This window comes from Humulus lupulus, chromosome 4 (genome assembly GCF_963169125.1).
Source record: "Humulus lupulus chromosome 4, drHumLupu1.1, whole genome shotgun sequence".
NCBI lineage: Eukaryota > Viridiplantae > Streptophyta > Magnoliopsida > Rosales > Cannabaceae > Humulus > Humulus lupulus.
In genome coordinates, this window is record NC_084796.1 from 63,704,352 (window position 1) to 63,776,440 (window position 72,089).

The 72,089-nt window shown below is 36.0% G+C and overlaps 3 protein-coding genes across 3 annotated transcripts; 2 read left to right on the top strand and 1 right to left on the bottom strand.

The window, feature by feature from the left end:
• The first annotated feature begins 8,905 nt into the window (after window positions 1-8,905).
• LOC133832238 (L10-interacting MYB domain-containing protein-like) lies at window positions 8,906-9,878 on the top strand. The gene is made up of 3 exons (XM_062262607.1): window positions 8,906-8,998; window positions 9,136-9,240; window positions 9,336-9,878. Exons 1-3 carry the CDS (start codon window positions 8,906-8,908, stop codon window positions 9,876-9,878), a joined length of 741 nt encoding a protein of 246 aa, XP_062118591.1.
• Window positions 9,879-10,168: 290 nt separating this feature from the next.
• On the top strand, window positions 10,169-11,542 carry LOC133832239 (uncharacterized). Its single transcript, XM_062262608.1, has 3 exons — window positions 10,169-10,696; window positions 10,800-11,031; window positions 11,109-11,542. Exons 1-3 carry the CDS (start codon window positions 10,169-10,171, stop codon window positions 11,540-11,542), a joined length of 1,194 nt encoding a protein of 397 aa, XP_062118592.1.
• Window positions 11,543-30,943: 19,401 nt separating this feature from the next.
• Window positions 30,944-48,152, bottom strand: LOC133830502 (probable serine/threonine-protein kinase PBL3). The gene is made up of 6 exons (XM_062260489.1): window positions 47,669-48,152; window positions 38,217-38,557; window positions 33,418-33,553; window positions 32,921-33,057; window positions 32,264-32,387; window positions 30,944-31,686 (listed from the first exon to the last, which is right to left on the bottom strand). The coding sequence occupies exons 1-6, from the start codon at window positions 47,733-47,735 to the stop codon at window positions 31,193-31,195; spliced, it is 1,299 nt and encodes a 432-aa protein (XP_062116473.1). The 5' UTR covers window positions 47,736-48,152; the 3' UTR covers window positions 30,944-31,192.
• Between the last annotated feature and the right edge of the window lie 23,937 nt (window positions 48,153-72,089).

The following is a 72,089-nucleotide window of genomic DNA, read 5'->3' on the forward strand; positions in this document are numbered from 1 at the left end:
AAAAACCTAATTTGGCTCAGGCTTCCTAGGCGAGCCGCGACTTGGCCCTAAGGGTCGAGGTGCGCCCCCTGGTCAGAGATGCCAACCCCCAATCCTTACAGGCATGTCGATCGCAACCTGGCCCTGAGGGTCGTGGCGTGCCTATGAGACAGAAAGCCCCCCAGCTCCTAGGGCCACGCGGACCGCAGCGCACCCCTACGAACCCAGAAATCCTAGTTTCTTCCTGCATTTTCTCCGAGCTAAAATCACCATAATTCAGTTTAAACACACACCACAGCTAGAATTGAGGCTAGGACTCTCAACAACACACCCTAAACAGTACAAACAACCTGAAATCCATATAAAATCCTTAATCTAATTAAAATCCAAACTAGAACCCTACTCAGCCACAACCTAGCTTAATCACATAAATTCTCCAAGAAAAAAATTCAGATTATGAAGCTTACCTCAACTGTGAATTTGACTCCCCTTGACTTGCTCTACCTATTCCCAGCTTCAATCCCTAGCCCTCAAGCTTCAATTTCCCAGTTGCTGCAACAATTCTCCAAGATTGCCCAAGTCTTCATGAGGAGGAGAGGGAACTGTGAGAGAGAAGGAGAGAGAGAGAGAGAGAGAGAGAGAGTTCCTTCCTTTTGACTTCCCCTAGTTTCTTGTAGTTTCTCAAGCCACCCAACTGCCTATGTCCATCCTTCTTGCTTCCACATATTTCCCAGCCTGAATCTATCCTTAACCTCAAAAGACCAAAACACCCTTAGTGATAACTCAACCCTTTTATTGCCCATAAGGGAAAAATGATCATTTGCCTCGTTTCCCGCTAATTCCTCAAGTCAACTTGCAAATTCTCAATTAATCCGAACACGTATAACTAATCACCAATTACTTACTCGTTACTCGATAAATCCCAAATATATATTAAGTTTCCCAAAATACCCCTAAGCTCACCCCGAGCTGGGTATTAAACCATGTTATGACTATTCTGTTAATTCACTCACTAGGATTGCCTCGACCCGTATACTGCAAATATATCCACATAATAATGTGGTCTCAATCATTTACACACATAAAATCACATTTATACCCGCGACGGGCCAATATTACAAATATTCCCTTACTATCAAGAATGGGCCCACACGCATATTTAATAAACATAAACATGCATTTAAATCCATATCATCATAGAAATCATGTATGCCACGTAGTCACACATTAATTCAATTAATTCAACATGTATATCCTATTATGCCCTCCAGGCACTACAATCTAGGCACTTAGCCTTAACACTAAATTCAGGTCGTTACATGTGAAGGATATGAAGATTGCATCTGAAGACAATCTTGCGGATCCATTTACAAAGACACTACCAGAAGCTACATTTGATAAGCATATCAAGGAAATGAGATTAGTAGAATTAAGGCATTATTTTATATTAGTGCAAGTGGGAGTTTGTTGGGGTCTTATGCCCTAATTAAAGCCCAATTTATTTGTAATCTCATTTTATTATCAATAAAAGAATATAAATTATTTTTGACTTTGTCAATCATTTTGCTCACATGTTTTATTTTTATGATTATTTATTTAATATAAACTTTTATTAAATCTCGAGCATACAGCTAATCATATTTATAGTGACGTGATCACAGTGGAATATAAATATGATTATATGTTCAAACATAAGTTAGTCCTAAGATTAGTCAGTGCACAGGATTTACACAGACTCGTCAATCTATGATATGATCTACTTACACACTTTAGTGTTATGTTATTTTCAGAACATTAGCAAAGTAATTAAGATCAGATGTATTTGTTACATCGGACTGGACCGATATTGACAGTAGATAGGATAAGTAAACATACTGTTATTATCTATTCTAGTCATATCATATAGTTGACCATAGGTCAATTCAATCTCAATTCTGAGTGGTTAGTATTCTAACTGGTTGTATTATTTGAGTTCTTTGACTTGTTCGTTACCAGCTTACCCTACGGACTAGCCCATACTTACTTCTTGAGAACTTGGTAGTATAATTGAGTGGGAGTGTTAGTCATAGATATGAACATCTATAGCTTCTAATGAAGAAATTAAACGATGGTTTCCTTTTAGTTTGATTCGAGGTGCTAAATGATAGAGATCTCATTTCAGTAATCATATTAGTTTACTGAAATATCATTTACAAGGAACTTAGTGTTTTAAGGATAAATACAATGAGGGGTAAAATGATATTTTAGTCTCATCTCATTGTAGACCGTCTATAGAGGATTGAGTGATAATTATGGTTGTAATAATGAATAACTAATAACGTATATATATTGCTTATGGAGCATTCTATGAATTTAAAGGTGCAATTCTAAGTCTTTAGTGGAGTCACGAGGAATTAATAAGTTAGTAAATTTATTTGTTAAATTTATGATAACTTATTAGAGCATGATTTCATAGGCCCATGGTCCCCACGGTACCTTGGATAAAATCATCTAGATAGTCTCAATTAATTGATTTAATTATCAATTATAATTATCAAAGTTGATATGGTCAATTTTGGATTGTTTCACACAGTAATGCAATTTAGAGAAGAAAAGAGATTTTAGGGCATATTTATTAATTAAGACAATTTCGTGTCTAAATTAATAAATAAGTTTAAATCAAGATTTAAATATAAATAATTAATTTGATAAAGGATTTAAATAATTATTTAATTAATTAATCAATAGAATATAATACGGGCCTTGATTTTAAGTCCAATAGACTTATAATTAAATGGAAAATTTCACGAGCCTAAAGCCCATGAGAATTTCGACCTAATGGCTGATATTATCTATTATTTTTTTATTTTTTTTAATTAAATATGTGGCCTAATTGAGCCTATAAAGGAATGCTAAGTGAGAGTTGAAAACAGATAAATAGATGATCAGAAGATCTAGTTTTGATGATTTATGTTTTTAGACTCTCTCTCTACAACAAAAGTCTTTTTTAAGCCTCTATATATTCTCTCCTCTTCTTCTTCTCTTTGTATCTATCTCATGTGTTGAGAATTTTTTGCTCTAGTCTAGGTGATTCTAAGGATACTATGGAAGACTGTGATGAAAATTGAAGATTGGTTCAGTTTCTTGGTGATACCCTGCGACAGAAAGGGTACAAGGGTTAGAAAAAATGAAGGAATGACTTATTTTTTCCGCTACATATACTGTAAGTGTTCTTACCATTATCTCTATTTAATTCAATTATAGAAACATGTTCTAGGTTTTCTTATGTTAATTTGTTAAATATATGATAATACATGAAAATAAATAAGGTCATTTATGAGTTTTCCTCACACTTACTACTAGGCAATGCCCAAACCTATAGTTATGAATCGTATGATAGAGGGTTAGTCACTGAGGAGTAGGGATGGTAATTTGTGTCACAATACGATAACATGACACGAATTATTGGGGGTTAGTGTCATGAAATATAGGTGTGTGTCGAAATTTGGTTGAACCTGCATGACATGACAATTTTTTGGGTTGGGTTAGGGTCAACCTGTGTGACACGAAATTGACACGAACTGACCCGCTTAAATTCAGTATATCTTTAAAATTATTAATTTATATTTAAATATTATATATTTTTCATACAAAATAAATCTTAGGTAGAAAGAAAACTCCTTAAAATAATAAAGCATAACCTATTAACACTTAAATAATTAATTAATATTAAGAATTTTATTCATTGTATTTATGTTTTGTGATAAATTATTTAATTCATCATTTTTGTTATTTGAAACTTTATACATTTTTTATGTAGTATATTATTCAAATGAGTAAAATATATTGATATAATTAAAAAGTGTAAAATAAAATAAATATGTAATATTAATCATGTCAATTAACATGTAGTGTAGGATAAATCTAGTTGACACGTGAACACGATGAGCCGACACGCAAACACGATGGGTCGGGTTAGCGTTGAGATTTCTTGACACGAAACATAAACTAGTACGCTAACGCGCTATGACATGAAAACGAACATGGCACGTATTGCTACCCACACTGAGCAGTATGCCATTTTGGAAGATTACTGCAAGAATATTTTGGCTACAAATTCATATAACACTATCAAAATTAAGTACAAAAGGGTACAAGACACGAGGATATTCAATAGGGTTTGCATCTATTTAAGAGCTTGTAAGGAAATTTTCAAAAGGGGATGTACATCTATTATTGGTCTCGATGGCTGCTTTTCAAAAGGATGCTCGTTGTTGTAAGAATAGATGGAACAAACTTAATGTTCCCTATTTCTTCTCGAATTCTGTTTGGTCCACGACGTCCTAATGAGGACTAGTGGACTACTTTTGGCAATCGTCAGTTGCAACTCCATTATTTTATGGTTCTTTAAAGTTCTTCATGCTCCTCGTTCTTGAGAGTTCCAATCTTTCTTTTTGTTTAAGGCAGTTATTCAAGTGTTAATTAGGTTTCTTTGGTTTTATTTTATTTCAATTGGATTTTTTGTGTTGTTGTTTTAAGCTATTTAACACTTTACTAAATGTATATGAATGGTTTTTGTCAATATATATATGAATGATTTTTTATAAAAACGTATTAAAATGTTTTACTTGGTGATATGGCTTATTTTATAAGTAATTTAGGGTCTGATTGTTTCACGATTAGAAAATTATATTTTTGAAAAGTGAGATTCTGAAATGAAAATATGAATTTAGTGACTAAAAACATGTTTCTGAAAATGTGATTGATTCAATATCTGTAAACTGTTTTTGAGTTTTAAAAAACTAAATCTGTGAAAATGGAGAAAACATGGTTTTATTGTTTTCTACTTTCCTTCATAAAATTTGAATTCTCATTTGGATTTAATTTTCAAATACAGTCTAACAATCATATATTTTGACGGGTCCCACAGATTTTAAAAATCTAAAATCATAAAGTTGTATCCAAATTGGATACCAATCACACCCTTACCACCTAGCTATCTATATGAAACTAAACGTCCAAGTACTTTCGACTGCAACAAAATAGTATGGAAAGTATTTTAGCAAAAAAAAAATGCAACCATTTGATGAAATTAATGATTTTTGTCGCCAATTACTCATACAAAATGTATATATATATATATTAAGTATAATTAAGATTTTTGCCTCCCGAACTATGAACTATACATTATTGTGCTCCCAATTTTTTTCAGGTCGTTAAAAATTATTCCCGACTATTCACAATCTTATAAAGTGAGACTTCTGTTAAGTTTCATCTCATGTGGCTAAGAGAATGCTAAATGCGGCTCTTTAGTCATTTATGTGTCATTACCATGTCAGTGTCACGCGTGTAATTTAAAATAAACAATAATTTAAAATTAAAAAAACATTTTTTTGTTAACTTAAAATCAAAAAAAAATTAAAAACTTAAAAAAAATCATATAAATCATAAATATATGTGATTTAATTAAACATTATCATTCAGACTATTAAAATAAACTTAAATAATTAAAATCCCTAAAAATAAACTATAATTAATATTAAATCAAAATTTTATATACAAAAATTAATATAAACCAAATTTTAAAATTATAAATCAAAATTAAAACAAAAAAATTTTAAAAAAAAAACTATTCAAGTATTCTATATTACTATTATTAAAACATAAATCATATTTTAAATAATTAAAATACTAAATTTGAAAAAAAAAATGAAGAACACGTAAAGACATTCAACCAATTCGAAAAAACATATTCATCATTTTCTTCCAATGAATTATGAATGAACATAAATCCAAATCCATTCCAAATGTTTAACACAATAAACTCAAATATATTGATTTTCATTCAAAATCTCTCAAATGTAGATATATAATGGTAAAAAAAAAAAAATCTACAAATCTCACCAAAATCAAAAAATCCATAAACAAAACCTAAATTTGAAGAACAAAAATCCATATTTGAAAAACAAACACCCCAAATCTTTTAACAACACAGATCACCATCTTCGTCAAAGCCATCTTCTCGTCCCTCTTCTTGCTACCTTCCTGAAAATTGCATTTTCCAAGCTAGATTCACCCAGCAGGACCCAAGTGCTTTCGTACCCAAATCCCCCAACCTCGTCACCCTGAAGCCGATTCCTCATCTCTGCCCAGAACTTAAGCCCTCCACCTGCCTCTCCTGCAACCCCCAAGCCCACATTTGACCCTCTATATGACAACAAAAGCGCCAGATCCAACCACCACCTCCATTCGCAAGCATAGCCCAAGATCTGACCATTTCGTCGATGTCACCTGCGAAGAAGAAGAGAGGAGATCGGGAAAAGAAAAAGAATAAGAAGATATCGGGCGAAGAAGAGAGAAGATCGGGAAGAGAAAATGAAGAAGAAGAAGAAGAAGAAAAATAAGAAAATCAAGAGAAGAGGAAGAAGAAGATCGGGAGAAGATGAAGAAAATAATTAGGGTTTTTTTAGTTTGTTTTTAATGTTTTTTTAAAAAAATTTATATTCAAAAAGAAAATAGATATTTTTAAAATTTTTAATTATGTGGAAAGGGATTTCAAATTGAAATATATTATAAATGTTTTTTTTGTTTTGTCGTTTTTAATTTATCAATTTATAATAAGAAAATATATTTTTTTTAAATTGAATTACACATGTGGCGCTGATGTGGCAATGACACATCAGCGAGTAAATAGCCATGTCAACCTTCTGTTAGCCACATCGGATAAAACTTAATAGAAATTTAATTTTACATCACTGTGAATAATTCAAGGAAATTTTTAACGGACCAAAAAAAATCAAGGAGCACAATAATGTATAGGTCATAGTTCGGGGGCAAAAATCTTAATTATTATATTTTTAATTATGCACCATACATTTCTTATATTACAAAATACATATTGAATTATGGAACTCTTTTACAAAAAATAAAAATGTAAAATTCATTTATTAAGAACATGTAATTAAAATTTATTAAAATAACTAATTTGAATATTTCTAAATAAAAACAAAACAGTTTTATGGGGTTTAATATAATCTTAGAGATAAATTTATATTTACATAAAATAATTTTTTCAATGATAAATTTTTTTTTGTCTTGTTTTGTTTGTTTTTTTTTTTTTTTTTTTGTTATTTTGTGTTTTCTAATTAAATACGGGAAGTTATTTTATTGTTTTAATGAAACTTTCATAATTCCTATTTTACCCATTTTTTTTATAAAAGAAAAAATTTAAATTACATCATTATCCTTAATTATATATTACGATATATTACACACATCTTTCATTCATCTCACAATGAAAACCTAGCAGCCATTTTTATAAAAAAAAAAAAAACCAGTAGTCATTTCTTCATCAAGAAAAAATTGAAGGTTAGTAATTTTTTTGATCTATTTTGTCTAGTTTCTTCATGAAGAATATAATATAGTTTTCTCTACTTTTCATTTTTGTAACAACCATTTTCAAAATAATCTCACTCATTTTTTTATCGACAAAAATTCAAGGTTAGTAATTTTTTTATTTATTTATTCTGCTAATCGTATTCAAAGTTCTTATTAAACTACGATTGTTTTTTCTACAGATCGTTCTTAAGTTTAAATTTTAAACAAATCGTATCTTTTATTATTTGTTTAATTTTTTATTTTATAAATAGAAATTAATTTCCTAACCATATTTAGATTTTTTTTGTATTATAATATTTTATTTGAAATTTTGGTTGTTATTTTTGTTTAGATCTTGTTGTATTATAATGAGATATTTATTTTTTGTTATAGAAGTATGATGTGCTTTTTCACTACTGTATATTTTACACTTTCATATACATGAGACTAATTTTTTTCACATTCATTATTATTGTTTGTTATTTTATTTAAAATTGAAGTTTCGTTATTTTTTCACATTCTTTCACATAACACTATATATATAAATATATATATATATTTATACCAATTGCGTTTACTTAAGAAAATAAAATCCCTATAATACATAAAAAGTAAAAGACTACGTAAGAGTGTATATAAAAAAGTTCCTAAACAATATAATTATTAATTGTCATATGTAATTTTTTATTTACAAAAATATATATGAGTGTGTATGCATTTTAGCCTAAATGGATATATGTAAATTGTAAAATTATAATTATGTAAAAAATATTTGTTTGAATGGCACTTCTCAAGTTCCATCAATTGATCATCATAAAATACATGAACAAGAGGTTTCCAACACTTTTTTATATTAGATTTCAGTGCTTTTAAATCACTATTGTATTATTATTCTTTGTGACATATACCTATCTATAACAAAACTTTTATGTTTGGTCAAATATATCATTTATGTTGTTATTAATTATTATTATTATTATTATTTTATATCTATTATTAAAAAAACTATCCTAGACTGTTGACTTTTATTTATTACTGAATTTGAAAAAGAGAAAACATGCATGCTTAGGGATGAAGTTGTTTAAATAATACAGCATACTGATATAATTAAATTTGATTCACATATTGAAAGTATTTCCTTTGCTTGCTTCTCTACAATGTGATCCTTAATATGATCCATGAGTGATCCAATTTCTCTTCCATTGTGATTAATATGTTGTCTTAATGACTCTTGATAAGTAGTGTTTCTATTAATCTTTTTGTCTTCCTCCTCTATCATGGAGGAGAGACCTTTTTCACACACACACACATATATAAATTAATCAATTGTATGAGAATCGATTTCTATATATGTGATTTAAATCTGCATATGTCATTTGGATTTATTTTCTATCCATTATTATACTTCTTTAATTTTTAGATTTCAATTTATTGTACTCAATTTTATTTAGTTAAATTTCACATTATTAATAATTATTGCTCCCATTTTGAGAAAACAAAATATTATGTGTGTATATTATTATGTTTTGTTAGTTTGCATTTCTTATATGAAACTTTTTTTTTAAATAGAATGGCGAGTGAGGGTGAGGTAACACAAGGAAAATCAAAAACAATTTGGGATCCACCAACACGTGAGAAATGGATTGATTTAGTTGTAGAACAAGTGAGAGCAGGTAATAGAAATGGATCACATTTGAGCAAATTAGGTTAGAAAATTTTTATTGAAAAATTTAATCTTGCAACAAAAAGAAATTATGATCGCAAGCAATTGAAAATCATTGGGATAATGTTAAAAAATAGTGGCAACTGTGGGATTCATTACTTAGAGGAGAGACTGGACTTGGTTGGGACATACAGAGGCAAACAGGTAATGCTTCAGATGAATGGTGGGATGCAAAGTTACAAGTAGGTTTCTGTAAAAAGCTTTTATAATTATGATTTTTTTTATAATTAATAATCTTACTATATATTTTGTTTCCTAATTAATAAATCATCAACAGAAATATCTGGATGTTGCTAAATTTCGAGTGAGAGGTTTAGAACATTCTTTCAAATTGGATGAGTTGTTTAGAGATGTTACTGCTACAGGAGCTAGAGCTTGGGCACCAACCTCTGGTTCACTACCTCCTTTATACACCGAGGATCATAATGATATAGAGATTGATGAGAATTTGGAGGAAAGTGATCATGAGGGAGTGGGTGATCCAATGAAAAAAGAGACTAAATTACTTGGTCCAAATAGAAAGCAATTTAAGATGGGAAAAAAGAATAATTCTACAACATCAAAGTTGTCCAAACAACTTGATGAGATTTGTGAGGCGATCAAAAATAGGAGTTCATACATACGTACCGATCCACCGGGATGTAGTGTTCAAGAAGTTATCGATAAGTTAGTTACACTTCTAGGTTGTGAACCAATGAGCCCTCTTTTCAAAGTTGGTACTTCCTTGTTCACAAAGAAAGCAAATAGGAAAATTTTTGTAGCTTTGAAGGAGCCTAAATATCAAATTGAATGGCTGAAAGAACAAGAGTTCGATTTCTAAGTTATATTTTATTTTTATTTTTTTCTTGTCGAACATTGTGGTTTGTTTATTTCTTAAACAATGTAGTTTGTTTATTTCTTGAACAACATGGTTTGTTTTGTTTCTTGAATTTAATATTTATGAAAGACACAATATGTTTTTTTAATTTTTTAATTATCTTTTTTATTTTATATAATCCAAAATAAAATAATTTTATATTATATGTTTACATGTTTATCTTTTATAAAGTGTATTATATCACACTCATTAATCTTATAAATAAAAATTATGTACATTTTTTCAAATACAGAATGGATAGTGACACAAATTCAGAAAACATGAATGAAGAATATATACAACAAGTCATAGCAGAAGAAATGGAAATTGATGAACTTGTCCTTGTTGTTGCAAGAACATCAGTATATTATCATAATAATTTTTTGGTTAAGGAACCATGTAGAAATTCACCTCACACTGGCTGGAAATTTATGATGGAAATTATGGATGGAAATGGTCGACGATGTCATGAGATATTTCGAATGGAAAAACATGTTTTTTGTAAACTATGTGATAGATTGAGAAGTTATGGACTAAAATCTAGTAAAAGTGTGAGACTAGAAGAGTCAGTTGGTATGTTTATGTTGATTTTAGGACATGGTGCAGGAAATAGAATGATTCAAGAGCATTTTCAGCATTCAGGTGAAAGTGATAGTAGACAATTTTCAAATGTATTGGAAAAAATGAGTATGCTTGCTTTGGATGAAATTAGACCACCTGAAAATTTTGATGAAGTCCCATATTATATACGAAACAATCCTAGATATTGGCCATACTTTAAGGTATGAATATGTCATCTCCATATGCATATATATATATATATATATATTTTAACTCCCTATGTAGATTTTGATTTTATAATTTTTATCAAATTGTTATTAATAGGATTGTATTGGAGCAATAGACGAAACACATGTTCGAGTTTCACTTCCAGTAGATAAACAAATACCATACATTGGAAGAAAGGGTTGTCCTACACAAAATATTATGGTTGTATGTGGATTTGATATGTTATTCACATTTGTATGGGCAAGTTGGGAAGGAACAGCACATGATACTCGTATATTTCTTGAAGCATTAAGAAATACACATCTTAATTTTCCTAAACCACCCAATGGTATGTTGTAATCATTTATATTATTTTTGTGAATATGATTTGAAATTTTTAAAAAATGATAATTTTTTTTATTGCAGGTAAGTATTACTTAGTTGATGCAGGGTATCCAAACATGAAAGGTTATTTAGCTCCATATAAAGGGACAAGATACAATTTTCCTCAATTTCAACAAGGTAGTCAACCTAGTGGCTCTAAAGAAGTATTTAACCATGCTCATTCATCATTGCGCAGTGTTATTGAACGTTTTTTTGGTGTATGGAAAGCACGATGGGAAACTTTGCCACGAATGCCAAATTATAAGTTTGATAAACAAGTAGCTATTGTTACAGCTTCAATGGCTTTACATAATTTTATCAGGAGAGAGACCATTAATGACATAGAGTTCTCATCTTGTGATGAAGCAAATGATGATTTTGTAAATGACGATGACCCAAATATTAACTTAGTAAGAGATGAGAGTGAAATGGGAGTTATTCGTGATAAAATCGCAACTAAACTCATGCTTAGATAAACATGAGTATTAATTTTTTTTTTATGATTATGTAATAATTAAAGATTTATTTTTGTGCACATGGTTAATTTTGCTTATATTATTATTTTTATTTTTTATGATTGCAAAAAAAAAAAATTATTATTATTGTTATTTTTATGGACAAAATTGACATATATTATTTTGTAAGAGCTTTTATATTATACTTACCAAACACTTTCAAAAGCTCTTTTAAAACATAAATCCAAACACTAATTTAAAAGCTCAAACATTTACTTCTCTTCTTCTAATGTCCAAAAGTAAAAGTAAAAGCTATCACAAACAAACCCTAAATATAAAGCTGATTTTTTTTTAAAAAAAATAATTCTACTAAAAGTGAGGTGTACATTGCTTCAAAAAAAAATGTGAGGTGTACATTTTGAAACTGTTGACTCGTTTTTTATCAACTATAAATTTAATGTGAAAAAATATATATTTGTGCATGAACTTGAGAGAATATTTAACATTAGGCTATTTAGGATTTTTGCCCCCCGAACTATGACATATACATTATTATGCCCCTGAATTTTTTGGGCCGTTAAAAATTCCCCCCGAATTATTCACAGTGATGTAAAGTGAGACTTCTATTAAGTTTTATCTTATGTGGCTAACGGAAGGCTAACATGGCTATTCACTCGCTGATGTATTTTTGCCACATCAGCACCACATGTGTAATTTAAAATAAACAATAATTTAAAATTAAAAAAATATATGCTTAAACTAAAAATTAAAAAAAAATCTTATAAATCCCAAATATATATGATTTAATTAACATTATCATTTAGATTATTAAAATAAACCTAACTAATTAAAATCCCTTAAAATAAACTAAATTAATATTAAATCAAAATTTTGATATACAAAAATTAATATTAAAAAAAAACAAAACAATTTTTTTTAAAGAAAAAACCATTCAACCGTGCTATTACTATTATTAAAACTTAAATCATATTCTAAATAATTTAAAAAATTAAATTTGAAAAAAAAATGAAGAACACATAGAAACATTCAACCAATTCAAAAAAACATATTCATCATTTTCTTCCAATGAATTATAAATGAACATAAATCCAGATCCATTCAAAATGTTGAACACAATAAACTCAAATATATTGATTTTCATTCAAAATCTCTCAAATCTAGATATACAATGGTAAAAAAATCTACAAATCTCACCAAAATACAAAAACCAAATCCAAAAATCAATAAATAAAACCCAGATCTGAAGAACAAAAATCCATATTTGAAAAACAAAAACTCAAATCTTTTAACAACACAAATCACTATCTTTGTCAAAGCCATCTTCTTGCCCCTCTTCATGCTACCTTCCAAAAAATTGCATTTTCCAAGCTATCTTCGTCACCCAGCAGGACCCAAGTGCTTTCGTACTAAAATCCTTCAACCTCGTCACCCCGAAGCCCATTCATCATCTCTGCCCAGAACTCAAGCCCTCCACCTACCTCTCCTGCAACCCCTAAGCCCAGATCCGACCCTCTGTCCGACAGTAGAAGCACCAGATCCGACCACAACCTCCATTCACAAGCATAGTCCAAGAGTCGACCATTCCATCGACGTCACTTGCGAAGAAGAAGAGAGGAGATCGGGAGAATAAGAAGAAGAAGAAGAGAGAAGATCGGGAAGAGAAAAAGAAGGAGAAAATCGGGAGAAGAGGAAGAAGAAGATTGGGAGAAGAGGAAGAAAATAATTAGGGTTTTTTTAGTTTTGTTTTTAAGGCATTTTTATAATTTTTTAAGTTTAAACAGAAATGGATTTTTTTTAATTATGTGGCCAGGTATTTAAAATTAATAAGAAAAAGTTTTTTTTGTTTTGTCATTTTTCATTTATTAATTTATAATAAGAAAATAGTTTTTTTTTTAAAATTAATTACACATGTGGCGCTGATGTGACAATAACACATCAGCGAGTGAATAGCTATGTCAGCCTTCCGTTAGGCACATGAGATAAAACTTAACAGAAGTCTCACTTTACATCACTGTGAATAGTTCGGGGGGAATTTTTAACGTCCTAAAAAATTCAGGGGCACAATAATGTATAGGTCATAGTTCGGGGGTAAAAATCCTAAAGAGCCTTAAAATTATAATAAATGAAAAGAATAGTTTAGTGTTGGGTCACTAACAACTTATGTTCACTTAGTCTATTTTATTACTATTTCCCTCTAAACTACAAAGATCAAATGAGTTTAAGTTACTTGAGCTTCTTGAGGTTATTGAGTATTAAATACACATGAGTAAATGCTCGTTTGAACACAAACTAGTCTCTAAAAAATGCTAACGATTCATCTCCTCGTATTTGTAGTGGAGGCTCATGATACAAAGAGTAGGGGGATAACTTGAAAACTACCCAGATTTAGGATTAGTTAACCAAAAATAGCTACTAATAACATTTAGTTGAATATTACTCACTTTTTTAATCATATTCTTCATATTACCCTTAAAACACTACTAGAAGTCCAATGTAAAAATCTCAATTTTTGCCTCTGTGTGCTATTTACTTCCCTCTTTAAATAATCTTCTACTAGCTCCACTAATTCAATATGAAATAAGAGGAATATAATAAGTATGTTAATGAAATATTGGGTATTAAAGTCAAAATCTAAAATAATGGGTGAAAATGAAAGAGGTAACACCTATTTCATGTAATAGCTAAATCCCAAAATGTACGGAAATGACTCTGACATTGTAACAACTAATTGCAGTAAATGTCCTTGCACAAGTTATATGCTTAGGTGACTTGGAAACATGTTAGGCAACTTGGACACTCTGCGATCGATCTCGTCCAGTTATAGCAATCTTGAAATTGGTCATTGGGCTTTATATATCGAAACCATGGCATTAGAGTTATCCTAGTCAACGTATTTTTGCCATGTTGCATGCCACGTTACATGCCACGTCACTATACTAAAAATGAGTATAACATAAAATAAATTTTATTAACAGAATTAAGAGATTTAAAATTGTATATGTTAATCATCTTAAGGATGAATATATAAAAAATATTAGGATATTTGCAACAAAACTTATCATGGGTTACCATTTGTTACACTTATATTCCTCCTTATTTTTTAATGGCAATAATATCTAATAGGAAAATTTACACAGATCACTTAATTAATCAAATAAATAACGTTTATATGGTTGTACGAGAATTTCTACATTTATACGGTTGCACAAGAAATTTTACATTTTTACGGTGTCTCCTCCAGTCGGCAAGTTCTCCGATGTTATCTCAGTGGTTGCCGGTGGTGGGCTTCTCACTTTAGCTTCATTGTATTATTTTGGTCCCAAGCCGATAATTAAAAAATATTTTAATACTGTTAAAGGAAGAAGAGGATAATATGACCAAGAAAAAAAACAAGGATTGCCATGAGAAAGGGTTTAGTGGGCAAAAGCTTGGAGAAAGCAAAAATAGTTGGTGGTGCTTCAGCTAGTACGCAAGCACCGATGAAGTGAAGAAAAAAGAAGACGGCAAGACCAAGACTTGAAAAGGGCTTACCTTAGAGGCCAATTACATGAAGCCACGTCAGGTCAAACATATCACTTCAACAATGTTTTGTAGATTCACTGTTTCACAACATGCAATGACACCAAGAGTGTTATGTCCAGCATGCGTGTGGTTATGTGTCATATTTTTTTATATATTGTGAGGTGTGAGTAAGTTACTAATTGAGGACAAAAGAGGGTGTTGGCTTGGTTTAGTCAAAAATAGACACTATTATATAAATATATATATTTATAATGATTTATATTTATATAAATACTGTTATATTTATAATGATTTATATTTATATTTGTATGTTTATATTTATTGAGTAATAAGACATATTATCAACATTTTTTTATTTTAGTTTTTAGTATATTTGTTATTAATTTAAGTTAAGTTTCTTAAGTATACTTTTAATTTTAGTTTATATTTAATATATATTGGGTTGTTTGTTAATTGTTTTTGTGTTTTTTTTAGTTGTGTTGACCATCGATTTGGCCAACGACACGGAGTCAAATATATGACAGAAAATGAGACGACAATTAAGAGTTTAATCTAATGGAAAAGAAGAAAACACCAATGATTTATAGTGGTTCGGCCCCAAAAATGGTAATGACCTACGTCCACTTAGTGCTATTATTAATATTGAATTTCAAAGGTGTGATCAAAGAACTAGGGTTCTTGAGTTTCACAAACCTTGGGAGAATTACAATGAAACGATGGATAATCGCACTATAGCTCTCTTTCTCTCAATACTCAGCAAAAAGATTCAGAGATCAAAAGTCCCTTCCTTGAGCTATTTTTATAGGCTCAAGGAGGGTCATGGGCCTTAACTCTCCTTAATAACTGCATATCAAGGTTATAAAGAGGAAATATTTAATGCAATTATTATAGGATTACAATCTTAGAAGAAAATAAATCAAATTATAAGACCAACCTGGCCGTATCTAATAGTTAAGACCAACGAAGCGATGTGCCTCTGGTCGATAGTCGAACAGCACTTCCGCCTCGTGTGAGAAATCCTTGCCACGTAATCAGCAGCCGTTTTTCGAGTAAACATTTGCCCCCCAAGTTTATTTATTGTGACCAGCAAAAAGTAAACTTCGGAAGCTGACCTTTCGCTTACCCCACCAAACTTGTCAGAGCCGCCTATGCCCTCTCGGGAAAAGCAATCAATCATGTCTAATCAAGCTTTTTTGGTTTCCCAAAAACTTATCTGACGGCTATTACACTTCCCCAAACTCAGAAAAAAGTAATTCATGATTACCTCTTATATCATGCCGCAGTCACTATATATAATACCCCAAATCCATATTTTTACTTTTACTTTTCATTTTCTTGCCAAGAACCTCTAAGAACCTCGACTTTTAGAACCCAAAAATTTTGAGGAGCTTCCATCGCTGTTCTAAGGATCCTCCCTTCGGACGCTCAAAGCTTTCATTTCAGGCCCCTCTTTTCATCCAAGTAAGTTTTACGAACCCCTCGGACATTTGAGATGCCATGCAAAATTGTTGTTTATGTATTTCATGTCTGTGTTCTTGATTGTTCTTGACCGAAATTGTTTTGGGGTAAATGAGAATGTTAACCGACGCTTGATAGGGTAATGAAACAATGTCTTAGAGGAGTTAGGAGTCAGTTTGATAGTCGAGATTGTAGATTTACTGCGTAAAATCGAAGTAAAAATTCGATTTTTAAGCTAGCTGAAAAACAGGGTTTTCCCGCCCTTCCGGAGTTGAAAAATTTTTCTCTGAAATTTTTTTTACTTCCGCTTTTCAAACTGCTCGTATAAAACTTAGTGTTTTTGCTAGAATGCAGTTGGCCGTATAAAAGCTTAACTTTTATACACGAGCAACGTTATTCTCACATCCAACACAAGTTTTTAGACTAAGTTCTCATCTCCCCTCTTCTGTTCCCAGATTTTGATGCAAGATCTATGGGGAGGTGAGAGACCAATTAACGATGACCTGCTCGCGCAATTGCTCGTGGACGAAGAAGAGTCGTCATTACTCATTCCGGACATCCCTTTTTCTCGTACTCCACCTAGCAAACCTCACTCAAACCCTTCAGCCATGGGTAGAGTAAAATCAACTGCCTAGAAAAAGAAAACACAAAATCCTTCTGCAAACTAGCCTGCCCCCCAAGCAGAAATTCCCTCAACCAGCGGTAGAGCTGAGAGTACTCCTGAGCCAGGAATCCAAGCTTATGCCCAACTCTGAAGCGCCACTTGACTAGATGTCGAATGGTACGTCGCTCCTCCTAGTCGAATAATGATTAGGATGATTGCCAACTACATAAAGAAGTACGGGCTTCCCGGGGTGACGTTGGTTCAACCCACCAAAGACCAGAGAGCAAATCTGCCTAGAGGCGCATATAGCGCCTGGTCGAGGTATCACATCGAGGCAGGAGCAATCCTGCCTCTTCATCCTTTTTTCCAAGGAGTGGCCAACTACTTCGCGGTCGCTCCTTTTCAAATCACCCCAAATGGATATAGAATGCTCTCTGCACTCTATATCCTTTATAGTCACAAGAAGTGGCCGGTCCCCATGCCACATGAGGTCAACTACCTGTTCGACCTGAAGTCTAACCCCAACTAAGAAAACACGGGGTTCTTCCACTTCTGCCACCAAGAAACGGCTCGCACTTTTCTGACTGACACCACTTTCATCTCAAACGTGGGAAAGTACCATCTGGAGTACTTTCTGACAGCCGATATGGTCGCAAACAACTTGGCCTTCACACAAGGAGGTAAAGTCTTTGTACCGCTAGTCGTATATTTTTCTTCTTTGAGTCTTCCTACATTTCCCTTAGAAATTTAGTGCGTTTCAGGCCCATGGCTGCGACCGACCCCCACTCCAGACATGGTGATCCGATCAGCCCTCCTAGCCAGCATGGCCGACATAGAGAAAAGTGTCAAACAGCTCACAAAGGCCAATCTGAGACCGGTCGGCCTTCTGGCTCCTCACTAGGATGTGAGGGAATCTACTGCAGGGAGTGCTACCGGCACTGAAGTCCCCGAACAACAGCCAGATGTGTCACAACCCCCTTCGAGGAGAGCAACTGGGGTGACCATCAACGATCCAACTGGTGCCCCCCGACTTGCTGCTGCACCAGCCTCTCCAGGGAAGGGAAAAGAGAAGGCCACAGAGCCTATTCTTGAGTCGTCGGACGAGAATGGTATTGATTTTACGCTTTTAGATAGTCTGCTTATTCCCTGTCACCTCTTCAACGGGGATGGAAACTTTAAATACCCTCCTGCTTTAAATTCAGACTTCTTCAGGGCAAAGAGTGAGTGTAGCACTAGTAAAGTCAATAGTGTAGTGACCAGTAAATATAGCTCGGGTATTATACTTTCAATTTCTCTATCCTTGCTTATTAAACTTAGAAAGTTTATTTTATTATATTGCCTGATTGTTCGCTTGTTTCTTTTTTGTAGACATGCCTGCTGAACATGCCTTCGACTTGTACACCAAGTCAATGAGCAAGAAAAAGTCTCACAGGCGCCAGTCTAGGGAGGGCTGCAGCAATCAACCCGCGAAGAAGCCTCGAACAGACGACCCCCCTGCGTCTACTCCAACAAAGGAGACAACTCCTCCACCAAATCTTACCAGGGAGGCGACTCCTCCAACTCCAACAAACCCAGATCCTTCATCTCCGGTCGGATAGACTCCTCCTCCAGCTCTAGTCGACCCTATGCCTCCAACATCCACCGTTCAGCAGTCGGTGGGTCGGCGGGAAGAAGCCTTAGGAGACGACCTCACGGGCGTGGTGCTCAGCTTAGCCAAAGATAGGCTGTCAAAAATAACAAAGCACCGACGCAGCCGGGAGGCAATCCAAGAGATCGGCTCCATGGGGGTCGACCAAGTCCTCAGCCGCGCACTGAACGAAGTGCTCGCTGTAAGTTGCTTTCTGCTTTGTACTTTATGAATTTTCTTTTTAACTTGCTCCTATTAACAACCTTATCTTTTTATGACCACATGGGGTGCTTACCCTGACCTCTGGTTGGCGATTTTCGAGGATGCAGAATGCTCAGTTTGAGAAGAAACTCAGTGACCAGCTTAATGCTGCTGAGGCTCAATACACCGAGCAACTCAAGCTGTCTGAGGCTACTTATGTCGAGCAACTGAAGACAGTCAAGGTGAAACATTCTAAGGCCCTCAAAGAGGCCAAGGCGAAGCATACCGAGGCTCATAAAAAAGCCAAGGCAAAGCACCTCGAGGTGCTGCAAGTGACCGAGGCCACAATTGCTTCTCTCGAAGAGGAGATGAAGAGGAAGGATGCAAGTATTGATAAGATCACTGCATCCAAGGAGCAGTACAAGGAGGTCTCACTCATGAATTATCGGGAAGCCCACAAGCTCCAAGATGAGCTAGCAATAAGCCGCCAAGAGGTTGCTGCTTTAGAGGAACAGAACACCCGCAACCTTGAAGACTATGAGGGGCTGCGTTCGAGTGCTTCTACTTGTTCTGGAAGAATAATCCCACTGCCAACTTTTCCTATCTCTCAGACCATATCAGGGAGGCGGAGCTGGCAAGGTGCGTTTCTCTCCTGGAGGAAGAGACAATTCCAAGGTCTCCAGAAATTTCTCTAGCAACCGGCATCGAAGGCGCCCGAGAAGAGGTTGGGGATGCAGTCGACCAGCAGCAGTAGCAGCAATCGCCACAAGACCAACTTGATAATTTTATCTTTTGACTTACATGGCCTACGGGTCATGATGTAAAGACAATCATGCTGTATTGTTTTATTGCTGCACGGACAACTTTTCTCTTTTTATTGAACAGTTACATCCGAGCAGTCATTGCTCGCGATGTAAAAGAATCCATTTTGATATTATAATATTTGCATCTTATTATAACATCTGTTCGCATGACCGAACTTAGCATAGCACTTTGTTTGATTTATCAAAATAACCAAATTTTGAAAAATACTCTAAGTACCTTAGAATGCTTTCACTTATTTTGCTCATGTGTTTACATACCTTTCGATATGCTTTGCTTACTAGATACCTTATATGCCCCCCAAGTGATCGAGGAGCTCTAGGTCCTTGATCACTTTCCTTGACCAAAACCTGTTCGAACATTACTGCTCGGAACAAAAGAATTAAAATGATAATATAACAAATCAACACATGTAATGAGCAAATACTTGTAATAAATACAATAATTGGCAAGAATGACTGGCTGCGCACAGTCCCTTATATTTTAAGCGATCAGTCATATAAAATGACCAACCCATTTTCATAACTTGTAAAAAGTAAAACTAATACAAGCCAATTCTTTGAGAAGAATTGTTTATTGATAGTACTTGCGCATGTGTTCTCCATTCCAATAGTGAGAAATGAGATTTCCGTTTAAGTGAGCAAGTTTATAGGTGCCTGGATGAAGGACTTCTTCAATCTGGTATGGCCCTTCCCAATTAGGTGTGAGTACTCCAGCAGCCTGGTCGCGAGTGTTTAGGAAAACTCTTCGAAGTACTAAATCTTCGACGCTGAACTTTCTTTCACGTACTTTAGAGTTGAAATACTGGGCGACTTTTTGCTGGTATGCAGCTACTCGGAGTTGGGCTTGTTCATGTTTCTCATCGATCAAGTCCAGGGATTCCATCAATAGCTGGCTGTTAGAGCCTTGATTGTATGTTATTCTACGATGCGAAGGCAGATCTAACTCAACAGGCAACATAGCCTCATACCCATAAGCCAAAGAGAATGGAGTATGGCATGTTGCTATTCAATGGGAAGTTCTGTACGACCAAAGGACTTTAGGAAATTTTTCTAGCCATGCCCCCTTAGCTTCTTCCAGTCTTTTCTTTAGAGTATCCTTTAGTGTTTTATTGACTACTTCGACTTGTCCATTTGCTTGGGGATGAGAGACTGAAGAAAAGCTCTTGATAATCCCATGCCGTTCGCAAAAGTCCGTGAATAAATCACTATCAAATTGTGTGCCGTTATCCGAGACGATTTTCCTTGGCAATCCATAGCGACAAACGATTTTTTTTATCACAAAATCTAGCACCTTTTTGGTTGTTATGGTTGCGAGTGGCTCAGCCTTGACCCATTTAGTGAAGTAATCGACGGAAACCACAACATATTTGATGCCACCCTTTCCTGTGGGTAAAGATCTGATTAAGTCTATCCCCCATACAGCAAACGGCCACAGACTTTGCGTCTGTGTTAGTTCATTAGGGGCTGCTCGCGGGATTTTTGAGAATCTTTGGCACTTGTCACACCTCCGTACGAATTCCATTGAGTCTTCATTCATTGTTGGCCAGAAATACCCTTGCCTCAGGATTTTCTTCGACAAACTTTGCCCCCCAGCGTGGTCCCCACAAAAGCCTTCGTGTACCTCTCTCATCAATTCTTTGGCTTTCTCTTTCGAAACACATCTAAGGAGTGGCATGGAGTATCCACTTCGGTACAAGATTCCATCGACTAGGATGTACCTAGCAGCCTGTTGCTGAAGGGTCCTAGCTTTTTTTTCTGTCCGTTAGTAACACGCCTTGCGTCAGATACTCTACGTATGGTGCCGTCCATGTATCTGCAACCTGGATCACCAGAGTGGTCTCTTCAACCTGGATGCTTGGTACAGATAGTCATTCAACTGGCACTATGTTCAGAGTATCAACATCTTTTGCACTTGCGAACTTGGCCAAAGCATCAGCGTTTGAATTCTAGTCATGAGGTACTTGCTGAAGGGTGTACTTGTCAAACTGTGCCAATAGATCCTTTGTTTTGTTCAAATAGGAAACCATCTTTAAACCTCGAGATTGGTACTCTCCCATGACCTGATTTACCACCAACTGAGAGTCGATGTAGATGTCAAGTATCTTTATATTCATGTCCCTGGCTAATCGTAACCCAGCGAGCAACGCTTCATACTCAGCCTCATTGTTGGAAGTAGTGAAGTCAAACCTAATTGCACAATGAAAACGATGCCCTTCAGGCATAATTAGGATCACCCCTGCCCCTGCATGATGCTCATTGGAAGAGTTGTCTGTAAATAACTTCCATGAGGGAGGTTGATTTTGAAACTCAGGCTCTTCAGGCTCTTTGGTCTGCTCACTACCTGTAAGTTCAGTGAACTCTGCAATGAAGTCAGCCAGGGCTTTCCCTTTTATTGCTGCTCGCAGTAAGTAAGAGATATCGAACTGCCCAAGTTTGACTACCCATTTCAACAATCTTCCTGCAGCCTCTGGCTTTTGCAGAACTTGCTGCAGAGGCTAGTCGGTCAAAACGGTGATTGAGTATGCTTGAAAGTAAGGCCGCAGTTTCCTTGAGGCCAAAATTAAGCAATAGGCTACCTTTTCGATGGGTGGGTATCGCTGCTCTGCTCCAATTAGCCTTTTTCTTACATAGTAAATGACCTTTTGTACGCCTTACTAAAACAGCACTAGCAGCGTACTATGTAATCGCCAAATAGACAAACAAAGTTTCTTCATCGACCGGCTTCGGTAGGATGGGTGGTTGCGCCATATGAGTCTTTAATGCTTGGAAAGTCTGCTCGCATTCCTCCATCCATTCAAACATTTTGTTGCCTCTAAGTAGATTAAAAATGGAATGCACTTGTCTGTTGATTTCGAAATAAATCTACTGAGAGTGGCAATTCTTCCGGTCAAAATTTGAACGTCCTTAATCTTTGCTGGCGATTTCATATCGATCAGGGCTTTGATCTTCTCCGGATTGGCTTCAATTCCTCTCGAGTTAACTATAAATCCCAAGAACTTCCCTGATCCTACTCTGAAGGAGCATTTGAGGGGATTTAGCTTCATCTGATATTTGTTCAATACGTTGAAGCACTCCTGCAAATCCTCTATATGCACTTCTGCCTTCTTCGAATTAACCAGCATGTCGTCGACATATACCTCCATGTTTGTCCCGATCAGATCCTTAAACATATGGTTGATAGTCGCTGGTAAGTTGCACCAGCGTTTTTCAAATCGAAGGGAATTACTTTGTAACAGTAAAGTCTTGTATCAGTCTGAAAGCTAGTGTGATCCTCATCAGGAGGATGCATACTAATCTGATTATACCCAGAGTATGCATCCATGAATGAGAGAATCTCGTGCCCTGCAGTGGCATCGACCAATTGGTCGATTCATGGGAGTGGGAACACAATCTTTGGGGCAGGCTTTATTAAGGTCTGTGAAATCCATGCATGTTCACCATTTTCCATTCATCTTGGGAACTAGTACGGGATTAGAGACCCACGATGGATAAAACACCACCCTGATGAACCCATTCTCCTTCAGCTTCTCGACTTCTTCTCTTAAGGCCTTTGATCTATCTTTGTCGAGCAGCCTTCTTTTCTGTTGCACCAGTGGAAAACTCTTGTCGATGTTCAGGACATGGCTAATGACTGAGGGGTCTATTCCAACCATGTCTTTTTGTGACCAGGCGAAGACTTCCTGGTTCCTCCTCAAAAACTCCACCAGTGCTTGTTTTGTTGTTGTCTCTAAGTTTTTGCCGACTTTCACAACCCTGGTCGGATTTTCTTCATCGAGTTGGACCTCCTCAAGATCCTCGATGGGTCCTACTCCTTCCTCAAAATCCCCAAAGCGAGGATCCAAGTCTCTATCCTCACTTTGGGCAACGCCCTATTTGGTGACATTATCATCTGACTGGGCCTGAGCATCGATTGCCATTTGCAACTCTTTTCTGGGAACATCTCTCGATACACTTTTCTTTGCCTTGGTTATCGAGGCGTTGCAGCACTCCCTCGCTTCCCGCTGATTTCCCAATACGCATCCTACCCCTGCGTGTGTTGGGAATTTCATGGCAAGGTGCCATATTGACGTGACGGCTCGTAGGTCGACCAGAATTGGCCTCCCAATTACAACATTGTATGCCGAAGGACAATCAACTACTATGAAAGTAGTGAGTAATGTCCTGTTAGCAGGTGCAGTACCTGCTGTAACTGGAAGCCTAATCGACCCAGTTGGGGCGAGCCCTTCGCCGGAAAAACCATAGATGGTTTGGTTGCATGGCTCTAGGTCCTTGACGGACAATTTCATTCTCTCCAGTGAAGACTTGTATAGGATGTTGACCGAGCTTCCTGTGTCAACCAACACCCACTCACCATCATGTTGGCAATTTGCATGTCCACGAACAGCGGATCGGAGTGCGAGAATCATACATGCTGGGCATCGCCTTCAGAGAAGGTTATTAATTCCTCCTCTGTTCGAGCTTTCTTTGGTGCTCGATCCTCCACACTCATCATCTCGATGTCTTGGTCATGGCGTAGGGTTTGAGTGTATCATTCCCTTGCCTTCCCACTGTCCCCTGCAAGGTGTGGGCCTCCACAGATGGTGAGTAAAGTGCCTGCAAGGGTTGGCGAGTGTTGGCATGCAGGCGCCTATTCGTTTCCACTTTGAGCCTCTCACTGGGATCCTCCTGTGGCTCGCACATATCTCCTTAGATGTCCCTGCCTAATCAGGAACTCAATCTCGTCTTTCAATTGGTTACATTCATTGGTGTCGTGCCCATAGTCGTTGTGAAATCGACAGAACTTCGTCGTATCTCTCTTAGAGATATCTTTCCTTATAGGTGCGGGTCGTTTGTAAGGCACGCTGGAGCTGGTTGCCTGGTAGACTTCCGCTCGGCTTTCGACAAGGGCCGTGTAGTTGGTGAATCTCGGCTCATATCGATTTCCTTTGGGGCGTTTATTCTCAGAAACTGAGGGTTCATTGTTCGCCCGTTTTCCACCATTCCTACCATTGCCATTCCTGTTGCCATTGGGTTTTTCTGACCCGTTGGCGACTTTGGCGGGTTCTTCCTTCGGCCCCTTGTCCTTTGTTGGCGATTTCCCTTTATTGGCAATCGCGTCTTCGAGCTTGATATATCGATCAGTCCGATCCAAAAACTCTTGGGTACTTCTTACCCCACTCTTTTTTAGGCTACTCCAGAGGGGTGAATGGTGCCTAAATCCAGCAGTTAGAGCCATCATCTTACCTTCATCGCCCACTGTCTTGGCTCCAGCTGCTGCTCGCATGAAGCATTGGACATACTCTTTTAAGGGCTCTCCCTCCTTCTGGCGTCTCTCGACCAACTGGTTGGCCTCTATCGGGTGTACGCGACCCACGTAGAATTGTCTGTAAAATTCTTTTACGAACATCTCTCAAGATACTATACTAGCAGGAGGGAACTTAAAGAACCACTCCTGGGCGGTGTCAGACAGTGTCGCTGGGAAGATCCGGTAGCAAGCATCTTCTGACACTTTCTGTATATCCATTTGTATCTCAAACTTATTAACATGAGATACTGGGTCTCTGTACCTATCAAAGCTCGGCAATGTTGGCATCTTGAACTTACTGGGGGTTTCAGCCGCAGCAATCCTCTGTACAAAGGGAGTGCCCCTCCTCCTATAGTACTCAATATGGGACATTCGTCCCCCGACCAGCTGTTGTACCGTCTGGTTCAGGGCATCAATCTGAGCCTGAACGGCTTCTGGGACTGCTGGGGCAACCGGTGCCGGGGGGAGCGTACTCGTCGTGCCTCTCACGACGGTCGTTAAGTACATCCCTTAAATCATCGTCCCTGTGTCTCTGCTCGCTAACTCCTAGCCGATCAAAGACGTTTTGCTGCCTGGGTTGCCCCCCAACGTTATGGCTAGCTGGCCTATTTTCTCTAGGTGGGGGGGCTTCTGCCTCCACCTCTTTCCTCATTTCTCCGACCAGCATTTCTTCTGCCGGAATCGACTTCATTATAGTCATGGCCATATCTAAATTGTGGCTGACTACGGCGTGACCGGCTGTTCACGCTATTTCTTCCTCGGGCTGGCATTTCCTGAGCGTTAGGGGGAGGCCTGCGCTGGTCGTTGGGTCCCCATGCATTGCTAGGCTGTGGGGGGCCCCTGACCGCAGAGCCTGACTTGATGTTCCTTCTATTGGTGGAAGGACGATGTCCCCTGCTCGGTAGATTCGGCTCCTCATCCCCTGGGTATCTAGGGCTGCGGGGCGGTTGCCCAACCCTATTATGCCTCGGGCACTGGGGATTGCCTCGACCAGCCTGAGACGGAGGTCGCTGCTCAGGATCCCTAGGAGGGACATCATCCTGAGCCATAGGATGGTTGCTCCGGCCTTTGAGGGCTTGCTGGCTGGAGCAGAGGGCTTGGATTGGGAGCCCTCTGTGGCGGCGCACTCGGTGGCTGATCTGGCTGAGAGGCTGGCACAGCCTGACTCCGAGCCAATTGGATGGCTGCTTCGAGAGCGGCCATGGCATCCCTCTGCCGATGGTCCATGTCTGCCTACCGCTCACTCAACTCCTAGCACTGGCGTTCAATTTCCCTCTGCTGCATCACCATTGTCTCCACAGCATTCTCCTGATTGGCCCTTAGATTACCCAACTCGTCCTGCAGCACTCCCAGTGTTGCCCTCAGTGTTTCGGAATCTAACTCCTCCTCTTCAAACTCCAAATGTGGTTCATTTTCAGCCACATTTGGGGGAGGAGGTTGGGATGATGCAGCGCCAGCAGTTTGTTCAGTCTTCTTGGATGTCTTCGCCATTAGATTTCTCACAGTTTTTTATTAGCTCTCAATGAAAGCACCAGAATGTTGACCCTCGATTTGGCCAACGACACGAAGTCAAATATATGACAGAAAATGAGACGACAATTAAGAGTTTAATCTAATGGAAAAGAAGAAAACACCAACGATTTATAGTGGTTCGGCCCAAAAAATGGTAATGACCTACGTCCACTTAGTGCTATTATTAATATTGAATTTCAAAGGCGTGATCAAAGAACTAGGGTTCTTGAGTTTCACAAACCTTGGGAGAATTACAATGAAACGATGGATAATTGCATTATAGCTCTCTTTCTCTCAATACTCAGCAAAAAGATTCAGAGATCAAAAGTCCCTTCCTTGAGCTATTTCATGCATATTTATAGGCTCAAGGAGGGTTACATGGGCCAATGGGCCTTAACTCTCCTTAATAACCGCGTATCAAGGTAATAAAGAGGAAATATTCAATGCAATTATTATAGGATTACAATCTTAGAAGGAAATAAATCAAATTATACGACCACCCTGGTCGTATCTAATAGTTAAGCTCGACAAAGCGATGTGCCTCTGGTCGATAGTCGAACAACACTTCCGCCACTAGTCAACCACGTGTGAGAAATCCTTGCCACGTCATCAGTAGCCGTTTTTCGGGTAAACAAGTTGTTTAGATTTATGTATAGTTGTTTTTACGTTGTTTTTTAGTTGTTTAGATTTATGTATAGTTGTTTTTACATTGATTTTTAGTTGATATATTTGCTATGTTGTTGTGTTGATGTCTAATTGTTATTTAGTTGTTTTAGATATATTTTGATTTTTTTTATATAAAAAAAATATATTAGTATGCAATGGGTTGACTTCTAGTTGTTTTTTATTTGTTGTTTTTAAATGTGTGTAGTATGCAGTGAGTTAATGTTTAGTTGTTGTCTTATTGTTGTTTTTGTGTTGTTTAGGTTTTATGTATAGTTGTTTTCATATTGGTTTTTAGTTGTTTAAGTTTATTTATAGTTGTTGTGTTGTTGTCTATTTGTTGTTTAGTTGTTTGCAGATATATTTTGATTTTAAAAAAAAAAAAAAACAGGGTTAATGTTTATGTATGCCCTGATATTCAGCTCGGGTCTTTTATGCAGCTCGAGTACAGCTGGTTAGCTAAGAACAATACTAAAGGATCTACAAATTGATCTCCTCTACGAAGGCAGTGCGACTCCCCAGGTAATAACACGAGCTGAGGAATACGAAGTATTAAGGCACAAGCTGGAGATGGATATAAAGCACAGCATCCTGGGCGCGAGCTGGCGTTATGTTCAGGTTGTGGTACTCTGACAATCTGCCATATCCAGGAGTCTTTATAAACCTGGATACGTTATTTATAAACGTGTGTGGTCAGACATTACATGTCCGTTATCCCTGAATTCTCAGACACGTAACATAAACGTGAATGATCAAACATCACATGTCTGATTATGCCAAACGACCCATGATCAATTTTACCTAATGATTAGACCATACCTTAGTATATATTGTATTATTCATTCTAAGTGCAAGACAGGTCACAAATATGATGGGTATTCACGTGATGACCCCTACACCTATCCTGGGATGGTTCTTCTATAAATACCAAGACCTTGGATAGAAAATGGGTTGATTTTTTTCGATGTAAGGCAAATACTCTGTCAAAATATAGAGAGATATACAGTAATAATATCGACTTGTGGACTAGGGGGATTTTTTCCTCCGATCCACGTAAAAAGGAACGAGTGTTCTTAATATTTACTTGTTAACATCCTTAAGTGTTATTATTCTTATTACGGTTTATCCTTAAGCACTAGTTTATTCTAGCTAATTACGTAATACACTGTTGGCGAAAAACCGCGTCAACAGTTTAATTGTTGTCTTATTGTTGTTTTTTAGTTGTTTCATTGACACCGTATTTTTTTAAATAAAAAACTTTAAAAACGTATTTTCCGAAAACTTAAGGTAGTATTTTTGAAATAAAAAAAATCAAGACTGTAAAAAAGTAAAAAAGCACCAAAAGTTGATTTTTGGCAACACTTAAAAAAATAGTTTTTTATTTAATTAATTAAAAATTTGACAATTAAAAATAAAATGTGTTTGGTAACTCAATTTTTATTTATTATTTTTTAAAATTCATTAAATTTTGAAAATATAATTTTTTCACTTTCAAAAATATTTTAAACCATTTTCGGCTTTTCGTTTTTTTTCTTCTCTTCTTCAAATCAACACCTCATATGGTTAAACAAAAAATAAAAGTTATCAAACACGTTTATTATTTTTTATTTTTAAAAACAAAAAACAAAAATAATTACCAAACATATTTTTATTTTTTTAAAAAATATATATTTCTATTTTTGTGTTTAAAAAATTCAAAAATAAAGGGTTTGTTTGGTAAATTTTTTGTTTTTGAATTTTTTAAACACAAAAATAGAAATATTATTTTATTTTTGTTTCTTTATTTTTAAAAAATAAAATATGTTTGGTAACTATTTTTGTTTTTTGTTTTTAAAAACAAAAAATAATAAATGCATTTGATAACTTTTATTTTTATTTTTTGTTTAACAATATGAGGTGTTGATTTGAAGAAGAGAAGAAAAAAAAAAAAAAAAACTCTTTAAAAAAAAAATTGAAAGTGAAAAAATTCTATTTTCAAAATTTAATAAATTTTAATTAAAATTTTAAAAAATAATAAATAAAAATAGAATTACCAAATATATTTTATGTTTAATTGTCAATTTTTTAATTAATTAAATAAAAAACTATTTTTTTTTAAGTGTTACCAAACAACACCTTAAATTTTACAAACACAACTTATATTTTTTTAAAAACCCCTATCTAATATTACTAAATAGTGCAGCCATAAGTCTGTAGCTTTAACTCGTGACTAATTTGCCACAATATTTACAATGAAAATCCCTGTTACTGAAATAGTATGGCCATAATATATATTCTTTTCTAAATTTTTAAAAATAAAGTATTTTTCTTTCCCCTTCCCTATTGAAAAAGCTCATAATTGAAATTAAATAATTAGTCCAAATGTCAATTAAATATAAATGTTAAATAAAATATATAGGAAATTTGTATGATAGGAGCTTCAAAAAGAGGTCTACTGATGTGACTCTTTTGTGTTCTCAACCCGTGAACAGTTTTCGACGCGATTTTTTTTATAACCGTGTATATTGTAGTTATTTAGAGCATCCTGAAAATTTTCAGAAAATTCAGAATAATTTACAATACTGAAAGCTAGTTTAAAAAAAGGTTGTTGCATATGTGACTAATTTTTTTTATGCGAGTGGAAAATAGCATGTTTGAATCTAATTTTCGACACTGTAAATTATTCAGAATTTTTTTAAAATTTCCAGAATATTTTAAATAACTATAATATACACCATCATAAAAAAAATCGCACAAAAAATCGTTCATAAATCGGAAATACAAGAAAGCCCCACCAGTGGAGCACTTTTTGAAGCCCTACCATATAATACACCAAATATATAAATGTGAAAGAAAAAAAAAAAGCAACTGATGTTTAAACTATTTCAGTAACATTAGGTATTAATACCTGATGTCGCAAAAGAATAAAATTATAAGTAAACAGTAAGCTTTAGAAAATTTTAAATTCACAGCTACACTATTTAATAACAATAGGTATTATTGCTACTAAAATAAAACAATATCAAACAATAACTTAAAATTTCATACCAAATATCTCTAAAAATCATTAAAATAGATTGAAAATGTCACCCAATCTTATTTATTTCCTATTATTTTTCCGTTATTTTAACTGTTACTCACGAGACACTAAGTTGTAGTTATGTCACCATTCCTGTAAATTTTCTAAAATTCTGAATAGTTTACCATCCCAAAAATAGTTTTGTATTTTTTCAAACATGCATGGTGAACCAAACTATCAAGAACTTTTTTCGGCACGGTAAACTATTTAGTATTTTTCGAAAATTTACAAAGAAGTTATCACTACGAACGCCGTCATAAAAAAATTATAAAAAAATAAACTCTGACATATATTTTTGAGGGCAGAGATTGACTAAAAAGTTGAAATAGAAGGTAATTGCTAGCACTCCTAAAACACTAATGAGTTTTAGACTGCTTATGTAGTGAGACGTCCAAAAGACTTATGTAGTGAGACGTCCAAAAGACTCTTATCTTATAATACAATCAACGAAAAGACTACAAAATCAAAACACTCAACTAAAATCAGCTAAAACCATAGTTAGAACCCGCCATACACAATTTTCTACCACGCCATACTTGAAATATACATATATATATATATATATTTATGATAGAAATATACGAGAGAGAGAGAGAGAGAGAGAGAGAGAGAGAGAGAGAGGGGGGGGGGGGGGGGGGGGGGCGGGGGGGGGGGGGGTTCTTTTCATTCAAATGAAGTTGGTGCATAGGATAGGAAACATGACAATGTTGAAACTGGCTGCAGTTGTAACTAATCTCTTCATATGAAGCTGAGCTGGAGATATGCATTATCCTGTATTGGTCAAAACATTCTACACCTAAATGCTGTCAAAAACATAATCCACAAAACTTCTTAGTACTAGTTAAAGAGGATTTAAACAGAAGGGATTTACACTGGGGTACACCCTCCACTCATAGCTCACAGTCCTCGGGGAGATTTCAATTGAGGTGGCACTGGGGATCCTCTAGGACTCTTGTTCATAGGTGAAGGAAAACTGTGTTTCAATGGGGACTTAGGTACTTGGCTGTGGTTGCCAGATGACAGGCGGGGAGGTACTGGACTATGGTTGCCGGTTGACAGGCGGGGATGAGATGGACTGTGTGCCTGTTTGGTAACTGAAAGCTGTTCCAGAGCATGCAGAACTTCAGACATTTGTGGCCGAAGTTTGGCCTCACCGATGCACTGTAAAGCAAGGATTGCAACCATGAAAGCTCCTTTTTGAGGATACTGACCCTCCAATTTGGTGTCCATGATACGGAATAATTTTCGCCTGTCACCCAAATAGGGTTTTGCCCAATCCACTAGATTCTGCTCCACACCAACTTTTGTTTTGTCAACAGCATGGCGTCCGGATAACAGCTCGAGTAGCACAACCCCAAAGCTATAGACATCGCATTTTGCAGTCAATCGACCTGTTCATCACCAGAAAATGTTAGTATAGGGATTGTAAATATGGAGTTTGTATGACACCCCCAGAATACAAGGCTGGGTTGGGTTGTCCCAATTCAAGTGAAAAGCTTTCAGGAATAGCAAACTTCACAGCTAATAATAACACAATTCTAAGTTATATGTCTAAGAATTGCCAATGCTGAATTTTTAAGTTCAAAGCTGGATGAATGACCAGAGACCCAAATTTTATAGTTATAAACAACAATCTACATATAATTGATAATAAAGTAACATAGAATAATAAGTCAGGCAGGTTTTTTGTTCAATGTAATAATTCCGTACTTTAGGAGCTTCTAAACTATTTTAACATACAGACAATCAATCAACACGCCAAATAATATAACATTGTCAGTAATCGAAGTTGAGATTATTTAAAAAATGAATAAAAAAGCTGTGCCATTTGTTAAGTGTAACTGCGTCATACAAGAATCTACTTACTGAATATGAGGCATGTTTTAGTCTGTCTTATGGGCATGATAACAACGCATATGCAACTACACTCCACATAGAAGGTAAACAAAAAGCTGAAGGAAGAAAAACCTGTAGCCATATATTCAGGTGCAGCATAGCCTTGAGTACCCATGACTTGGGTGGAAACATGAGTCCGATCACCAGTGGGGCCTGATTTTGCCAAACCAAAGTCTGAAAGTTTCGCATTGAATTCCTAATGAAATGAAACAATACTGCAGAAGTTAGTAGTAAAAAAACTACATGGGGTCTTTTTATTTTCCTACTGGGATTGAAACAGTACTTTATTATAAAAAATACAATCATATCCTTTGAAAGAAACAAAACAAAAATAACCTAAGAGTATAACTGTAGAAATAACATGTCTTTCCAGCTAACAACAATAAAAGAAAAAGTGATATCCTTAATTTCCTTAGCGAAAGAGTCCTGTAGTGAAGCTCAAGGTTCTAAAATATATTACCCACAACGAAGACAAATCTTGCTCTTCATCTTCAAAGTTTTAACAATTTCCATCCAAAAAAACCAAAACAACCAGCTGGTTAATCATGAATTACTATGCATTCTAAATGGAAAGACAAATAAAAACCCAACCAACAACAATTAATTGATTAAAGGAACTTGGAAATTATGTTTTCTCATTATATGCTCCTTTTTGTCCATCTCCCCACCCCACCCTATCCCATGGCATGGAAATGAAGCAGTTTATTCACTACTAATTAACAGACATACTGAATCCAATAAGATGTTTGAAGCCTTGAAATCACGGTAGATAACTTGTTCCTTAGAATTATGCAGGAAGGAGAGCCCTCGGGCTGCATCTACAGCAACTCTAATCCTTTTAGCCCAAGAGAGTGGCCTGGCACCTCCTGCAAAGTGCAAACAGATCATCTATAGATCACACACATACACACCAAAAAAAAAAAAAGATTTCCTTGCAGAAAGAACCAGAAAACTATTAATTAACATACTTGCTTGCATTTCTCTTCAATGGTATAAGCAAATTGATAACTCAAGTAGGAGTGCGCCCATTATTAATAAATAAGATATATAACTATTTGTTGCCATAAAGTATCTTCCTTTGCAAAAGGAACCATGAATCAATTCATTTAAATACTAGCACAATCTTCTTCGTTGGTTTTAGCAGAGTTATAGTTAAAGTAGGAGCATGCACATTAATTATTATAAACACTCTAGCTATAAAAGCAGAAAAAAAAAGTTTGACATACTCCTAAATAGATGATTCTCCAAGCTGCCTTTAGGCATATATTCATAAACCAGAAGCCGGTTACTCCCATCAACACAGTATCCAACAAGCTTAACAAGATTTGGATGATGAAGTTGACCAAGATAATTCACCTCCGACTGCAACCACAGTAGCATACAGATTAAGGCAAATATTTTAAATTTACTGACTCGCTGATAAAGTTGAAGCATTTATTATAGAATGTTGTCGATTACTATTTCAAGAGACAATGTGGAAATGGTGAGAAAAAACGCCTTTCTTGCTGTATTTCTATTATCTGATACCTTTGTACAATCTAGGATTAGAGATATATATAGGATATACAGGACTAATCAAAGAAATAGGAATCGATTCCTATTCCTCATAATCCCAAAGATCAAACATTAATACCCTATTTTTTCTAACCGTCAACACTCTCCCTTAAGCTGGACTATAGATATTGATGAGTTCAAGCTTGTTTACAAGAACATCAAATGCTTGTTCAGATAGTCCCTTTGTGAGAATATCAGCAAGCTATTGATTAGTATGCACATATCTAATGCTGATAACTCCTCTATCAATTTTTTCTTTGATGAAGTGACGGTCAACTTTCACGTGTTTGGTTCTGTCATGATGTATAGGGTTATGTACAATGCTGATAGTAGATTGGTTGTCACAGTAGAGCTGAATAGGGACTTCATATTCAATCTTCAATTCTTCTAGTAGATGTTTGATCTATATAGCTTCACGCACTCCATGAGCCATGGCTCTATACACTGCTTTTGTACTGCTTCTTGCAACCACAGTTTGCTTTTTATTTCGCCATGTGGTTACATTCCCCCATACCATTGTGCAATAGCCCAATGTAGACTTTCTATCATCAACTGAACCAGCTCAGTCTGCATCTGTGAACACTTCAACCTTTCTCTCAGTTGTCTTCCTGAAAAAGAGGCCCTTTCCTGGTGTTTGCTTGAGATATCTCAAAATTCTATACACTGCATTGAGATGTCCCTGACACGGATCATGCATTTATTGATTAACTAGACTCACTACAAAAGCAATGTCGGGTCTAGTATGTGAAAGGTAGATGAGTTTTCCTACTAGTTGTTGGTACTTCCCCTTGTCAATTGGACTTCCTTCAAACATTTTCCTTTTGTCTCCGAGCTCAATTGGAGTTTTGCTGGGCCTGCTTCCGAGCATTCCTATCTCCTTTAGAAGATCTAGAGTATATTTTCTCTGAGACACGGAAATACCTTTACTTCTAGCAAATTCCATACCCAGAAAATATTCGAGAGCACCGAGATCTTTGACTTCGAACTCCTTTGCCAACATTTCTTTGATTGAGTTTATCTCCTCACTGTGATTACCAGTGATAATTTTGTCATCAACATATATGATTAGTACCGCAATTTTTCCACTTCCTTAAGTGTTTGACAAAGAGAGTGTGATCAGTCTGGCCTTGTATGTATCCAAGCCCTTTGACAACTTTCAGGAAACGATTGAACCATGCTCGGGGAGATTGTTTCAAGCCATAGAGTGATTTGTTCAGTTTGCAGACTGTGGTTGTCTTGAGAGATTCTTCAAATCCCGGAGGCTGACTCATATACACTTCTTCTTCAAGTTCTCCATTCAAGAACGCATTCTTTACATCAAGTTGATGTAATTCCCAATCCATGTTAACAGCTAGTGAGAGTAGAACTCTGATAGTGTTGAGTTTGGCAACTGGAGCGAATGTTTCTGTGTAGTCAATTCCATAGGTTTGAATAAATCCCTAGGCAACTAACCGAGTTTTGTAACTCTCAATAGATCCATTTGCATTGAATTTGACGGTGAACACCCATTTGCACCCTATTACCTTCCTGTCTAGTGGTAACCTCACTAATTTCCACGTTCCATTATGTTTAAGTGCTCTTATTTCTTCAAGCACTGCTGCTTTCCACTGGGGAGAATCAAGTGCTTCTTCGATATTCCTGGGAATCACACCATTTGATAGATTCGAGGTGAAAGCTTTAGATGGAGATGACAATTTTGAGTAAGAAATGAACTTTGAAATGGGGTGCTGGGTACATGATCTGGTTCATTTCCTTAATGCAATAGGAATATCTAGATCTGACTATTTGTTAGATGGGAGAATACCTGGATCTTTTGAGGGAAGTGGTTCCATCACCGGATTGGGCGTTTGACTGTGCTGAGGATTCATAACTTGTTTATTTCTTTTTCTCCTGGAATACACCCGAATCTCTTTCTGTACGTTTTGGTCTTGAGGATGTCCTTCTAGTTCAGTGTTTTTAGGAGAGGTTGGTGGATTTTCTGGAGAGATAGTTGGATTTCCTTGTTCAAGAGGGAAAGTCTGGATATCTAGTTCAGAAGAAAGTGGAGTGGAAGAGGTAAAGGGAAAAAGAGTTGTTAAGGGTAATTCTAACCCCCACAACCACTGAGCTTCTTGCTGGTGATAGTTGGACTCCCCCTGAAGCGATGTGGGAGTGAAGTAAGGAGTATCCTCAAAAAAGGTGACATCACATGAGATGAATGTTTTTTTGGTGATGGGATAATAACACAGATAACTTTTTTGGGTAGGAGAGTAACCCAAAAACAGTCTTAATGTCTCTAGGATCAAATTTACTCCGATAGTGGGAGTGAACATGCACAAAAGCAGTGTAACCAAATACTTTAACTGGTAGAGTATTTGTAGAGATGTGAAGATATAGAGATTGAAGAATAGAATATGGTGTTTTGAACTGAAGGGGTCGACTAGGGAGGCCATTAATGAGATAAGCAACGGTAAGGATAGCGTCACCCCAAAGATGTTTAGGGACATGCATAGTGAACATAAGAGAACGAGCTACTTCTAAGAGATGGTGATTTTTGTGTTCAGTAACTCCATTCTGTTGCGGAGTATCAACACACAAGCTTTGATGGACAATCCCATTTTTTAGAAGATAAGGACCAAGAGTGGTATTGAAATATTCGGTACCATTGTCGGTACGAAGTATTCTTATAGATGTTTGGTACTGTGTTTGGATCATTTGATGAAAGTTTTGAAAAATTTGGCATGTTTCAGACTTACTTTTAAGAAGATAGACCCAAGTGAGATGTGTGTGATCATCAATAAAAGAGATAAACCATCGCTTACCATGAGAAGTATTGACCTTGGAAGGTCCTCATATGTCACTATGAATCAGAGATAATGGGTTGGAAGGTGTATATATTTTGTGAGGGAACGAAATACGTGTGCGCTTGGCAAATTGACAAATATCACAATGAAAATCAATAATATTCTTATTTACAAAAATAGATGGGAATAAGTGTTTTAAATATAAAAAACTTGGATGCCCAAGTCGACAATGCCATAACATAATTGTTTTTGAAACTGAGTTTGAAACAAACGATGAACTTGAACAAGAATTAGAAACAGAACTTTAACCCAAACGTAGTAGAGAAGAGAGCTCGTTAACTAGATGTTGCCTTTCAAAGAAATAAAGTCCGTTACGAACCCTAGCATTGCCAGTCATCCTCCCCGATGATAGATCCTGAAATTGACAAGAATTTGACATGAATTTAGCGAAGCAATGATTATCACTGGTTAATTTTTGGACAGAGATTAACTTGCATTGCAAGGAAGGAACATGGAGAATAAGTATCAAACAAATGTGGTAAACCTATCATGTGATCAATGGCGCTAGAATCAATGATCCATGGTGTGTTGGAGGTGGAAGAAAAATTACCGGAGTATGCAACAGAGGCACTCTGAGTCTCAGGACCGGAACTGGGGTTCATGGATGATTAACTCAAAAGAGTGTATAGGTGGGCAAGTTGTTTCTTACTGAATGAAGGGGTACCAACACTAATCTGATCATTGGTACTCTCAGTTTGAGTTTGATAGGCCTTTCTTTCATGTTGGCGGCAAGGGTCCAATTGGGTGGTTTACCATGGATTACCCAACAAGAAGATCGAGTATGACCGTGACGTTGGCAGTGATCACACCAAGGCCGATCACCCTTACGATTAGGTCAAGGGTCAGGAGTGGATCTGCCATGTGGTGGGGGGCCAGATTTTGATACGAGAGCTGAGCTTTCAATGGGCTGCAGGTCAGAAGTAGTGAGCATGACACGACGACGTGCTTCTTCATGTCTAACCTCAGAGAAGGCTTCTTCAGTGTCAAGAAATGGGGCACGGCCCACCAGACGACCTCTAACTTCATAAGATTACTATTTAACCCCGTAAGAAATTCAAAAACTCGTTCTTTCTCTAACTGCTGCCGCTGGATTGTAGTGCAGTTAGTACAGTGGTGTGGTATCTAGATACAAATCGAGCTCCTGCCACAAGTCTTGTAAGTCGAAAAAATATTGGGTAACAGTTTAGTTACCTTGCTTGATTTCTTTAAGCTTGGTACAGATTTCGAAAATCTAAGAGGCGTTACCAAGGTCAGAATACATTTTTCGAGCAGCGTCCCACATCTCCTTAGCTGTCTTAAAGAATAGATATCTGTGGTTTGCGACTGGAAGGAGGGACGACCGCCGAAAAAAATGGAGGAAAAAAAACAGAGGGTGGTCAGAATCGAGCCTTACAGCTCTGATACCATGTGGAAATGGTGAGAAAAAACACATTTCTTGCTGTATTTCTATTATCTGATACACTTTGTACAACCTAAGACTAGAAATATATATAGGATATACACGAATAACAACATTAATCACAAAAATAGGAATCAATTTCTATTCCTAGGAATCCCAAAGATCAAACATTAATACCCTAATTTTTCTAATCGTCAACAGACAATTAGAAACAATAAAGGGAACCTACCAACCATTCCTTATGGCCCTGAAAACCTTCTGGTTTAAGCTTCTTAATGGCAACTACTATTCCACTTCCAGCCCTTGAAGCACTGAGGGTGTGCTCATCAATCCATCCTTTGTAAACATAACCAAAACCACCTTCCCCAATGAGATTGTCTTGACGGAAATTTCGGGTAGCATTCTTGAGCTCATTCAATGTAAATGCTTTTAAATGTGGGGATGATAATATTTCTCCTTCAGACCTAGGAGTGGGAAGACTTCCTGATGTGGATTTTTCACTGTTTGTGGGAAGAGTCAGACTTGAAAGTGCTAAAGAATTGCTGCTTTTATATGCACTTTGTGTGGTTCCTACAAAATGGAACAATAAGTACAGTGTTTTTTTTTTAATTGGCAAAACAAAACTAAAACAACCACTAAACTTAAGCAACAAAGAGTAACATACATCAATCAAGAATAACTAGCTCTAGGAAAACTTTTGTTTGATCAACATCAATAATATGACGTATGAATATAACTCAAAACATGAGTAACAAATTCAAACGATTTTCAAGCCAACCAAAATTTTTAATACCAGCTCCTCTCGTCATGCACTGAACTGTGTTTAGCTACATGATTTTTAGGCATGTCAATGTCATTATATTCTTACATGAAAAACACACATCAATCAAGAATAACAACCTCAGGATCAACATTTATTTGATAACCATCTAAAGATAACTAAATTCAAGCGATTTTTCAAACAACTAGAACTTTTAACACCAGCCCCGGTAGCCATGCACTTATCTGTGTTAACAACATGATTCTAGGCATGTTAATAAAACTATATTTTTACTCATATCACCTTACATTTCTTAACAAATGGATAAGCACACTTCAAATATTAGAAAATTTTTAACTTCTGTTTGTGTTATCTATGCTGTACATTTGATTTACATGTGCTGTACTTAAGTAGTAGAATAGACTGAGATTCTAGGCAACAAGGATATGACAGGAAATGATGATGCAGCCAAACCTAAAGAGAAAGGACCATGCATAGGTAATAGTTGGGGGCTTAGTAATGCATACAGAGGGAAATCCCAACCACATAGACCCATTTTCTTTTCACTAAAATCAAGTAGATTTAGAAGGAAAGGAATACTTAACTATAGTATGTTTCTCAGAATGCCCAAAGAAAGAACTGGAACGAAAACTCCTTTTTGCGTTGGTCAATCAAAATTTCCATGTATGCATCAACAACACTTAGAAGTGCTTTCATTTACAACTGTGTATTGTATCTAGATCCATCATGATGACAAGGGACTCTATTTCTATAAGATGTATTTTTCTAGGGAATTTTTCACAAGAAAATTATTGACGAGAGAGATTATAAAAGAAGGATTATTTATATAATTAGATATATTTTCATTTTAAACATCCAAAAAAAACGAGGGAGACCCCTAACAATCCTTGACTTGGGCACAACATATGTCCTCTCACTCTATCGTCTTTGTTCAACCAAACAAAAAGGTGGTGTTAGCTTCTCATCAAAAGACCTCCATCTTAGTTCATCGAAAGACAAGAAATCACGATATATATGCAAAAGTATCCTAAAACATTTCTATTTTTCTATTTATAAGTGTAGACAAATTAATTAAGGAAATCAAATCAGAATAAAAATCAAATCATTATGATTTGATTACAGTTGTAGGATCTTTATATACATATATACTTTCTTTGTTTATAGGATTTAGTTAATTTTGTATTTATGTCTTTTATTCTGTACTGCCTATAAATGTACACTATTCTTGTCTCATAATATTTTTACATGGTATCATAGTCATAAGGTTTTTCTTTCTTTTTCATACGTTGTCTTGTTCTTCTTCTCCGGCAATGGCCACTAGCAACTCAGCCTCCTCTCAGTCCAGTGAGCCCCTTGGCTCTCTTCAAACCTTAGATGCAATCGCAGTCTCTCTGCCTGATGCTCAAGATATCTTCTCATCTTTGTTGTCGCCACTTCCAGAAGGACTCACAGGAGCTCGCCGTGCTAAGCAATACTCAGTTTCCATTGGCGACCCCATCATCCGCAACCAACAATCATTGAAGGACAACCTATTCACCGCCCCGACGACAAAGAATCTTCTTTGTCCTCATACAACCTTCTTAATCAATCACCTGCACCCTTTGGGAACAATCTAGGTTCATGTTCTGTTGCACATTCTGGTAATCTCTATTCTGCCCTAATCTCTTCGGTAGGCTCTCAAGTATCATGGATAATTGATTCGGGTGCTTCCGACCATATGACAAGTTTTTGTCATTTTTTTTATACCTACACTCCGTGTTATAATAAATCTAATGTTCATATTGTCGATGGTACTTTATCTTCTGTTGCAGGCATAGGCACTATTAGATTTTCTACTAGTCTTCTCCTTAAATTAGTTCTTCATGTTTCGTCATTAACGTGTAATTTGATTTCTGTTAGCAAACTGACTTTTGATAATCACTGTGTTGCTAAGTTTGTGTCCAACTCTTGTCAATTTCAGGAACTATCATCAGGGAAGAGGATTGGCAATGCTAGGATTCATGATGGACTTTATTTCTTTCAGACTCAATATTCTATAAGACACTCATATATCTAGTTCTGCTTCTGTTTCTAATTCTAGCAAAATAATGTTGTGGCATTATAGACTTGGTCACCCAAGTTTTCCTTACTTATAACATTTGTTTCCATCTTTATTCACTAATCAAAGTTCTGTTTTTTTTCGATGTGATATTTGTCAACTTGCTAAGCACACATAGACCTCTTTTCCTCCAATAACCTATACTCCAACGACTCCATTCTCCCTAATCCATAATGACATATATGGACCCTCCAAAGTTACTACTTCTCATGGGAAACGCTAGTTCATAACTTTCATTGATGATCACACACGTTTCACTTGGGTATATCTCCTTCAACACAAATCTGAGGCATTTCAAGTCTTTTAGAATTTTTTCCATATGATTCAGACACAATTTCAGACCAAACCCTGTATACTACATACGGATAATAGAACAGAATATTTTAATTCCACTTTAGGTCCATACCTTTTACAAAATGAGTCTTCATCAAAGTTCATGTGTTGATACCCCTCAACAGAATGGTGTTGCAGAACGGAAAAATTGCCATTTGTTGGAAGTAGCACGTGCTCTTATGTTTACCATGAATGCTCCAAAGTATCTTTGCAGAGATGCTATCTTAACAGCCACATATCTTATCAATCGTCTACCTAGTCAGCCCCTTCAGTTTCAAACACCATACTCAGTACTTAATCTTTCTTATCCCCATATTTCCACCAATAATCTTCCTGTAAAGACCTTTGATTGTGTAGCTTTTGTCCATATCCGTGCTCATGATCGTAGTAAACTTGACCCTAGGGCCATTAAGACAATTTTTATTGGCTATTCTTCCACTCAAAAATGTTAACAGTGTTACTGTTCTCTCACTAAAAAAAAATATATCTCTCATGCGATGTCAGTTTTTTTTTAAGATACTCCATATTTCCTCCCCTTTCGCTTCAGGGGGGGGCAGAGTCATCTAGAGCAAGAAGCTCAGTGGTTGTGGGACACCCTACAATTAGGATTACCGCTAGATCTTCCTATTCTAACTCCATCTCCTTCTCATCCGAATGTTTCAGTTGTCCCTGTTTCTACTCCAACTCCTCTTCCTAATAGTTCAGTCGTTCCTGGTTCTACTCTAGCTCCATCTACTCTCACTCCAAATAGCCAACTTGATCCAATCATGGAAACAAGGACAAGTATTCCAGAGTTCAATCAACAACAGCAAGAGCTGTGTTTACACTAGAAGAAATGTCTCAAAGAAATAACCAAGTCATGAATCCTCATCACAGTCAAGAGCTAGATCCGGTGATAGAACCTCCATCTTCAAATGTGTCAGATAATTATCATTCAAATCCTAATTCTGATCTAGATGTCCCTATTGCGTTTAGAAAAGGGACTAGGTCTTGTACCCAACATCCTATATCCAAGTTTATTTCTTATTCTAATCTATCTTCATTCAAAGCTTGCACCTCCAGTCTGTCAAGTGTTCTTATTTCCAGGAATTTTGAAGAAGCTCTTGGTGTTCCCGAATGGAAGCAGTTGTACTTGAAGAGATGAAAGCACTGAAACAAAATAACACTTGGAGCCTAGTGGAATTGCCACCCAATAAAAACATTGTAGGGTGCAAATGAGTGTTACTATCAAGTATAAAACTGATGGTTCTATCGAGCGATACAAAGCACGTTTGGTGGCCAAAGGATTTACACAGACTTATGGAATTGACTACGCTGAAACCTTTGCTCCAGTTGCCAAGCTCAACACTATCAGATTCCTACTCTCACTAGCAGTAAACTTAGACTGGGAATTACATCAACTTGATGTAAAAAATGTGTTTCTAAATGGTCTAGAAGAAGAGGTCTACATGAGTCAACCCCCAGGTTTTGAAGAAACTCTCAATAAGAAGATTGTCTGCAAACTCTCAAAAAGCAATCCCCTCGAGCTTGGTTTGATCGTTTTTCAAATGTGGTCAAGAATCTTGGGTACATTCAAAGACAAACTGATCATACTCTGTTTGTTAAGCACTCAGAGAAAAGGAAAGTAACTATCTTTATAGTTTATGTTGATGATATTATTGTTACTAGTGATGATATTAGAGAAATGAATCTTATCAAGAAAATGATGGCAAAGGAATTTGAAGTTAAGGACCTTGGTGCATTAAAGTATTTTCTAGGTATGGAATTTGCAAAGAGCCAAAAGGGTATTTCTGTGTCTTAAAGGAAATACACTCTTGACCTCTTAAAAGAAACAGGAATGCTAGGAAGCAGGCCTAGTAAAACTCCTATCGAACTTGGGAACAAAACAAAAATGTTCGAAGAAGATCTGATTGACAAAGAAAGATACTAGAAGCTGGTTGGCAAGCTTATCTATCTCTCACACACTCGACCAAACATTGCCTTCGTTATTAGTCTCGTAAGTTAGTATATGCATATGATAGGAATTTCCTGTCAATTGAATCAAATCCAGCAGCAAACTAACAGAACAAGAGCAAACAGTGGCAAAAAAATGGGAGATTGTATTAGGGGGACCTGGGTTGTTCGAGAGCCCAGCCTCTCCAGTACAGATTACACTATTTTCCTACTTAATTCTATTAACCAACTGTTTATTTATACTAGCCTATATTGGCTTACTGTGTACCCCATCCCACTGAAAATTAGCTAACATAACTAACTGTAAGTACCCCCCACAGACCGAATACACTACTGTCCTCCCCACACTAAGCCCTTGTAGGCTTCCTAGAGTAAACAAACATCAATGGAGGCCTATCAGCATAGTCCTTGTCAAGGACATTTGAATGCTGTCTACAGAATTTTGAGATGCTTAAAGCAAACACCAGGAAAAATGCTATATTTAAAAAAAAAAATGAGTGATCGAAAAGTCGAAATTTTCACTAACGTTGATTGGGCTGGAGCAATCGATGACAGAAAATGCACATCTAGTTATTGTACTCTCCTATGGGGTAACTTGGTAACATGGTGAAGTAAAAAACAGTCTGTTGTTGCAAGGAGCAGTGCAGAAGCAGAGTACAGGGCTATGACTCATGGAGTGTGTGGAGTCATTTGGATAAATCCACCATCAGTATAGCTCATAATCCCATTCAACTCTATTGTGACGTTATACACCATCAGTATAGCTTATAATCCCATTCACCATGACAGCTATACAAAGCATGTAGAAGTGGATCGTCACTTCATTAAAGAGAAGATCGATGGAGGGATTATCTGTATCAAGTATGTGCCTACTAATCAACAGTAGGTCGACATACTTACAAAGAGATTGACAGAGAAAGTGTTTGAATTCCTATTAGACAAACTTGGACTCATCAACATCTACAGTCAAGCTTGAGGGGGAGTGTAGACAGATTTACTAAAGAAATCAAATTAGAATAAAAATCAAATCATTATGATTTGATTACACCTAAATGATCTTTATAAACATATATACTTTCCTTGTTTATAGGATTTAGTTTATTTTGTATTTATGTCTTTTATTTTGTACAACCTATAAATATACACTTTTCTTCTCAAAATCAATATACAAGAATTATTCTCTCATAATATTTTTACAATAAGTAATTCTAAATACATATATATATGTATATATATAGTTAATTCAAGTGTGAATAATATGTTTCTTAACCCTTTAATTACACATTAAGATATATAATATTCTTGAAAAAACTCCATGGCAATTCATCTTCTTTTAGTGACTTATTCTTCAGCCACACATACTATGCTCTCAAGCATTTTATGTCAATGCCAGCCATATTCTTATCCAAAATATTTTAGGAACTGAATCTAATGCTGATGGTATAGTAAAGCATTACCTTTAGAACAAATCAGCTGTGAGTCCTACGGAAGGCATCTCTTATTTAAGTACCAAAGTGTTCGGCATTTCCTATTGAGCTACAAGATTGTTGTGCTCGACATGTATATTGTGGTATCATCCTACAGATGCTTAGGTGTTAGGCTTTCCTAGGAATAATTTGTATATTCAAAGAACACAAACTGAATTGGAATTATCCTTAGGATATCTTTATTGATGAACATAAAGGGTTACACAGTTCAAGCTTTCGAGAGGCTTGTACTCTCCTATTCCCAACTGTCCGAGACAAAGGGTTCCACAGTTCAAGCCTTCGAGAGGCTTGTACTCTCCTATTCCCAACTGTCCGAGAGAATTGGAGCTCTCCAAAGTAAGACTACTCTTCTATATTTTTAGATAGATCCCCAATAAAAGCTAGACAGCTTATATATATAGTCTTTGGAACAAGTTAATCCCTCCCAACTACCCTAGAATTACAATAGTACCCCTCATTTAAAATGCCCCTCCTAAGTAATGCTTAATGAAGCTTTTTTCTGTAATAAGTGTATTTAAGTGGGGGTTTATCATTAGGCCCAATCATTCAAGATACAATGCATCAATAGTATAACATAAGAATAAGATAGATGACTAATACAGATAAAGGCATAGAGCTAGTTAGTGCTCATTTATATCCCACAAACCAACGTTGTTTTTTATTTGAGGAAATAAGTCCGTGACTTGTAGTACTTCTAATTCTATGTGGCATTTCTTGCACTGATCACCAATAGGTCCGATACTAAGATGTGTTTCAAAATAACCATTCAATTTTGGCAGGTTATTATAGGCACTCTACACTGATGTTCCTTCTTAGAGGAAAATTTCCAATAATTGTTTTCTAATTTGTGTCATATTGGCTAATGCTTTTCCAAGCCCAAAGCTTTCCAAATTATCTTTAGAAATCCGTCAATGGTTAGGCCTAAATGCTATGAAACATGCAGTGTTAAAAGGTGTACATCTACTAAGCTTCCGTCTATCTTTTCTTCATGAAATGATAATGAAGTTCAAGCCTTCACATATCACTTACCATGTTTTCCAATTTAACTATATTCTCTGAGAGTTCTTTCTTATTTCCTTTTTCTCCCCATTCCTTTCAATTGACTTCATCTCGATGAATATTTCTCTTTTAAAGAAAAATATACTATAACACATAAAGAGAGAACCATGTAAGTTACTTGCAAGGCACCTTTATACTACCATCAGAAGATCATTTCATAAGTTGGAAAAAAAATTGCTCAAAGTAAAACCCACACTTTTACATAAAGACTTACAGTGGTCAATGAACACCAAACATGTTGACATTTACCACAAACCAGTAGACTAATTGATTCAAAAAACCTTACGTTTAGTTCAAGTTTTTAAAAGACAATACAAGAAAATAAAGATTTTAGAGCCTATTAGTTTTGCATTTATGGTGCGAGCTGTGAAAGTAAGGGGCATAGAATCCAAGAAAGTAATCCAATCTTCCATTTCTATTGCATTGCTAGTCCTAAACTCCCTGCCATCATTCATCAACACTACTACCTTGGCCACAAGCATTATTTTCTCCCAACCAACATCATTCCAAGATGCTATTATGATGCACCATGTCAGCCAAATGTATGTAGAAAATAGAACTGTCTTTGTATATGCTGCAAATTACATTTATAACCGGCACCAAGGACGACCATCCTAACACTAACTCTCTGTTACAACTACCACAACAATCAAAAGTTTCGCAGTTGAAGGAGAGGCTACATGCCTCTAGACCTTTATGGCCAATGTTTTATAAGAGAAAGGAAACTGCAAGCACAACTATGAACTTAATTATGAGTTATCACAATTAAGTTGTCAGTTGCACCTGTACCAACCACCAAGTGATAGCAAATTAATTTGCACCCAAGGACTTAGATAATAAAAAAAAGGACTCTCAAGATAGAGCTCTTGCTTTTCATGACTCCATAATGTCAATAACTCCAAAAAAAAATAAACATTTACCCCCAGAAGCCTGAGCCTCTCTCTTCCGTTTAAAAATTTAAACCATAACTCTTGTATCTAAATAGCACTACAAAAATGAGCACAAAAACAAAGCACATTGTTCTATTGACAGATTATATAGTTAAAACTTAAAGAATTTATCAATGTGATATCAAACATTCACACCAACAGATTCAATTGAATTATCCTCCAGATCAAAGCAGATCATGGAAAGAATTAAAAGATTTCTCAAACATGTAAAATAGAAAAACAGGCAAGAAGCCAACTTGGAGAGATATAACAAAGCACATGTTGAAATTTTGAGTTCTGTTATAACATTATTAACTATTAAGGGCCTTAAATGATAGTAATGGAAAAAAACTTCCAAACCCACTAAAATTGATATCATCTTGTACGAGCAACCAACCTAACACTAACAGGCATTCAAATTGTTTGTTGAAAAACAATAAAAAAAAAAAAAAATGCATTCAAATTATATAAACAAGCATTAAATGCAAAAATTAAATTAAAAAACGGCTACTACAATAGTGGAAAAAATAACCAAATTCCAACAAGTATAGCGTCACTTCATCATCCAAAACAATATAGACCTGTAAACTTTGATACAAAGCTTTGAAACTAACCAGCACAGTATATATTGTCCATTCTAGCAAGATAATTTTTAGCACGAAAAAAGAAAAGAAAAAGTCATTAAAGGTTCTGCTTTTATATTAGCACACACCATATGAATGAAGCCAGATAACGGAAGACATCTGACCAACTTGCTGTGACTGAAAAGCACAACACTTGAACCAAAAGAAAAAATGAAAAAAAAATGTTGAAAACAATCTCTTAAACAACCAATAACAAAACTGCATGAATACAACAAAATGTCAAAACCCCATTTCCTTACTAAACCCAATACAAGATGTATAGAGATATGAATAAGGATTCTTCACACAAAGTTGGCCATTTTCAAACCCCCCAAAGAAATAAACAAAACAAAAAACCAGTTATTGCATGCAATATAAAGCAAAAAAGGAAAAGAAGAACTTGGTGAGAGAATTTTACCAGAAGTACTTGTTCGAGAGCTGAGAGAGCTATCCACTTTAGAACGACCTTCCAAGCAATTGCCCATTAAAGCTTAAGGATTAAACTCGAAAACCCAGAAACAGTTATCGAAATCTATTTTCCTAGGCACCAAAAAAGTCAGACCTTGTTCTTGAAATTCTTCATTGTTGTTTTTCAAAACAAAAATCTCCTCTGTGTCTAGCTTTCTCGTTCTACCCCAGTCCTTCCAGAGAAGAACGTTACGACACAGATAACGAGGTCCATTTTCTAATTTATATAATTTCACCCCAAAAAAAACAAAAAATAAAATAAAAAGGGTGATGGAGACAGGGAGAGAAAAAAATGGAAGATTTGGAAAACGACAAACTGGCTGACGTGTTAGGACCTTCTCAGATTTCGGGAGCTTTTCTGAAAGTGAATTACTTTGATATCCTCCTAATCTCAAAAACAAGGATCACCAACGAAGGAACTGACTGTAGTTTGAAGATTATAATAAGGGTATAATAGTTATTTACTTGGAATGGACCTACTCTGGTTGGTTCGCCTACTCGTTAAACGGCACGCGCCGTGGTGGCTCAATCAAGGGTAATCTTTTCAGATATGTTTCAAGTTTCAAGTCCAACTACCAAACCAAATTCCTATGCGCTTCTCGTATTATTAGTAGGTGAAAATACCAGGTGCCTAAAGGAATTATTAATATACCTTTTCAAAAAAAAAAAAATCACTTGAGCTAGGGGAGTTCAATTCCCTAATGAATGAATAGTAATAATATATTGAGAAAATATAGAGAATGATTAAAAATAGGAGAATTTTTATAAATATAATTTTTTAATCTTTAATGTATATTAATATGGCATTACCATTGGAAAATTTTAACAAATTTAACTTTCAAGAACCAATAACAAATACCGTAAATTCACGTGATTATTTTTCTAAAAATCCATAATACAATCTAACAAATTTTCCAAATCTAATTTTCAAATTGAGTGGAAAAATCGGGATACCACGATTTTTAACTTCACTCTCATATTGCTTCTCCATTGATTGAAAACCAAAATGTCCATCAACCTTGTACTCTAATCGTTCATCAAGCATCTTCTTCGATTGAATTTTGTTTTTCAACAACCGGAGATAACGTTTCAGCAAGCTTTTTCTTCTATCGATTCCAGCAAGCTCCTATATTAATGTTCCATTTGTCTGATTCAAAGAAAAACATATAAATTGATCCAAGCAAAATAAAAAATGTGAATTCAGAGCTCTCAGACTGAATTTGTTATCCAAAAATTTCACCACGATTAATTTTGGCGAGAGTTGAAGAATAGAGTTGTAACGTCCTGGATAGCCAAGACCATTACATTGGGTATTTTAAATAGTGCTGAACTTACTAATCATGTCATTTGGACATAAATGTGTTTTTAGAAATAATTAACAGAGTAGGGTTAAAAATTTTGGTCAAATGAATATTTACTTTCATTAAAAAGTTAATGTTCGAACATGGGACCCCAAAATAAACATTTAAAAAGTCATTTACAACTCAAAAGGGTGGTTACAATACAAGCCAGCCTAAGCGACAAAATTAGGATTTAACCATAGTTCCTTTATGAATCCCCGACTGTGGTGGTCGAGTAAGTTGCATATGTACACACCGCTACCGAAGCTCTCTAACTCATGGCTGGTCCAACTTCCCTTTTCCCTTACCTACCCCACATAGCACTCGTGAGCCAAGGCTCAGCAAGAAAACTTAAACATGCTCATAAGCAGTTAATAACATATTACAAAATCACAATAAGCAGGTCTAGCAGTAATAACCCTACTTGTGCATGCATTCAGTCCAAATAAGTGATTATAGAGTCACACCGGGGCCCGTTGTCCTATTCTCTATATAACTAGCCTTAGGGCTGGCCAAACGTACGTGGTGCTTTATTTTCCAAGGGACCATAGGGTTGGTCAAGCGTATACCACGCTGCCGGGTAGGCCTAACCATATCGGCTTGCGCTCAGCGCGCCATTGCCACCCTTGACTTATAATTCAATCATTTCAGCCAGCGCTCATCGCGCTATTGCCGCTCTTGACTTATAAGTCAAGCATTTTAATCAGATAAAATAGACAAGTACAATTCATTTAGCAATTATTCAGATACATAGCATTCAAGCATGCTGAATCAAACAACCAAAGGCATAATCATAATCATGCTTATTCACAGGGGCCCGAGCCCTAATCATAACCCAGGGTGCAGTTTTCTTACCTCTAGTCCAAACATTACTAGAGAGAAACTACCCTCGAGCACAATCCCCTTCCAAGCCCTATCGGTACCCTAGTCACAACCATAATAAAAGATATCCATCAATATCAAGTAAATAAAGGCTTCTGGAACGAGTCCTAGCCTCAGGGACCTCATATTCTACTAAACCGTGTAGTAGAATCATTCCTGAGCCCTTAGGTTTGAGTCCTTGCAACTCGAAACCTCACTTGGTTAATCTTTCCCATTAGTGCTACGACGCGTCCCAAAGCAGAGACCCTTGGCCTTGTTTTCATTAGACACGCGTCGTGGCGCAGGCCACCAGGCGCCGTAGTGCTATGGCGGTTCAGAAGAACCCCAACGCCCCTGAGTTCATACAGGCCGCGACGCTCCAAGAACAGCGCCGTGACGCAACCCCGCAAACCCAGAATTCCACCATTTTCCAACTATTTCCTCCAAACCAATACCCCTAAAATCAGTCCCCCAACCTCAACCAAACCCAGAATTAAGTCTTAAACTCAACACAACACATTATAAGCAGCATATTACCATTAAAACCAAGCCAAAATCTCACCACAACTAAAAATTCAAACCTTGAGTTGAAAACTCAATAACACTAAACCAAAAAAAAAAATTCACCAAAAACAAAGTATAATTCCCTACCTCAGCTGAGCAATTCGACCCTAAGCTGCACCTTACTCCAATTCCCAGCTCTAAGCTTCCAATTTCAGGTATTCTCTTCCAAAATCAAGAAATTTTCACCATGTAAGAAAGGGAGAAGGGAGGAAATGAAAGAGTGAAAGGGAGTTGTGCTTAGTGTCATCTAGTCTCCTTCTGATAACTTCTAAGTGACTATGTAAATCCACGGGCAAGAAATGACCAAAATGCCCCTTGCCCAACCTTAGCACTTTCATGCCCTCAGGGGTAAATTGGTCTTTTGCCACCATTTCTCACTAATCCTCAATTAACACCTCATAATTTCCCAATTAATTCCAATATCCCCAAGTAATCACCAAATAACTTCTCATTACCCAATAAATATCGGTAATGTACTAAATTACCAAAATACCCCTAGGCTCACCCCGAGTTAGGTATTTGACCCCGTTGTGACTAAACCGCTAACTTACTCACTAGGATCATCTCGTGCTAAGTAAATGAAATATATCCACATACTAATGTGGTCTAAATCACAAAACAAATATATTTACAATTATACCCTCAATTATTCAAAATTACGAAATACCCTTTCTAATAAGAAACAGACCCACATGCATATTTAATACACTTAAACATGAAAACATATTCATATAATAATATAACTCACATAATTCACATAATCATGCATATAATCATAACACATGCTCATAATATCCATTCATGCCCTCTTGAGACACTAATCAAGGCACTAAGCTTGATTAACAAATTTGGGATGTTACAATTATCGCCTCCTACAAGGATTTTGTCCTCGAAATTTAACCTGAGCAGCTCGAGATACTGATCCTGCATATTTGACTCAAATTCTCAGGTCGCTTGCTCGACCTTGTTGTTCCTCTATAATACCTTAACCAAATGTATGGTTTTATTCCTCAGGACCTTGTCCTTCCTGTCTAATATCTGGACTGGTTGTTCCTCATATGATAGATCTGCCTACAGCTCCAGATCTTCGTAACTCAATACATGAGCCTCATCTAATACATACTTCTGAAGCATCGAAATATGAAACACATTGTGCACTGCTGACAATGCCGGAGGTAAGGCCAACCTATAGGCCACCTGACCAATCCTCTCCAGGATCTCAAAAGGCCCTACAAATCGAGGGCTCAACTTGCCCTTCTTCCCAATCTTCTTCACCCCTTTCAATGGTGAAACTCCAAGGAAGACATAGTCTTCCACTTGGAACTCCACGTTCCTGCGCTTCGGATTTGAATAACTCTTCTGTCTACTCTATGATACGAGCATTCGAGCTCTAATCTTTTCGATAGCCTCATTGGTCCTCTGAACTGCTTTAGGACCCAAGTATTTCCTTTCACCCAACTCATCCCAGTGAATGGTCGATCTATACATCCTACCATACAACATCTCATAAGGAGTCACTCCAATGGTTGACTGATAGCTGTTATTGTAGGAAAACTCTATCAAAGGCAAATATTTACTCCACAACCCTTCAAAGTCCAAAACACATTCCCGAATCATGTCCTCCAGTATCTGACCATCTGTCTGAGGATGGTAAGCCATACTAAATTTCAACTATGTACCCATAGCTCTCTGCGAACTTCCACATAACTTGGAAGTAAATGTGGGGTCCCGATCTGACACAATCAACTTCAGAGCCCCATGAAGATGTACTATCTCTCTCACATAGAGATCTGCATACTGGCCAACTGTATAAGTCGTCCTTATGAGCAGATTTGGTATATTGATCCACGATAACTCACACCGAATCATGTTGACCCACTGTCCTGAGCAACCCAATGTTGTGAAAATTATATGTGCAAGTGTACACAGTCCAACACAAGTAATATAATGATAAGTGAATCATCTCCACAGGGATTGGTATTAAAAAGTTCAATGTAAACACCAATTAATTACAATTTAGAAATTTAAGAAACTGAATTGAGTGGTTGTTGAAACTAAAATAAAATGAAAGAAAATAAAATATGCTTAAAATTAACCACAAGTTCTAGAGAAATAACAGCAAGAAGAATTATCAATGGAAAAATTGGACTTGAATAGCTAAATCCCCCTATGTCAAAAACTGCCCAGAATGCTATAGCATTAAATTTAGCAAATCGCACCAGAGTTAACTAGAATTCCCAATATGCTCACCAGATTTTTCCAAAACTCGTGAATATAGTTCTACCATCCAATTAAATATATTCCTATATCAAATCAGACTTAAGAACACAAATAACAGCACCAATTCTCAAAAGTTATGCAAGGTAAGTAAAATATTCCTATTCTACTCACTAAGAACAACCTAACAATGGTTATGCTCTTGCATCATTCAAGTACAAACTACTACATTCAACCTTTCCAGAATTAAATCTAGCTTAATAATCTGACATTGTTGGCCAAACAACAACAAACAATAATCATGAACAACACTTGAATGAACAATGGTGAATTTACGTAAATATGCATTTAAACTTTAATAACTATGACATAGGGTTCTTTAACCATTCAAGTCTCAAAAATCTTAGCTCATAGCTAAATTAGTATCCAAAATCTGAAATGGAAAATTAATATCCATGAGTTCTAAAATAGCTATTCTAAATTAGGAACTACAAAAATTAAAGAAGAAGAGTAAATGGGACAAATCCGATATAGTTGGTGTGTGAATCCTCCTCGTCCTTCTCGTTCCCCTTCAACAATTGTACTTCTCTATCTTTTTCTCTCTGTTTTTTCTGTACTTTTTCTCCTGATGATAGTCCTTCAATGGGTGCCACTGAGGTGATACGGCTGGTACCCCTATTTTCCAAATTAGGGTACAAAAAACCTCATGTCTCCAATTAGAAAGCCCACCTTCTTTTCCTCCACTTAGGCCCACTTAATTGGACCACTTTTCTGCCCAAAATAACTCTAGCTGGCGCCATTTATGGACCCATGCCACCTGGCCACGAATTAGAAGGAAATGACACAGCTGCCTTTAATTTCCACGTCAGCAAGTGAGCTCCAGCATGAATTTTAGCAATCTGGAAAGTTCAGCTTTTGCTTCCAAACCAAGCTTCCAATTTTTCTTCTTCAATCCTTCCATGGATCGCTTGATTCCCTTTTTACACAAAAAACTAGAACGAGATTAGTTATTTAATTCCAATTTAAACCCAAAATATTGTAAGACTCCAATATTAGATCAACTAATTATATAGCTAGATAACAACTTAAAATTAACAAACAAATACCAAAATCATCACTCTTTTTATGCTTAATTAAGTGTAAAAGTCAAATAAATAACTCTATATCATAGAGTTATCACCCAACCACAAAATCTATTATGATGTCCTCCCATTTCCACTCTGGGATATCCAAAGGTTGTAATAGCCACGCTGGTCTCTGATGCTCAGCCTTGACCTGCTGACACGTCAGACACTTAGCCACATACTCAGTTACATCCCTCTTCATCCCAGGCCACCAATATAAATTCTTTAGATCCTGATACATCTTCGTGGTGCTTGGATGCAAAGAATAAGGGGTAGTATGAGATTCATCTAGAATCTCCCGTCTAATAAAAACCTCCATCGGAACACAGATTCGACCCTTGTATCTCAGTAAACCCACATCTGAAATTGTATATTCCCCAGCCACTCTAGGTTGGACATCCCCTCTAGTTTTTATCATTTGTGGATCATTCAACTGACTTTCTTTTATCCTTTCTAGAAAAGTAGAATGCAAGGTGATGTTGGCTAACTGGACCACCACTAACTCTATCCCTTCTCTGGTCATATCCTCTGCCAATTTCTTGGATATCTTCCTCGAACTTCATAATTGTCTCAAACATTTCCAGCTTTAAGGCATCTGCCACCACGTTGGCTTTCCCGGGATGATACATGATTTCACAGTCACAATCATTCACTAGCTCTAACCAACGTCTCTGTCTCATTTTCAAATCCTTCAGTGTAAAGAAATACTTTAGGCTTTTGTGGTCAGTGTATATCTCACACTTCTCTCCATACAGGTAATGCCTCCATACTTTTATTGCAAAGACCACTGTTGCTAAGTCCAGATCATGCGTAGGGTATCTCTGTTCATATTCTTTCAACTAATGTGATGCATAAGAAATCACCTTCCCTGCTTGCATAAGAACACAACCTAAGCCCTGTCTCGAGGCATCACAGTAAACCACAAACTTCTCCTAATTGGTTGCGAGACTCAGAACTGGAACAGTGACCAAACACTGCTTCAGTTCCTAGAAGCTATTCTCACACCTATCTAACCATGCAAACTTCTGGTTCTTGCATGTCAGTTTTGTCAGTCTGGTAGCAATCCTTGAGAACCCTTCCGCAAAGTGCCTATAATAACCTGCCAATCCAAGGAAACTTTTGATCTTTGAGGCATTCCTTGGCCTTGGCCAATCTCTGACTACCTCAATCTTAGCTGGGTCCACCTTGATTCCATCTCTACTGACAATGTGACCGAGGAAAGTCACTTGCAGTAACCAGAACTCACACTTCTTGAACTTTGAATACAATATGTGTTCCCTCAGCCTCTGTAAAACCAACTTGAGATGCTGCTCATGCTCTTCCTCTGACTGAGGATAACTAGAATATCGTTGATAAAGAAGATCACAAACTGATCTAGATAATCCTTGAACACCCTGTTCATCAGATCCATAAAAGCTGCTGGGGTATTTATTCAAACCAAATGACATGGCCAGAAACTCATAATGCCCATCTGGTGTGAAAATATGTCTTCGATATATCTTCCTCCCTGATCCTCAGCTGGTGATAACTAGATCGAAGATCTATCTTCGACAATATTGTCTTATTTTGCAACTGATCAAATAGGTCATCTATCCTTGGCATATGATACTTGTTCTTAATAATTAACTTATTCGCCTCTCTGTAATCAATACATATCCTCAGAGAACTATCTTTCTTCTTTACAAATAGAATTGATGCGCCCCATGGAGAGAAATTGGGCCTAATAAAACCCAGGTCTAATAACTCCTGTAACTGTACCTTCAGTTCTTTCAACTCTGCTGGGGCCATTCTGTATGATGCCCTAGACACTGGTTCTGTCCCTTGTGCCAGTCCAATAACAAACTCTATCTCTCTGTGTGGCAGCAACCCAGGAAAATCCTCTGGAAACACATCCAAAAACTTACAGACTAGTCTGGTCTCTTCTGGCCCCACTGGCATGACCTGAGTGGTATCTGATAACTCTATAAAAATAGAGTTATTTAACTCTTTTTGTGCATTAAATTGGTTTTGTTCTCAACTATTTTTATTTTATTTTAGTAACTTTTTATTTAGTTTTGAATAAATATTAATTTTAGTATTTTCAAATTAGTTTTAATTAATTTTCTTAATTTTAAATTTTTATTTATTTATTTAGTCTCCCATAATTAATTCAATATAATTATGTGTGGTGTTATAGGAGTTCAAAATGCAAACTTTGCATTTAGTGTTATGGGCCCATTCATTTAAAAAGAGAAAGTAAGTAAATCAAGATTAATGTATTGGGCCTAAACAACAACACTTTGTGTTTTTTTTGTGGAAAATGAATTAAACTTTGTTATACATATACATATATATATATATGCTTGTTTGCATGAAGGAGAATGGGCCACGTTTATGTTATGTATGGTTAAAATTAAGCCCAATTCACATTATACATATATATGATGTATAGAGAAAGCAAGGAGGAGAGGAGAAGGAAATTGGGCCAGGCGTAATTGAAGGGCTTTGGTATATATGCATTTAATATATATATATAGATATATGATGAGAGGTAGTGGAGAAAGAAAAAAAAAAGGGTGGCTGGTGGAGCTGACGCCGATAGACCAAACAGAAATGAAGAAAAAGAAGAAGAAAAAGAAAGAAAGTTTTATTTGAGTGCAGTTTTTATATTTAGTCTTAATTAGCGATTTTGTATTAGAGATTGGCAAATATTCAAAGGAAGAAGAAGAGGATTTTGGGAAAGAAAGCTTGGAGTATCGTGACAATTCCAATATGGGTTTTTCTTTTCATCTTTCTCTTATTTGGAACTTTGTAATTTTTGCACAATTTATTATGAGTTAATTTCCTTTTTTCTAGAGTTATTTTGTTGACTTGAATTGTGATTTGGTACTTTGTTGCTATGTTTGGTAAATTGATTTTGTTCATTCAAGAGTATTTATTGTGTAATTGCTTACTTTTGCTTGATCACCATTAGTAAGTTGCAAGCTAATCTTGATTTTGGAAAAAATATGGTTAGTTGAATTACTTGAATGATGCATGAGTATCACCTTGGAAAAATGTGGTTTGTAAATGGCATAGGAATATGTTATTTACCTTGTATGACTTGAAGGAATTGTGCTTAAATTGGTATTCTTGAAATTAATTGGGCATAGGAATATGCTAATTAATTAGAGAATCAAACCATAAACACTTTGGAAAAAGGATTATGACATGTTAAATTCCTAGTTGACATTATCAATTGACAATAATACTCATTTGCACCATTATATCAACTTTGCATTTTTAGGCCAATTTAATAATTCTAGCTTGTTTTCTTCTCAAAGTTTGTGTTCGTTAATTTTTATATATTCTCATTACTTTATTTTATTTTTGTTGAAACCAATTTGTGAGTAATTAGTTTTATAAATTAATTTCCAATTTTCAATCCCTGTGGAGACGACTCGATTTATCACTTCATTACTTGTTTGACGATTGCATATACTTGCGTATATTAATTTTCACAACAAGTTTTTGGCGCCGTTGCCGGGGATTGATTTAGTGAAATTTTGTTTGTGAAACTTAATTACTATCAATTTGGTTTTTAGTTGGTCATTTGTTTAGTTTTATTTTCCTTGTTCTATTTTACGCCTTGTTTGTCTTGTTTTGGTTTCTCTTGCAAGGTACTTGAGATGTCTCATCGACAAGTCCTTATAAATTTTGTTCAACATGACTTGGAGCCTCTACATAGAGCATTATGGAGATACAAGGAGTTGCTAATGTGGTTTCCTCACCATGGCTTATCTAGAGAGTGTGTACTAGAAATCTTCCTAAATGGGTTGAATCCAAGCACAAGAGAATGGGTAGAAAGAGGAGATGGTACCACCAATTTCTGCCAACTATTAATCGATGAAGCCTATTGGATGTTGGAAGACATGGCGGAGTACAATGAGTGGTGTTGCAATTGTCCAATAAATCACCATGTTTGGGAGGGCAATTACCACAATATGGAGCCAACTTTTGAACCATGGGAGGAGAATTTAGAGAATTTTCAAGAAATACCTTCAAGTGAGGAGCCACAACCAAGTTTATGGGAGGAGTTGTTAAGAGTGCGCATGAAAAAAATGATAGCAATCATGGGGGAAAATGGTGCTTTTCTTCAACAAAATGCAACATCCTTGAAAAAGTTAGAAGTTCAAGTTGAGGAATTATTGATGGAGTTGCATAATAGAATCCAAGGTGTCTTACCAAGTGATATGCAAAATACATGGCTAAATGATGAAGAACAATGTGAAGAACTCACTTGGAAGTATAGTGAAGAGTTTGAGAAATGTGAGGAAAATTTTGATCACCAATTGGAGCACACTTCAATCCAAAGTAGTGAAGAAAAGGAAGAGGAAGCAACAATTTCAAGTTTGCCGAATTTTGTCTCTGCTCATAATGCTGCAGCATTTTCACAGCATGACTGTCCAATTTTTGAAAAAATTCAGCAAGAGCATGTTTGCATTCCTCAAGTCAAAGAGCTCATGGTCATGGAAGATTATGTTTATGAAGATCCTTTTTGGCCACCACCCCCTCCTCCACCATTGGCATGGTTCCTTGGCATCCATCATGTGCATTCATCGAAATCGAGTCAAGCTGAGCATTTGGGATATTCAATTCCATATCTCGCCAAGCTTGAGGGTGTCCACAACAAAGACCCATTTGTGAGGGCATATGCCACTCTCTATGGGCGGAAGCCGCTCTTTGACGAGTGCTTCTCAAAAAGTCAAGCTAACGACTTTAAATCAAGCGCTTCTTGGGAGGCAACCCAAGCTTTCTGAACCTTTTCTTTGTTTTGTTTTAAATTCAATAAATATGTAATGTTAAATGGTTTTGACAATTGCATTGTAGTTTTCTTTCTTTCTTTTCTTTTTCTCTCTTGTAGGTACACGCATTGAGACAAATGGAAATTGAGCACTTGTGGCGGTTGGCACTAGCAAACTTGCACACCATGAAAGGGGAGTTCTTCTTTAACTCTTCTTTATTTATTTTTAAGCTTGCTCACACATATTTGAGAGTTTTGTGCTTAAAAAAAAAAGTTTTGGGAAACTAAATTTTTCTTTTTATTTTATTTTGCTTGTTTTTTAATTTTTTTTTTTTTTTTTGAGGCATATGTGCTTTGGTTTGGTGATTCTCCACATTCTAATACATGATTGATAGTGTGCATAGATTTCAATACTGTTTGAGATTGTGACTAATCCTTGTGTTAGTTTCATTTGATTGAGATATGTCCATTTTGAGCACAAGTGTCTTGATCATTAAATTGTGTGTGATTTGGTGAAAGTTTATGTGAATATGTGATTTTGTGATCTCATAAGTCTTAGAATTTGTTTGATTCTCTCTTGAGGCAAAATCCTAGACGACACTAAACCAAGGAAATGATTTAGGCCATTTTTCGACCGTTTGAGCCTTTCGAGCCAACCATGGTATTATTTTATCCCTAGTCACCCCCTTTGAGCATAATTGATCCCTTTATTTCTTTACCACATGTAAGCCTAGCCAAATACAAATCTTTCCGCAATATACCCTTTGAGCACCTTGTTTATTCTAGGATATTTGTTTGTTGTGTCATGAAGGGGAAGGGAGGAGTGTAACTTTGTTGAGTGGCAATTTGGTGAGTGTTTTCATTGTTTTATTTTTTTATTCTCACAATTGGGGACAATGTTGAATTTTAAGTTTGGGGGAGAGTTACCTTATTTTGTGTATCTTGCCATTATTATATTTGTATTGTTAGTACTAAAAAAAAATAAAGTTGTACAAAGAAAAGAGTGTGCCCCTAAAAAAAAAAAAAAAGAAAAGAAAAATTGCATTTGTATAAACTTTGTTGAAAAAATAAGTTTGGGGGTGTATTAAAAAGAAATAATAATAATATTGATATTTGACATCTTTATTTTTTTTATTCTTTGTTATTTATAATAAATAATGGCAAGACTAATACTCAAATTTGTTGTGGGATTTTTTTTTTTTTTTGAGGAAGTAAGTGTGAAGTCTCATTTTGGTCTTAGGAAAATTAAGGTGCTTTTAGGGTGATTTGAACAAAAAATGACTTCTCTTAACCACCTTCACCTAAGCCTTACATTACAAGCTTAAAAAAAAATTCATATTGATCTTTGGTTATGTGTTTATCTACATTAGTGGAGAGAGAGATGAAAAACAAACCTATGAGACTTTGTCATTTTAGAGATTTTGTGCTTAATTCATATTTGCATAAATTGATCTAAATTGCATGCAATAATTTGAGAAAAGGCATTTCACACACACACTTGGAGTAATCAAAATTGGAATGAAACTTGTTCTTGTTTTTTTTCATAATCATTGGACAATCTTTATATTTTTCTCTAAGCTATGTTCACTAATCAATCTTTAAGGGAAATTTGGAGATCACCAACTTTAGTGTCATATTGCCCCTTGCTCTTGTTTTATTTTGTTTATTTTTCTTTATGCTTGAGGACAAGCAAAGTCTTAAGTTTGGGGGTGTGATAACTCTATAAAAATAGAGTTATTTAACTCTTTTTGTGCATTAAATTGGTTTTGTTCTCAACTATTTTTATTTTATTTTAGTAACTTTTTATTTAGTTTTGAATAAATATTAATTTTAGTATTTTCAAATTAGTTTTAATTAATTTTCTTAATTTTATATTTTTATTTATTTATTTAGTCTTCCATAATTAATTCAATATAATTATGTGTGGTGTTATAGGAGTTTAAAATGCAAACTTTGCATTTAGTGTTATGGGCCCATTCATTTAAAAAGAGAAAGTAAGTAAATCAAGATTAATGTATTGGGCCTAAACAACAACACTTTGTGTTTTTTTTGTGGAAAATGAATTAAACTTTGTTATACATATACATATATATATATATGCTTGTTTGCATGAAGGAGAATGGGCCACGTTTATGTTATGTATGGTTAAAATTAAGCCCAATTCACATTATACATATATATGATGTATAAAGAAAGCAAGGAGGAGAGGAGAAGGAAATTGGGCCTGGCGTAATTGAATGGCTTTGGTATATATGCATTTAATATATATATATATATATATATATATATATGATGAGAGGTAGTGGAGAAAGAAAAAAAAAAGGGTGGCTGGTGGAGCTGACGCCGATAGACCAAACAGAAATGAAGAAAAAGAAGAAGAAAAAGAAAAAGAAAGAAAGTTTTATTTGAGTGCAGTTTTTATATTTAGTCTTAATTAGCGATTTTGTATTAGAGATTGGCAAATATTCAAAGGAAGAAGAAGAGGATTTTGGGAAAGAAAGCTTGGAGTATCATGACAATTCCAATATGGGTTTTTCTTTTCATCTTTCTCTTATTTGGAACTTTGTAATTTTTGCACAATTTATTATGAGTTAATTTCCTTTTTTCTAGAGTTATTTTGTTGACTTGAATTGTGATTTGGTACTTTGTTGCTATGTTTGGTAAATTGATTTTGTTCATTCAAGAGTATTTATTGTGTAATTGCTTACTTTTGCTTGATCACCATTAGTAAGTTGCAAGCTAATCTTGATTTTGGAAAAAATATGGTTAGTTGAATTACTTGAATGATGCATGAGTATCACCTTGGAAAAATGTGGTTTGTAAATGGCATAGGAATATGTTATTTACCTTGTATGACTTGAAGGAATTGTGCTTAAATTGGTATTCTTGAAATTAATTGGGCATATGAATATGTTAATTAATTAGAGAATCAAACCATAAACACTTTAGAAAAAGGATTATGACATGTTAAATTCCTAGTTGACATTATCAATTGACAATAATACTCATTTGCACCATTATATCAACTTTGCATTTTTAGGCCAATTTAATAATTCTAGCTTGTTTTCTTCTCAAAGTTTGTGTTCGTTAATTTTTATATATTCTCATTACTTTATTTTATTTTTGTTGAAACCAATTTGTGAGTAATTAGTTTTATAAATTAATTTCCAATTTTCAATCCCTGTGGAGACAACTCGACTTATCACTTTATTACTTGTTTGACGATTGCGTATACTTGCGTATATTAATTTTCACAACAGTATCCACCACACTGGCTTGGAATCCCATGCAAACACCTTGCAATAGGTCTCTAGCCCTCAACGCTGATATCATATGTAATGACCTAAATTTCCTAATAAGGCTTTAGGGCCTTGATTAAGGGACCATGATGGAAAATCTTGGAATTATGTGATATTTATGTCTATCATTATGTGATTATGTGAGTTATATCATAATATGACTTGATATGCATGTTTAGGTGTATTAAATATGCATGTGAACCCATTTTTGATTAATTGGGTGATTTTTATATTTTGGCCATTTCAGGTATATTTGGCATATATGTGGCATGTGTGTGGTGCTTCATTATTATTTGGTTATACTAGGGTTACTCAGCACGAGACGATCCTAGGAGGCAAGCTAGTGGGAAAGTCACAATGGGATTCATACTTGACTCGGAGTGAGTCAAGGGGCATTTTGGGTATTTAGTACATTACCAGATTATTGGGTAATGGGAATAAATATTTGATGATAAATTGGGAGTTAGTGAGATCAGGGGGAAATTTTGGGAATTTTGACTATTTTACCCCGGGAGCGTTTTCGGGACCCCGGGCATTAGGATTTGCTTGAGGTTACTTAAGCTTGAAGTAATCTATTAGAATTATAAAAGAACGTTCAAAACTTTCTCTCTCCCTCAAAGTTCCATTTTTGACACCAATTGCATTTTTGAAGGAAACTTGAGTTTTAGGACTCAGATTCAAGCGAGGATTGAGGCATAGCGATTCCAGGGAAGATTAGAAGCTTATTAGCCGGAGGATTTAGTGAGGAATAGCATAATCAGAGGTAATTTAAGCTTTGAATTCCGAGTTTATTCGATGTTCTTGGTGTTCTTAAGTTTTACAAACTCAAGACTTGGATTATGAGTTCCTATGGGGATTTTGAGTATTTGATGTTGTTATAATGTTGCTAAGCTATTGGGTGAATGTTTGGGGGATCAAAATGTTGATTTGAGGGGCTAGGGACCCATTGGTGTAATGACCCAACTATTTCTAAGACCTTTAACCATTAAAACTACTAGACATAGCTACTATTTTTGGAGAAAACATACATAAGAAAATAATCATAACTTTATTAAAACTCCAAAATAAATATTGTGCAAATTACAAAATAGAATGTAAAATATGGTATGGGTACCCATTATTTAATAAAACATAAAACATAAACTTTAATACTAGTTACGAAATTACATCAAAACATAATTTTAAAGACATAAAATAAATAACGTCGTCCTCGATCAACACGCAATCCATTGAATCCATTCATTCTTAACACACAAGCCAAGTTACCAAGAATCCTTCCGCCTTGCATATCATTTTCTTGCATCACACTAAAAATAAAGGAGTGAGCCTAATGCCCAACAAGGAAAATCTACTAACAACATACATCATAAATAAAATAAAAAACATAAGACTATATCATAACCACATACTATAAAACATATATCATAACTCCAACCCATGAAAATGGTAATCTTGGGGTTTGCTATCTAAGCAACTATAAGCCCCAAGCAACATAAAAATATTGGGGTTTGCTAGCTAAGCAACTATAAGCCTCAAGCGACATAAAAGCATTGAGGTTTGCTAGCTAAGCAACTATAAGCGCATAAACATATCATAACTTATAAGCATATAAAATCTATCATATTTTCCTTACCAAAAACCGAGATATTTGGGAACAAGAGCGAGATTAGAAACTCCTATAAACCAACAGTAGAAAAGGTGAGAATCTCTAAGAATAAAGATGAATATGGGAACTAAACCATCAAGAAGAAACTTACCAAGAAAGACCTTAAGTTTCAAGAACTTAAATACCTAATCAAGAATCAATAACAAGAGTTAGGATCTGAATAAAAGAAACTAAAGAATTATAAAGAACTAGACTTAAGGAGTATGAATACCTTGAATGACCTTATGGATTGGTCTAAACCTCAATACTGAAATCACACTATTTCTCACTTTCCAAATGTTTATAAAAGCTTAGAATGATAAAGCTTTAACCCAAAACCCAAGTGTCTCTCTCTATAGTAACACTAGCACCTTGGAGGCTTTGATCAAATGCTTGAAGAATAAAGAAAATGGTTGAGCACTAGGTCCTATTTATAGAGTTCAAGGAGTGAAACTAACCCCTTTTAATTTGAATAAATAAATGATTATAAAATGAAAAACATAAGACTATATCATAACCACATACTATAAAACATATATCATAACTCCAACCCATGAAAATGGTAATCTTGGGGTTTGATATCTAAGCAACTATAAGCCCCAAGCAACATAAAAATATTGGGGTTTGCTAGCTAAGCAACTATAAGCCTCAAGCGACATAAAAGCATTGAGGTTTGCTAGCTAAGCAACTATAAGCGCATAAACATATCATAACTTATAAGCATATAAAATCTATCATATTTTCCTTACCAAAAACCGAGATATTTGGGAACAAGAGCGAGATTAGAAACTCCTATAAACCAACAGTAGAAAAGGTGAGAATCTCTAAGAATAAAGATGAATATGGGAACTAAACCATCAAGAAGAAACTTACCAAGAAAGACCTTAAGTTTCAAGAACTTAAATACCTAATCAAGAATCAATAACAAGAGTTAGGATCTGAATAAAAGAAACTAAAGAATTATAAAGAACTAGACTTAAGGAGTATGAATACCTTGAATGACCTTATGGATTGGTCTAAACCTCAATACTGAAATCACACTATTTCTCACTTTCCAAGTGTTTATAAAAGCTTAGAATGATAAAGCTTTAACCCAAAACCCAAGTGTCTCTCTCTATAGTAACACTAGCACCTTGGAGGCTTTGATCAAATGCTTGAAGAAAGAAGAAAATGGTTGAGCACTAGGTCCTATTTATAGAGTTCAAGGAGTGAAACTAACCCCTTTTAATTTGAATAAATAAATGATTATAAAATGAAAAAGATTTGAATTTTCGTTCAACTGACGCCCAGAACTCAGTCAAAGTTGTTCAAAGGCAGGTCTAAGAGGTTAAGGGTATTTTTTAAAATTTAAAAACCAAACCTTAAAAAATACATGCATGGATCCGATATATCGCCTCCCCTGTATTCCTGAGGCTTGTTCGATCGTTCGTGCAAAGTCAACGTGTTTTCCGTATCTTCCGTAGGCGATATATCGGTCGCTATGCTGCGATATATTGGCATGCGTTGGTATATTAAACACGTAATTGCATTTTTTCAGCATAATTTCAATTGGATAAAAGCTTTGACTGAGTCATAATACGATCCTAACAGCTGCTGGAAGGTTCTAGAGCTTCTACATCTTTCTTTTATTAAAACTATTCATAAAAAATACGTAATTCCTTAATAATCATGATTATGACAAGTGTCATGCTCTTAATGGTTCTATCTAAACCTTAGGTTATAATAAATATATTTCTATGACCAGCAATATTAAGCAAACCTTATGTTATAATTAATATTCTTAAACTATAGGTTAAACTTATAAAATCCATAACTGTTGCTATGAGTTTCCAACTAAGTCCCGACTTGAACCAAATTCCATGACAACTAACATACTACTAACTAATACTAACTACTACTACTACTATTCTGGGACTCTACAGTTGAGGTTGGATTTGGAGCTTTGAAGCTCGAAGAACACGAAGCTGGAACCCATAATTTCTGGTTTGGGCGCTGTAGCGCTAGGGTGGTAGCGTTACAGCGCTAGGTGCTCTGTCTTGGGGGATTTTGATTCTGTTTGTAGCACTGTAGTGCCCAAAGGTAGCGCTATAACGCTACACAGCCTTCAGAATGTGGTTTTTTGGTACTTTTTGGGGTTTTGACTCGAGGGCTCGGGGGATGATTCCACCACCTTGTTTGGTGGAATTGGAGGTCCCGAGAGCGCGGGTTTGGTCCCGGGATTGGGTTTTGAAACTTGAACTCATTAAAACACCATTTATGGGTGTGACTAGGTTATCTCTAGGGGCTTGGAATAAGGATCATGCTTGTTGCTCATTTATTGGTAACCTGTGCTTGGACCAGAGGTAAGAAAGCTGCACACAGTATGTGATGCATGTGATGCATAAGATACATGAGATTAGGGCATGTCATGAATGTTGAATATGAGATTGATCAGAGCTTGAGTCTCTGTATTTGTGCATGATTATAATTAGGCTTCTAATTATTGATTAAGCATGCTAAATGCCTTATATTTGAATATTTGACATATGATATATGTCTGTTTGCATTACCTCATTGAGGAAGCACTGACTTATTAGTCAGTGATCGGCATTGGTGTCGGTATTGATTGTGAAGCTATGACTGATCAGTCAAGATCAGCAGTAGTACTGAGCACTGGTCATATGGTATTGGATTATGAGTCAAGAATGGTATTAGCGTGTTTAACGCAAGCCGAAAAGATTAGATCTAATCGACATAAGCATTATCATCAGAAGCATGAAATGCTTGACCGACCTTAAGTTCGATGAAAACTAAAAGCGCATGTCTAGTCTAAAGGCTATTTACATAGAGCCAGGGCTATAAGCTCAGGTGACTGATACCTCACATGGCTAGGAGGGCATGGGACCTCAAAGATAGACTTATCAGCCATCTAACGGAGATAGACTTATCAGTCATCTATGTAAGGATAGACTTATTAGTCATCTATACAGAGAGACTTATTAGCCATCTACCTCAGAGATAGATTTATCAGTCATCTAACAGAGATAGACTTATTAGTCATCTACATAAGGATAGACTTATTAGTCATCTATACAGAGAGACTTATTAGTCATCTACCTTAGAGATGGACTTATCAGTCATCTACATAGAGATAGACTTATCAGTCATCTATACAGAGATAGACTTATCAGTCATCCAAATAGAGATAGACTTATCAGTCATCTAAACATAGTATGACTTATTAGTCATCTATTTAGAGAGAGACTTATTTGTCGTCTACCTTAGAGCGAGAGACTTATTAGTCATCTACTCAGAGCACAGGACTTCACAAACATTTATTTGTACTTTCTTGCATGCATGAGTAGGGTTATAAAGTGCTAGGCATGCCTATTATGGTTTAGTAACATGTTATTACTTGTTCAAGAGCATATTGAGTTTTCTTGCTAAGCTTCGGCTCACGGGTGCTATGTGGTGCAGGTAAAGGCAAAAGAAAGTTGGACCATCCTTGAGTTGGAGAGCTTAGGTGACGATGTTTACATATGCGGCTGCTCGACCACCACGACCGAGGGTTGAAAGAGGAACTAGGGTTACACCCTATTTTGGCGATTAGGTCGGCCGATTGTAAATATTTTATTGTAATTAACTTTTAAATTATATTCTCGGGATCCCAATGTATATGGTAAATGTTTTAGTGAAACGTTGTATCTTAACCAAAATTTTTAACCCTAAATCGTTAATCATACTTAGTTACACGATTATGGCCAAATAACTCGATTAGCGAGTATAGCACTGTTTAAAAATGCACACTGTAATGGTCCCTGGGTAGTAGGGCGTTACATCATAGGTACACGGGGTCCATGCACAGTGCCAAAAAATACAAAGGGATCCTCACCCTTAGGCTCAAAGGTTACCATCTTCTTTTTGCAATCTATTGTTGCCCCATATTTGAGTAACTAGTCCATGCCCAAAATCATGTCGAATCATTCATAACTAACTCAATCAAATAAACTTACAACTCTCTACCATCCACTATCACTGACAATGATCTGACCCACCTCCTGGAAACTACCAAATCCCCAGTGAGCAGTAAAGTTCCAAACCCCACACTGTAGTAATCACAAGGCCTACACAGTCTATCAATTATCCTACTAGAAACAAAGGAATGTGTAGCACCATAATCAATCAAAATAGTATAAGAGGTTCCAACACTAGAAAGCTGATCTGTCATTATTGAGGGACTAGCCTCAGCCTCTACCTAGGTCAATGCAAACACTCGAGCTGGAGTCAAGCTCTCTGCTTTCTTTGGTTCCTCTTTCTTCACTCTCGGCCATTCTTTCTTCAAGTGTCCCACAATCCCGCACCAAAAGCAGGCCTTTGCTTGACACTCTCCCACATGGTGCCTTCTACATCTAGCGCACTCTGGGTAGGTCCTCCAGACCTCATTGCCGCCCTAACGACCTATTTGAGTATCTGGAGCCTTCCTTTTCTGGTTACTAGGGCCTCGGCCCCAAACAGAACCCATAAATGGAGGTCCCATTCTCTTGGTGTCTCTCCTGGCCACGTTCTTGCGCCAGATTTTGTTCTCTGCGCTCTCTGCAGTAAATGTTTTCTCTACCATCTGGGAATATGTCGTCACCCCCAGTACGGTGGTAATTCGGACATCTCGGGCTGTCATAGGTTGTAGCCTCTAAAGGAACCTTTCCTTACTTGTCCCATCCATGGGCACCAAGTCTACAAAAAACTTGGACAATCTATCAAACCTCAGTGCATACTCTGTCACTGACATATTTCCCTATAGCAACTTATTGAATTCATTTGCCTTTCCAGCCCTAACTGCATCATCGTAATCCTTTTCATTGAATATAGTTCTGAACTCTTCACAATTCATGATTTTCACATTCCTGGTTTGGGATATCACTTCCCACCAAATTCGCGCATCCTCCAGAAACATATATGTGGCACAAGCCACTATCTCATTACCCTCTACCATCATAAAGTCCAAGATAACGGTATTCATGCTCATCCATTACTCGGCCTTTGACGAATCTCCATTACCCTAAAAAACTGTAGGGTGCTATTTTCTGAACCTTTCATAAAGGGATTCCCATTTGTTCCCAACCTCTGGCAACTATACTACTCCCAGTACCAACTCAGGTGGCACCACTGGTTGAACGTTCCCTGCTGGAACTTGTTGTTGTCTAAGTAGGTGGTTCTCTTCTTCCTGCCTTTGTAATCTAGCTTCCATATCAGCAAGCACTTGCTACCAGTTCTCTGTTGCTGGTAGAGGGGCCTGGCACTGAATATCATTCTCAGCCTGTATTTCTTGGTCGACTAATGGATTTGACTATCTTGGAAGCATACTTCCAAGCTTATCTTTCTGCAGTAATCAATTTGACTTATTAGGTAGTAATAACAATACCTCTTGTCGCCCTGTAGTCGAAGAACGAACAAACAAACATTCACACTGAACAATCATGCTAATAAGCATGTCGATTCATATTCATACTCAAACATGATGCTAATAGTACTTTCTAACATTTATAACTAGATAACAATGCTAATAAGCATTTTCTGGCATTTATAAGCATATAGCGATGCTAATAAGCATTTCTTTAACATTTACCAATATTAACAGTTCTAATAAGCATTTCTTGGCCTACATATACATATAACAGTGCTAATAAGCATTCCAATAACATTCACAAGCAATAATAGTGCTAATAAGCTCATCTTTAGAATACACATCAGTCAAGGGTTAGACCCTATCATAATATCTCATGCTCCCTAATAAGGCAGGCAGATAAGGAATTTATATCATATTTAAGAAGTTAAACATGCCACCACCGAAGCTCTCCAACTCATGGCTGGTCCAACTTCCGTTTTCCCTTTCATGCACCACATAGCACCTATGAGCCAAGGCTCAGCAAGAAAAATTAAACATGTTCATAAGCAGTTAATAATATATTACAAAATCATAATTAGCATGCTTAGCAGTAATATCCATACTCGTGCATGCATTCAATCTAAATAAGTGACTATAGAGTCACATCGGGGCCCGTTGCCCTAGATAAGTGACTACAGAGTCACACTGGGGCCCGTTGCCCCATTTTCTGTATAACCAGCCTTAGGGCTGGCCAAGCGTACCTGGCACTTTATTTTCCAAGAGACCATAAGGTTGGTCAAGCTTGTACCATGCTCCTGAATAGACCTAACCATATTAGCTTGCGCTCAGTGCGCTATTGCCGCCCTTGACTTATAAGTCAAGCCTTTCAATCAGATAAAACAGAAAAGTACAATTCATTTAACAATTATCTAGATACAAAGCATTCAAGCATGCTTAATCAAAATCTCATTCACAGGGGCTCGAGCCCTAATCATAACCCAAGGTGCAGCTTTTTACCTTTGGTCCAAGAACTGGTTAAATAGAAACGACCCTCGAGCACAATCCCCTTCCAAGCTCTATCGGTACCCTAGTCACAACCACAATAAAAATATCCATCAATATCGAGTAAATAAAGGCTTACGCACTGAGTCCTAGCCTTCAGACCTCGAATTCTACTAAACCTGGTAGTAGAATCCTTCATGAGCCCTTAGGTTTAAGTCCCCGCAACTCGAAACCTCACTTGGCTAATCTTTACCATTAGCGCCACGACGCACCCCTGAAGGGCCACGACACGCCCCAAAGTAAAGATCCCTAGCCTTGTTTTCACTAGACACGTGCCATGGCGCAGCCCACCCGACACTATGGTGGATCGAAAGAACCCCAACGCCCCTGAGTTCATACGGGCCGCGGTGCTCCAAGAACAGTGCTGTGGCGTAGCCCCGCGAACCCAGAATTCCAGTGTTTTCCAACTATTTCCTCCAAACCAATACCAATAAAATAAGTCCCCCAACCTCAACCAAGCCCAAAATTGAGTCTTAAACTCAACACAACACATTATAAGCAGCATATTACCATTAAAACCAAGCCAAAACCTCACCACAACTCAAAACTCAAACCTTGAGTTTAAAACTCAAGAACACTAAACCAAACTAAAAATTCACCAGAAACAAAGTATAATTCCTTACCTCAGCTGAGAAATTCAACCCTAAGCTACACCTTACTCCAATTCCTAGCTCTAAGCCTCCAATTTAAGGTATTCTCTTCCAAAATCAAGAAAACTTCACCATGTGAGAAAGGGAGAATGGAGGAAACAAGAGAGGGAAAAGGAGCCATGTTTAGTGTCATCTAGTCTCCTTTTGATAGCTTCTTAGTGACTAAGTAAATCCATGGGCAAGAAATGACCAAAATGCCCCTTGCCCAACCTTAGCACTTTCATGCCCTCAGGGGTAAATTGGTCTTTTTCCACCATTTCTCACTAATCCTCAATTAACACCTCATAATTTCCCAATTAATTCAAATATCCCCAAGTAATCACCAAATAACTTCCCATTACTCGATAAATATCGGTAATGTACTAAATTACCAAAATACCCCTAGGCTCACCCCGAGCTAGGTATTTGACCCCGTTGTGACTAAACCGCTAACTTACTCACTAGGATCGTCTCGTGCCAAGTAACTGAAATATATCCACATAATAATGTGGTATAAATCACAAAACAAATATATTTACAATTATACCCTCAACTATTCAAAATTACGAAATACCCTTATAATAAGAGACATACCCACATGCATATTTAATACACTTAACACAAGCAAACATAGTCATATCATAATATAACTCACATAATTCACTTAATAGTGCATATAATCATAAACATGCACATAATATCCATTCACGCCCTCCCGTTACACTAATCAAGACACTAAGTCTGATTAACAAATTTGAGATGTTGCAAGAGTAATCAGAGTTTCAATTCTCTCCCATTTCCAAGGGGAATCATATTAACTATGGAAAAAAATAATAAACTAGAGGTGCACATGGGTTTGGTTTTCATGTTTCGGGTGCATCGGGTTCGAGTTTTGTGTGTTTTGGGTAGGAAAATGGGGTACCAAACCCACCCAAATTGTTTAGATTTTTAATTAATTTCGTGTTATGGGTGGGGTTAGGTTTTGAGTGGGGTTGGGCTGAATATGGATTTTGGGCCATTTTATGGGCCTTGGTAAATTTTTTTCAAAAATACCAATTTTTGACACTTTTTTTCTTAACTTTTGACATGTTTTCTTGCCAAAAAAGATAGAAAAAATTACAAATATACTAACAATTAACAAATGTATATATATGTATACAATACATTTACATTATACATATATCAAGTTATTAACCTACATATATTACTAAAAAAAACAAAAACACTAATCTGCCGGCAGTGGTCAGAGTGTGTTGGGAATTATGCCCTTGAAAATATATGTATTGAACAATGTTTTATGAAATAAATAATTAAAAAGAATTTTTGCAAATATTTATTATTATTATTTGAATATCTGAAAATTCATAAATTCGTTATTACGACTACAATCTTGTATTTGTACGAATTGGGTTATGAACTCATGTTTATGTCATTTGGGTTATTTGATTCACTCGTTATGGTTTGTCAGAATGATCAGGATGAAAACTTTTGTTTTGAGAACTCATT

Bases quoted from the DNA above. Each gene is read 5' to 3' on its own strand.
- LOC133830502 (XM_062260489.1), bottom strand. From the start codon at position 47,735: ATGGGCAATTGCTTGGAAGGTCGTTCTAAAGTGGATAGCTCTCTCAGC. The intron at 33,058-33,417 runs GTATGTCAAACT...TGCACTTTGCAG, and splicing joins GGAGAATCATCTATTTAGGA to GAGGTGCCAGGCCACTCTCT. The intron at 31,687-32,263 runs GTTTTTCTTCCT...GGTGATGAACAG, and splicing joins ACCTGAATATATGGCTACAG to GTCGATTGACTGCAAAATGC.
- LOC133832238 (XM_062262607.1), top strand. From the start codon at position 8,906: ATGGCGAGTGAGGGTGAGGTAACACAAGGAAAATCAAAAACAATTTGG. The intron at 8,999-9,135 runs GTGAGAGCAGGT...GTTAAAAAATAG, and splicing joins TTGATTTAGTTGTAGAACAA to TGGCAACTGTGGGATTCATT. The intron at 9,241-9,335 runs GTAGGTTTCTGT...AATCATCAACAG, and splicing joins GGTGGGATGCAAAGTTACAA to AAATATCTGGATGTTGCTAA.
- LOC133832239 (XM_062262608.1), top strand. From the start codon at position 10,169: ATGGATAGTGACACAAATTCAGAAAACATGAATGAAGAATATATACAA. The intron at 10,697-10,799 runs GTATGAATATGT...TGTTATTAATAG, and splicing joins GATATTGGCCATACTTTAAG to GATTGTATTGGAGCAATAGA. The intron at 11,032-11,108 runs GTATGTTGTAAT...TTTTTATTGCAG, and splicing joins TTTTCCTAAACCACCCAATG to GTAAGTATTACTTAGTTGAT.